At 41.3% G+C, this 65,270-nt stretch overlaps 2 protein-coding genes and 1 long non-coding RNA gene across 3 annotated transcripts; 2 read left to right on the plus strand and 1 right to left on the minus strand.

Moving 5' to 3' along the window:
- Positions 1–7,055: 7,055 nt before the first annotated feature.
- Positions 7,056–26,734, plus strand: ADGRG4 (adhesion G protein-coupled receptor G4). The gene is made up of 10 exons (XM_067549671.1): positions 7,056–7,289; positions 9,916–10,065; positions 10,989–11,111; positions 14,211–14,256; positions 17,116–17,219; positions 18,698–18,819; positions 21,119–21,387; positions 22,820–22,916; positions 24,201–24,490; positions 26,709–26,734. Exons 1-10 carry the CDS (start codon positions 7,158–7,160, stop codon positions 26,732–26,734), a joined length of 1,359 nt encoding a protein of 452 aa, XP_067405772.1. The 5' UTR covers positions 7,056–7,157.
- A 6,847-nt stretch (positions 26,735–33,581) lies between these two features.
- On the minus strand, positions 33,582–40,868 carry LOC137153052 (uncharacterized). Its single transcript, XR_010919682.1, has 3 exons — positions 40,799–40,868; positions 37,138–38,316; positions 33,582–35,458 (listed from the first exon to the last, which is right to left on the minus strand). It is a non-coding gene; the product is annotated as an uncharacterized lncRNA (long non-coding RNA).
- A 7,746-nt stretch (positions 40,869–48,614) lies between these two features.
- BRS3 (bombesin receptor subtype 3) lies at positions 48,615–53,128 on the plus strand. The gene is made up of 3 exons (XM_067548063.1): positions 48,615–49,048; positions 51,664–52,015; positions 52,733–53,128. Exons 1-3 carry the CDS (start codon positions 48,615–48,617, stop codon positions 53,126–53,128), a joined length of 1,182 nt encoding a protein of 393 aa, XP_067404164.1.
- Positions 53,129–65,270: the final 12,142 nt, after the last annotated feature.

Below are 65,270 nucleotides of genomic sequence, written 5' to 3' on the forward strand. Positions count from 1 at the left end.
ATACCTCACTCCAGAAGCAGGTGCTGTGTTTTCAATGGTCAGTATCTGGTCATGATTGTAGCATTGTCCTAATGGTAAATACAATAGGAAATGAAATTAAGCAATTCAATACAATGTTGAGTGTTAATGATTAGTTGCATGATGGTACAAATGTAGCACTGGTTGTGTGTGTGTGTGATATTCATAGCTATGCTGCCAAAGCCATCATAAAGGCCACATCCACTCACTCAGAAAGAGACTTGATTGATGTGATAACACAGCAGGCGGAGTACGAAGAGGGGCCATTGTCTTCATCTGTGGAACGTGAAGATGTGACTGTCAGTCTACTTGGTAATATTTTATTTATTAAGATCTATTTAATATCTGTTGCCAGACTTAAAAAAACCACATGATTTTCATGAGGATTGGGCCAAACTCAAAGTTTTTATAGAGTCATAGGTGCCAATGGCAGAAGCGACCATTATGATCATCTTGCCCAGCCCCTTACAAGGGACAGACCATAGAATTTTACCCAACGATTCTTGCATCAAGACCACTAACTTACAGCTGAACTAAAAGGTCTCTCAGAAAGATATCTAGGCTTGATGTAAACACTCCAGGGGATGGAAAATTTACCACATCCCTTAGTGATCTGTTCCAATGGTTAATTACAGAAGATGAGGTACAAGAGGCTTCAACATCACTTAAGTCACTTTCTTGCCCTATATCTGAATTTGGCCTGTTATATTTCACTTTTCACTTCACTTCCAGACAAGTGGAGCTACACCTCAGAGTCTTGGGTCTGGACATTTCTGAAATGCAGAAAAAGTGCACATCTGGTATGCCTCCAAGCATGGTAGCTCAGGTCCTTCGCTAGAAAAAGTCTGCTGCTTGCTGGGGATAGTGCTGATGCAAAATCAAGTCCCCAACCACCAAAAAAGCAAAGCCCTACATGTGACAAAACACTTAGCATCCTTAAGAGAAGGTTCCCCCTCTCCCACAATTCCATTTGCCAGTCTCATCAAAATACACTGTTTGCAGGAGGGAAGAACCGGAGGTTGCACCTCAAATGATCCTGGTTTGTGGATTTCATTTTAGTTCTCCATGATGTGCTTAGCTCTTGCTGTATAGTGACTGAATGACCATCTCTAATGTAGTGTATTTGTTTTTAGTGAGAGGAACTGTAACAGCACAGTCTGAGCACAGCACTGGAAACCAGGATTCCTGACAGTTACTATCTGGGTGACCTTGAGCAACATGCTTTGACTCTGTGATAAGTTTATCTGTACCTCTTTGCCCGATATTACACCCTATGTCTTAAGGAAGCTTAAAAAAATGAATTCACTCATTTGGAATGATAATTGCCCTCTTTATAAGTCACCTCCTGCATACATGTTGTTCTAGGTCAGTTTTTATGATGAGAGGCAAACTTATCTGTCGCTATGTTGCCAAAGTCTTTTAGAAAATTTAAAGCAGTAAATAATGTTTGATCACTAGAGATCTGATCCAGAGTCCATTGACGCCAATAGCAGACATTGATTTCAGTGGGTACTGGATCAGGTCCACATTTGTTTGTGATTTGTTTTACTGACTTGGATATACTCCTTGTCAACCTTTAAAAAACACAGAAGTAGGCAAGCGATAAGCAGGGGACATAATGTACTCATATTTCAAAACACACATTTGACACCATTCATAAACGACACATGTAAGAGGAGCTCCAGGGAAAGCACAGCCCTTCTGGAAAAGGCACTGATTGGGTAATGAGCAGCAGTCTGCTTTGGTAAAAGCTTCTGGGTCAGATACGGGAAAAGTAATGAGCAAACTACCACAGGGGTCAATAATTGGGTTAACTCTTCCTGCTCCACATGGCAGAGGGCACAATGAAAGGGGAAAGAAACAGCACCAACACTGCAAGCTCTACCTACTAAAGGACTGATTTCCAGTGTTGACCACTCAGCCCCTGTCCTGAAAGCTGAAGTCAATAGACAAAGAACGAAAAGGTCAGAGGGAAACAGCAGGTAAACAAGAATTTAGACAGAACTTTTTCTTGTAACAAGGAACCTGTAAAATGCACCTATCAAGACAACAGGAGAGGCAACCCTTCTAGCCTTGTTCCAACAGGAGAGAATATCCAGATTTTTAATGGGTCCCAGTTAGGCTGGAAGACAGTGAAGACTCCCTTTTAGCTCATACAAGCTTTATAATGTATAAGTCTTGTTCCTAGCCCCAGGAACCTGCCCAGAAGTTTGGTCAACATACAAAGGGAAATATCTCTGGACACAGACTCATCCTGCCAGCACAGCTGAAGTAAAATGTGTGAAAAATTCTGAGCGCTCTGCTAACCGGAGTTGGTAAGTGATGAGATCATCTCCCCTTCAGCAGGGTGAGCAGCAGGGAGCACAAGGTTGCATTTGATGGGGTGTCCAGGTGGTGACCTACAACAGTGCATCTGCCTAACTGAACAGAATGCACAGCAGGGCTAGGAAAGGCATGATCTTCAGGAAGAGGGACCACCATCTGCATGTGCTTCCATCTACAGCAAGTGCAGGCTGGCATTGTAAGAAGCGAGTATGCTGCTCCAGCACTGAGAGAGTAAATAATCTGTGGTATATTGTGCCATCCCCACATATGGCTCTCTACTCCGCAATGGCAGAATGTCTTTGGTACTAGACACCTCAAATTACACTGGAACGTCAGACAATACCCACAATGACAACTAGGCACTGGAGCAAAATGGGGCCCTTGAATTAATCTGTTTCTGAAAATAAATGTTTGTAGCCACTGTATTTGCAAGGGTAGTGAACGTCACTGCAAACAAAAAAAAAAAACCCCCTGCTTTTCTTCAATTAAAATAATGCATACTGCTTTTATTTTTTTAGTGCAATTGCTATTCAGAGTGGGAAAGCTTTTTGGAGAAGACCAAATATGAGCCAATGCGAATTACTGGAAGAACTTCCAAATAATATTATAGCTCTTAAAAATGTCACCATAACAGAGGGTAAGTTTATTAATGTAATGGGTCGAAGTAAAAATCAGTTGGTCAATAACTTTGAGGTGTGTGTTTGGAGTATCTGAAAAACAGGAGCAGTAACAATTATTATGCATGTCACACTCACTTGTTCATTGTAAACTGCTCGTCTTTTACTAGAAATAGATTTGATCCCTGCTTTAAAGTTATCATTGAAGACTTGGTTTTTATCTCAAATCCACATTTTGATTATTGTGAATTATTTGTTTTAGTAAACTCAATGAATTTTGCCTTTTTATCCGGTATGTGGATTGTCTAGGGACATATCAAACCTTTTTGGAATTTGAGGGTAGTTTGGAATTAGTCACACTTTCAGTGAGTAAATTCTTGGTCTGGAGATCGAACTGTGAATATTAGATCTGCATAGGCAACTTGAAATTCACCCTGTAACTTATGAAATTTACCAAAGTAGTTTGTATATTTGATATTTGCATTTCATGCCATGGTGACTAATTGCCTAAGTCATCCAAACAGAAACACCACATGGCTTACATAACGACTAACAGGCACTGATCTGGCGAGCCCTTCATGTGAAGGGATCCCTGTGCTTGCATAAAGCCCCACTGACTTCAGAAGTGCAGAAAGCTAACCATGTAGAAAAGCTTGCAGGATGAAGAACAGAATGTGAACCGCAAAGAGCAGATTTTCCAAAAACCAAAATTCAGAATTCGCTTCTGGTGCATGTTCAAACTAAACACTCTCATTTGGGGAGTATTTGTGCTAGTAGAGTTTGAGCAATCAAACGTTCACAGAAAACAGAAGCTTGTAAACATGGCTGAAATGAAATTAGTTTTGAATTGGAAAAAATATTCATGGATAATTTTTGCACTATTTGCTGTATTGATTACACTTGATTAATAAAAGTGCATCTTCTCTGAAAATGCAACCTGAAAATGTTGCTCTGAAAGGAGTGACAGCTTGTTGACACTTATTGCTTTTAAAAAAAAAAAACAAAAAACAAAAAACACCACACACACAAATTTCATACTAGGTTGGAAGCCAGTATGAGCATTACTGAGAGAAGAGCAAATCTCATCTTCCTAGGTTCAAAGTCTGAGTACAGGCATACTCATCCCCTGTACCATTCATAGACTGAACTGCACCTAGCTTCATATGGGTGTGGAAGGCCCCCAGCTCAGTAAACCATCATAGCTGGGCACGTTGCCCAGGGGGACTAAGCAACTTTAAACAGAGCAGAGGAGGGCTCCATACCAGTTCCCTGCTGCTCAGCGCAGAGGTGGCGCTTGGGAGGGTAGCCCGTGGGTTCATGATTATATGCAAAATGACCACAAACCAAATGGTGGTGGCTCCTTTTGTAGTGAGGAAGCCTGTTCTAGTGACTGGAATAGAATTGTGGAGGAGCTGCATTGTGTCATGTTCATTGGCCGAGTAGTGGATTCTAGGCCCTTTAGCACCTTCTGTACTGCCTCCCCCCCCACAACGTGGGTGCATGGGGCAGGTAAAGTCAGTACTTGCCAGAATAGCATTTGGCCTATATTGGTTAAATAGAAATTGGCGGGAGGGTGCGGCAGGCGTGGGGGAAGGACCAAACCCAGGGGATATATAGTTTTCTACTACACAGAGCTAAAAAACTCAGGAGACGTGTGTGTTTGTAAGGAATATGTTTGACCTTTTATCTTAAGCATTAAATAAGTAGCATTTGATTATTTAAAATTAAGAAGAGATTCCAGAAGATACTAATGAAAAGGTGAAAGATGGCAGACGTGAGTTTTAGCACCGGTAATCAGGATTTTCCAGTGTTTGATTAACACAAGTGCAGTTAGAGAGGATCAAATCCAGTAGGAAACAAATCTTTAGGGCTATGTGCTGGCTTACATATGTATATAGTTTAGTTTGCAAATATATCTAAAATGATAGTTTCTTGCACGCCACTAAAAATGGCCTGTCAGTGAAGCTACTTTATTTGCATTAGGATTATTATATAATTTAACGGTTTTTGGAGCACATCCTGTGAATGCATCTTTTAACTAGAATTGAGAACAAAGTTTCTTGGGGTATGGACCTGGGGGCCAAGTCAATGGAGCAATGTACATTTACACCATCTATAACAGTCTTCATGTACTGAATCAGTTTAACAAACTGAGCATTTCTTTTAATGCTAATAAGCATCACAGCTATGCTACTGTTTTGCATTATAAATCACCTGTATATTCTTTACTCTATTCCAGACAATGCAGAGGATGTAGCAAAGCACATTTTAAAACTGATTATAAGCTTTACACAATTGAATAAGGTAGAAACTGAGGTTATTGTAAACAAAGTCTCTGATATTTCAAATTGCGACAAGATAAGCCTGAGTCTTGCTGAGACTACATTAAAAATCCTGAACTATATTTTGCTGAAAGAAATAAAGTCACAGGGCTTGCAAACAATGACTAATCGGTAAGTAAAACATCTAGTAAACCACTTGTACAGAATTTAACGAAAGCACTAAGGAATAACATTCTTCATCTGTTAAAAAGTCTTCCAACCTCGGACTTTCCCACATACAGGACAGGTGGTACTTGTGCTGCAGGTTGTTGGAATGTTCCCCTGGCCAGTGTATTTATGGGAAGGTCTGGCTGATGAACACTAATGTCAGACCCACAAAAATACTTACATCTCTAAACCCCAGACTAAGGCACCAAGTCCAGTCATAGGCATCACTACAATCCACAACCCCCTGTTCAGCTGCCACCTAAACTTACTCAATGCCTAGATTCAGTGTCAAAGTTTCCAAGATACCTAAGTTTCTGCTTCTGGGCATGTGCCCTGCTGCCACATGCTAGGTATCCAGACATATCTCCTGCCTAAGGCCCATTGGAGCCATAGACCTGGGGAAGAAAGATGGAGGTGCATCTCTTTTCCCTGCTAGGCCCACCCCAGTTTGATGTTTTGCTTTCAACAAATTTTTACAGACAATTTCCAGGGAAAAAAATGAAGCTTTCCATTTAAAGTAAGTCCACATGTCAGTCTTTTGGAGGAAGTGTATAAAGTTGCCCAGCTCTTTGCAGTGGGCAAGTAAGTGTGTGTTGTCTTTCTAAACACAGGAATCTAAAAGGAAAAGATGCAAACATTGCCAGATAAAGATACTGAGCAGGGTCATGATCCTCTTAGCAATATTCTCTCCTGCAAGAGTCTCTCTCACTGAAGTGTGGGTGGTGTGCCTGCTACCAGTACAGAACCACCCTGCTTTACAAATGTGCTTCACCATTAAAAAAAGGCTGGGGGGGGGGGGGGGAGGAGGAACCTGGTGAAAGCTCCTTTTATGCTGAACTCCTCTCCCTTGTGAACTCTTTGGGGCAGGAACCATCTTGTGTGTGCATGTGCGTGCGCGCACACACTCTGGGCCCTGCTCTTGACTGGGGAGTTAGGTACCAGTCCCCCAATACAAAGTAGCGATAATAATTTACAAGTTATCCAGGGGATGGTTCTGCTCTGACTATTAGTTTCTTCAAAAAACTCAACTAGTTCTAAAATAAGTTACAATCTTGTTATTTAAAACATAGAAGAGAGTCCATAGCAGGGACATACATGGATTGATCCTTCTGGCTTTAAAAATCCAGAGAGAATTAGTGTGATGAATCCTCAGAAACATCTGCTTCTAAACGAGTCAGTATTACAGATCAGATAGACATCAAACCAGGAGGGACCATTGTGATCTCTAGTTAGACCTCCTGTGTAACACAGGCCACAGGAATTAATTCAGGGAAGTCCTATTTGAACTAGCCTTGAGCATTTCTTTTACAAATGAAAGACTATTTTAAAATTGCCACAACCCTGGGTAAGCTGTTCCAAAGGTTAATTGCTCTCACTGTTAAAAAAACCAGTGCTTATTTCTAGTCTGAATTTGTGTAGCTTCAACTTCCAGACTCTGGGTTTCATTATACATTTGTCTGCTAGATTGAAGAGATCAGCAAAGTTTTGTTCCCCATATATGTATTTATAGACTATAATCAAGTCACCCCTTAACCCAGGGATGTTTATGCCTGCCATTGGTCTGTCCCCTTGCTGACACTGGCAGAGAGTTTAGTCAATACTTCTGATGGGCAGAAATGTCGTGGTATAGAAACATTTCAAGATGTCTCTTTCTTGTTGTCACACTTTATAAAGTATCTTAAGGACAGCTGAACAGATAGGCTTCAGGATGCCTTATACCGGGAGAAGTGAATCAATCGTACTGACTGTACTAACTTTGGCTGTGATGCATCTGGATCCCACTGGTTTCCAAGGAGTGGCCTTTGGTGTTACCTCATACAAGGAAGGCATTGATCCCACGGTGAGAGGAAAGCTTTAGCTCATGGATTTTGGATCATGGACTGAAGAGACATGAGTAAACCTGCCTGCAATCACAGACACCGATTCTTAACTTGTGTCATTTGTCTTAACTATTGAAGTCAAGACCTGCTGAGGATCTATACCATATTTTGGTTAACTGAACAAAGAAAGCATTACTTGAGAGTTCTTGCCACAACCCCATTCTCTCCCCCCAACCTCTTTTCCTTATGGTGATGTAACCGACTATGGAAAGATAGTCTAGTTTTATCTGGCGATGGGACCAAACCTGAATATCCAATCCGACCCCTTCCAGTTCAAATTCTAAATTTGCCCTTTGGCTTTGGTTCTAGGAGGGATCCCATGTGGGGAGAGTTCCATTTAATAGTTCCAGTTCACATAGGTCAGACATACTACAAGAACCTTTCCACAGTTCATGGTTTCAAGAATCTTATTAAATCAGGCGATCTCATAACATTTTTGCCCTTTGGGGACAAAACGCACCACATGAATGCCTTTCAAGATTTCAGTACCAATGAATCCAAGCCAGCACTGGCTCCACATAGAACCCTGAACTATAGCCTAAACTGAATCCACATTCACAGCCAAACACCTCCCATTGTCCTGCCTAAATTTAAAAAAAAAAAAAAAAAAAAAAAAAAAAAAGCTTTATTCCCCTTTAGGATTTTGTGTTTTTAGTCTGTAAAGTGAAGGGCAAATTGGTCAGGGGAAAATAACAAATACCTAGTTCTTACATAGCACTTTTCATCTTTGACGCCAACCACTATCCCACCTTCTATACATCAGAATCTCCCCCCTTTGTAGAATTATACTCAGACAAAATATTTTGAGGTTCTGAAGTGCCTGGAGAATTTACTTCGCTTGCAGTCAGAAGCGGAATTGACCATGCCAGAAATTGCATTAGAAAAGCATTTCTGGCTCTTCTGCAGAGCCAAGAGGATAGTTCAGAGAAAATTGATGTGTACTCAAATGCCAAACCCTTTGCGGTTTTGCAGCCTGTAAAGAGTTAACATATCACATGGCTGTTTGGGGTGAAATATAAACAGAAAGGGAACCAAGCAGGTGTGTGTACATGGTCTCCTGGCTGGAGCAGGAAACGCTTCTGTGGTCATTGCTGAGTGATTGTCAGTTAGCTTGCTTTTGTTTTGTGGCTAATAAAACAAGCCCCAATGAAAGGGTCTTAGAAGGGCTAATGCTTGGAGCTCCTCTCTGTCTGGGAAAGCCACGCATTTTACAGGATGAGTGGCTCCTGAGGGAGTGAAGGCCAAACACTGGTCTTGGTGCACATGTTCCTGCATAACACTGATGGCCTATTTTGCATGGAACTACTGCATTCGTGCTCCCCTCTGCTGCATAGTGACATGTACATGGCTGTAGAAGTGTTTACTCACCACAGGCAGGCCCCCGCACACTTAGCAGAATCGCCATCTTTAGCACCCACTGCTGCTGATCACTCCAGTCCAGTGACGTTCCTCCTCTTTTTTAGCGCTCAGCCAGGTCATGTTTTCATTCCCCCCCTTTCAGCATTTCAATAATTCCAGGACTTTGTATCAAGTGCGCCCGTTAGTTCTTACCACCATCCCTAAGCTCTGAATTAGCCTGATCAGCCTTACACTGAGAGGCTTCACACCACCGTCCCAGTAGCTGGCAGGAGAACACAGGCCCACCCTCTACACTGGGTTGCAGCCCAGGGACCTTGGACAAGCAACCAGAGTCTGTTCCATCAGACATCTTGCTGCTGTCTCCATGGACTCCTGCCTACCATTAGTCTTTCCCCTAGCCCCTACCTGGGCTCTTCAGAGCAAGCAACACCTTCCAAGTCTTCTCCCAAGAAATCTAGCTCCTACCCTTATGTAAGGGTCAACCTCACAAACTTGCTCCATTCCCACATCTTCCAGGTATCATCATTTTCTAGTGCCCAAAAAGTGACTACAGAGCTCCCCTCTTGCTGCTCATATTTCAGTCCAAACACCCCTTTGGCTTTACCATCACAGCCTTCGGGAAAACTCACCTGACCCAAGACTTCACTGCCCCCCATCTCCCTTCTGGTCTTAGACTCTCTAATGCTGGCTTCATGCTTCTTTCAGCCTTCAAGTACATGAGCAGAAACCCCCCAGCTACTTCATTCCTAGGCCTCCCCACTACCAGTCCTTCTGTTGCCTTGTGCTCCTTCCTTTATGAAGCCCCAACTCTACCCCAGCTGGCTTTAATCAATTAGGCCTATCACCCCTCCAGGTGCCAGCCAGCAGCCTAATGGGATTTAGACTTCTGTTAATCCAGGATAACCAGGGGGAGGTTTATATACCCCATCACGCTGGCCCTGTGTCTGTAAAACATTCCCATTCTGTGGCTGTTATCAACCCAATCCCAGGTGGGCAGAAAAGAAATAACTATTCACCTGTATCTTTGATTGCAGGGACACATTTTTTCCAGACTGAATAAAATGCTCACACAAGAAAACAATTTGAAAGGGAAATTCTCCCCTCCCTCACCCAAAATAAAGCACTGACAAAAAGAGCCAATGCCTAGGGATATTACTAACCTCTATTGTTTCTTTGTGTATTAGGTCTGAGGCAGACATATCTGAGCATTTTCTCTCTTTCATACAGATTCATTTATGTGAAAAACCCTTTAAAAAGGCCTGGGCTGCTGTGTATTTGCCAAGATCACTGAGGAACTACCTGGGGATCCAGTCTTTAGATCCAGAACATCATTCAAAGATTCAGTTTAATTTCTTTGGAAGAACTTCGCTCTTTGTGGTAAATTGGTATCATTAGCTACACTAGCCTTGTGGCGTTTAGATAAACTTCTCCTCCTCCTCCTAACCTGTGCAGATAAAGGCTCCTGACAGTGTTATCTGTTAGGCAGAGGAAGCTGCATCGCTGGGCACAATTAAAACTAGAGTGGACCATGCACTAATAAATGTGGGATAAGGAGCAACCCTACATCTGTGCGGAGCATACCCGATGGCCTAACTGGCCGCCTCTGTTTCTAGAATTCTCTGATCATTGTCTACAGAGATTTGAGTCATTTTCATTTTGCCTAGTTGGCGTTATCCCAACTCTTTTATTTCACAGAATAATCATAACACGCCCTAATCTCCCTCCTTCACTATAAATGACTGTTACTTACAGAACATGCATAATACCTGTCAGACTGTCATTAAAAATAGTAGCAACAATATGTCATGTTGCAGACTGTTCTGGTGCTTTTTGGAATGTTGTTGCAATCCAGATGCTATAAGGATGGGCATACTAGAAAACCCTTGAGAGAGATTATTTTATTTATATTATGGTAGCGCTCAGTGCATGAGGTGTTGCATACAAGAAGGTATGATCTCTGCCTTGAAGGGCTCCCCATCTGTTGGGCTTCATGCCTAACATTTTAAGTGATACGCCACTGGCTGCCTTGTTTTAGGGAAATGGTTGTGAAACTCTCCTGGTTCAGTCAATGTGCTTGAAGCTATATTTCACTTCAGCTAATTGGGAGAGAGTTTGTCCTCTTAATTTGCCACTAGCTACATTTCCTAAATAAATGGGGTGGGGGGGGATCTGAATTAAAATCAGGCATTGCACTGTGTTTGGCTCATCATCACTTCCAATAAACCCAGTTTTCAAACAAACAGAACAGCATGGGAATGCTAATAACCCGAACTCTTACTTTCTGTACATTTCCACTGCAGGATAACAGTCTCAGGAATGAAGTGTTGAACACTTATGTTGTGAGTGCCAGCATTGAAAATGTATCAATTCACCACCTCAGTGAGCCAGTGAATATCATTCTGCGGCATGTCAAACCAAATACGGTACGGCATTGTCATTTAATAACAGGCCTCTAATTAAAATCAATGTAATTTCTGTTCATCCTTAAAACAGGATTTCCTGTCTTGTCTGCTTGAAACATTCTCACTACTGAACTAATCTTTGCATGCCATATGTCAGTGCCAAGACAAAGGCCACGTCTACACTAGCAAGTTTACAGCGGCACAGCTATACTGATGCAGCTGTGCCACTCTGTGATGGCGTGTGTAGCCGCTCTATGCTGACAGGAGAGAGCTCTCCCGTTGACACAATAAAACCACCTCAGTGAACAGCGTCGCTGTTCCCGCCGACACAGCAGTCTGCATACCGCTACTTATGCTGGCGAAATTTATGTCACTCTGGAGTGTGGTTTTTTCCACACACCTGAGTGATACATTTTGCTGCCATAAGTGGTAGTGTAGACATAACAGCTGAAACCGATTTCAGGCTGTTTAATTCACACAAGTTGCCTGAGCATGCATTCCTTTACCAAATCTAGAGATGGCAGTAAGGAGCACTCAATCTCTTTCCTTGTTTGAGGGAAACCAACACAAATTGATTATTCCCCTCTTCCCTCTCCCCCCAATGCCTACAAATTGAGAAAAAATTATAATTGAGCATGAGTGGTGGGAAGGGACAGCAACAGAAACACACACATGCTGCACCCAGTCTGGGTGCCGGCCTGCAGAAATATGACGTGGCATGCAGAAGTGCACCGCAGCATATTGATTGCATTTTTCAATCAATCGGTCCTTGGCTAAAATGTTGTAAATGTCCTTTTGTTATGAAGAGTACATGAAAACACAAACAGTTTCAGAGAGGAGCCTGTTCTTATTTCAGATTGTCTTCATCAGATGCTCACAACTTTTTGGAGTACTGTCAGCACAGGAAGGCAGAGGAAATCACTGTTTCTTCTTACACCCTTCAGCTGCTAGCTGGAAATACTGCATATTAACATTGAGGGTGGAATTCACCCCCTTCTCGTGCACAAAGCTTTAGTAATATTACATACAATTCTTTCTTGCATTGGGCTTTCCATCCAGACCTCTCCATGCACTGCCCAAGGGTAGGTGGGTATCCCCTGCCTCACTTGACAGATGGGGAGGTGAGGCACAGAGTAGCTAAGTGACTTGCCTAAAAGGTTGCACAGCAAGTGTGTGGCCAAGCTGGTCTACTGACTCCAGGTCCTGTCGTCTAGCCACTAGCCCACACTCTTGTGCAGCGAGCTCTGCTGATGTTCAAGACAATGAAGTCTGCACACCCCTGAGCAAGCTGGAGCGCTGCAAGGCAGCTCCTTCATGACTGCTAGTCCAGCCCAGCCCAGCCTGCCAGTGCTGCTCAACATCCCTTATAAAGGATTTAACGACACCCCCATTTTGTCTTTCCCCCCAAAAGGGGCTAAGGGGAAGCCTCCAAACCATCTCTCTTCTCTGCCACCTCTCTTCCTAGTTATCTGGGGATCTCCCTTCTTCCTCCCCTCCCCACCCCCAGCGGCAAAGTCTGTCTCCTGTAGAAGCAGGACCTAACTCCCCATCTGGCACCAACCCTCTCCCTTTTCATCACCCTCCACTCTTAACCAAGGTGGAGGGTCCCCGTCACCGCTGGGAACAGGGCAGCAGCAATGGAGAGCGGTTAGGACTTACCCAAACACAGAACAGACCCCCCTGTGGTGAGGGGAGGAATAGGCCATAGGAAGAAGGAGAAAGGGCCAGCTGGCATGGAGGGAAGCGGGGAGGCAGAGCTGGAGGCCAGTGAAGGAGGGCTGACAGATCAAAGAGTTGTGCTTAAGAGCTGAACTGGGAAGAGAGGCAGCCCAGAGAACCAGCAATGGACACAGACGCATGTACAGGCATTCTCAGAAAAGTCGCACTTGTGGCTGGAATGTCATTGCCTTGGTAACGCTGTTCAGGCCACTCAGTGCTTCTGTCTTGGAGCTCCAGTATTACCAGCACTAAGAGCACGTGATGCAGTCTGCTAATTCAGCAGACCTCTATGTCACTTATAAAGAAAGACCACAGGCTCTGACAAAGGCACTCGGCCAGGTTTATTGCCCTTATAGCATTGGCCTAGCATCCCACAGAAGCTACATATACACCAGCACAGGCGTGCCTAGTGGCAAGGAATGGCTCAGTCAGCAGCAGGAAGTTCTGCTGTCCCCTCAGTTGCATGCAGGGTTACGCTGAGGCTCCCCAACATTTATAGACTGAGGCAAACAACTGGAATAAACTTATGTTCCATCTCTTCCCTGCTCCGTGTCAGTGAGACAATTAGGAGAGATACCAGGATTCTGGAAAAAAGGCTTTTCTTATGGCATTTTGGATTTCCAAAGTAGGAATTATTTGCTCTCTCAAGATTTTTCAGCCCAGTTTCCAATTGCATAAATCTCAGAATGTTATTTTAAACCAAAGCTTTTGGGGTTTGCCTGTTACAGAAATGACACCTTAGACACCGTGCGAGTCCGATTAAACAAAAATCAGTCTATGCTGAATACACAATGCTCTGTCATGCTTTCTGTATTAACTGATTGTATAGGAAATTCATACATTACTACCGTCATACAACATACTCACTCACAGAATAAGATAAACATTACACTGAAGGGAGGGTGGGATGATCTATGAAATTGGTAATGGGAAAACCATTGGCCTCTAGGATGCCCTTCTAATCTAGCCCAGGTAGGCAGTAAAAGCTGTTACAACCTGAGGCTTTTTCGATGGCATGTGTGAGATTGCTGGTACTCTTAGTCCAGCTCCACATCCCCAAAACTACCAGCACATTTGATAACCTTGCTCAGTCTCAACAGAGACCAAGGTGTGAATGAGCATTGACTCAACTCCCCATTTATTTCTAGATGAGCAACTTGTGTCAGACTTGAGACACATTGGCAGGGCATCATGGAGGAAACCTGCGCTCCAACTGGCTATGTCGTAGCTGGTGTTGAACCAAACAACCTCTGCAGAAAGCTTTGCCAAACCCAATTTTTGCTCCTCTGAGAGCGGAAAACAAAACAGGATGAATCATTTCCCATTACAAGCAGAGTTAAAGAGCAGACATTACCAGGGAGTGTACAGTAATGTCACAGCTCTCCTTTTCCTTTCTTTCAGAACAATGCTGAAGTGCACTGTGCATTCTGGGACTTTGCAAAGAACAGTAAGTGTTATTTACAAGTTTGCTAGATTTTAGCCATGCCCATCCTGCTGATGCCCTTGGCTATCTAATGTGTTGTTTCAAACTCTGATGACTGCAGTTCAAGTCGAGTGCATCCAGAGTAGATGTTTTTCACTGAAGTCTACACCAGTGTGGACGTGCCATGCAAGGGCTTCCCCTCATGGCCTGAGGTGGCCCACAGGCACCCTGCCTCAGTTTCCCCAAGAATAATCCAGTCACAGCCAAGCTCTTTGAAACAATATTTCCCTTCTTCAGGGGTCTAATTCAGCAGTTCTCAGACTCCACTGCACCACGACCTCCTGCAGACAACAACATTATTACACCACCTCAGGAGGGGGGACCAGGGCCTAAGGCCAAGCCCTGCCATCCCAGGCAGCTGAAGCCCGGGGGCTGTAACCTTCACTCCATCATCCAGCCTAGAAGCTGAAACCTGAGCCCTGCCACCAAGGGCTGAAGCCCTGGGGCTTCAGCTTCATCCCTGGGCCTCAGCAAGTCTAGCACCAGCCCTGGCAACCCCATTAAAACGGGCTCCCGACCCACTGTTTGAGAACGGCTGCTCTCGTTTATTCAGTGCCATTCAGTTTCCACAAACATTCCCTTGTGCTCATCCCTCAGGCTGAGGGTTGCATGGTCCTCCTTCCTGGGATTATGGCGTTATGTTCTGGCCTCCCCAGCCCGTAACTCATTGCTCAAGTCTAGCGTGTCACAGTCCTTCTTCCTGGGACTGCAGCTGCTTGACTTCTTTTCCCCAGCAGCTTCTTTCAATAGCTCCTTTCTTTAGGGACTGCTGTGGGCATCTGCCTCTTCTAGCCTCTTTCTACCCAATCCTCTTCTTTATCAGAGGCCTGACTGAGTTATGTGACCCATTTGCTGCACCTGGGGAGGCAGGTTAAGTTTCTCACCGGTGGGCTGGGTTCCACCTTCCCTCAAGGACTCAGCCATCCCGTGACAACCAATACAGTCAGTGTTATTACGGGGGGGGAGTTATCTAGCAGTATATGTAATGAAGCATCAACATGAATAGTGAAGAGTAAAAATAAATCTAAAACTAAGTAAAACTAAATTTACTTAAGAATAAAACTGATTTGATTAATGTAAGTTTCAAATGTTTGAGTAATAAGTAGGTATAAATGACCGGGTCTGAATAAAACCCCTAAGGGAGGTTAGGCACAAAACTGGGAGTCAGGGGATAGATCTATAGTAATCACTGCATTATAAATGCATAAGGCCCAAAGATCTGAGTTTTCTGTTCCTGACTCTGACACTCACCCACTTGTAAAATGGGGATAACAATTTCATCCCTGTTTGTTCATAGTTGTTAAGGACGATAAGATACTCAGCTGGAAAGTTCTTTAGACATTCACAGTAGTATTATTATAGTCATCTTCACCAGAGACCTGCAAAAGGCCAGGACTCATTCAGAGGAGTATGCTTAGCTTAGGGAGGTGCTGTTCATCTCTCTAGCTCATTAAACAGCAATGCGGTTGGACAGGTCATCCTTATTGAAAATGCTCCCTGAAGTTCGTTGAGCAGGCATGTTAGGCCTAATGCTGCCCTCATTTACACTGGTACAAATCCTTTGACTGCAGTGTAGCGACACAGGTATAGTACGAGGGTCAGTGGAGAATCAGAGCTGGGGGAGGCTCAAACCACAAAATTTGGATTAGGGTTCTGAACTCGCAGGAGTCTCTGGATCCAAGGTTTTGGTCTGGCCCATTATAGACAAAGGGGCTAACCATGGAATTTGGATCAAGATTCAAATCTGAAAGTTCTCAGAATTCATGGGTGACAGGATCCAGGATTGGCCCATCTCATTTGTGTTCCTCTTTTGCTTTTAATGTGGACCAGCTACATATAACACACTTTCTGGTAAGATGAAACAGCTCCCAACAACAAAAATATTTTCCTCCCCAAAGTGCTCAAAAGAAGGACTAGCTGATCTCTTGGTTAGAAATGGCAGAAAATCACTGCATGCACTTAAATCTATTGAGTGTAGCAGGGTGAATCTAACAAATTAGAGTTAAATTGAAAACAAATCTAAAAGAGCTCCAAAATGCTTGAGAAGGGTTGCTTCCTGTCAGTCTCCAGTGAGTCCCTTCAGCCGCATTCAGCTCTATCTGGAAGGGTAGGCTGCTCCAAAATAGGGCGCTTGAAGGCAGATGAATAAAGAGATTGGGGAGATCACGTTTCCCATAAAATACACGAATCAAGCTTTACATATGATTTTGCAACAAAAGATTAATGTTCTGCTCAGTTACCCGACTAAATTAATGATGTCATTCTAGCGTAGCTGAGATTGGAATTTGGCCCACACTTTCTGCAGATTCAGGAAGACAACAGTATATTAGTTTACAATCAGCTCATGTTTGGGCGGTTTTCTTTGCAATCTTCAATGCTAGAAATTTCTTCTTTTAACTGAGAGCTTAGATTCTGCAGAATCTGAATATGTGATGCTGGCCACGTAAATAAGTTATAAATAAATGACAGCAGGGGAGTTCTGGCTTCCAGGCAGAGTGTTCATCTCCACCCTTCCAATACTTGTGGACAAGTGTCCCCACTTCCTTAGATGTAATCTAGCCAACCTCTCTCTCTCTCCCCAAATGTTGTACTAGATATATGTTTTTTCATTCCCAAAGTTTCATCCATAAACTTTAGCTATTCTAATCTCAGACAGCAATTCAAGACACGTGTTCCTGTGTGAAATCTCACCCATGTGTGCTATTAGCTGGTCCTCCGATCTGTACTAACTTGAGCTCACAATCACACCTCCTGCATTTTTCAGAGCTATAAATTACTCGATATGACTAACTCTGGTTAAAAATCCCTTTCTGTATTGTACAGATGGACTGGGTGGTTGGAATACATCAGGGTGTGAAGTGAATTCCACAGATCTGAATTCCACAATCTGTTATTGTAACCATCTTACCCATTTTGGAGTCCTGCTGGTAAGTACTCCATGAATCATCTCCAGAAGAGACCAGTGGCACTACACCAAGTCATCACTGGACTTCTGGGAGACAGCTTACTCCCAAATTATCTTATAGAGAGCAAATTGTATTTTGCTGGAAGTAATACTAATAAAGAAAGCAAATAAAAGGAATGTTTAAGTTAAAAAAGAAATTAAAATCCAACTGCATACTCAGTGCACATTCATTTTACAGCAGTTGTTGTTGCATCTTAGCTTTCATTGCATCTTTTCAGTTTTCCCTAATGCATTTGCTGTTGTATTGGTAATGTATGTATTGGTAATACTATGGTAATGTTAGTTACCTGTCAAAAGCAACTAATGGTGTTGTTTCCCTGAAAGTATTACTAACTAAACTCTCTTAATCTAAAAATGTATCAGCATTATCATTTATATAGCAGCAAAAGTGTGTGAAGTACTTTAACAAAGTCCTTGCCCCTAAGAGCTTAGTATCAAAACAGACAACGTACAAATAAAGGACAGAAAATGGTCGCAACAAAAAGCAAAGTGATTGGGGAATTCTATATAAACTAGGTAGCAGATACTAGCAGAATTTCCTCAGCCCAACATAGGAGACCCTGCATGGGGGAAATGTGGTCCATTTCCCTTTGTTATGTGCAATGTAAACACAAATACACACCTGTGATTAAACTAACTGGCCCCTAGAGGTCATTACTCTTCTCAAATATAGATGCAAGAGCTCTCTCTGGTAGTAAAAATGTTACTTCTACAGGAAGGAAATTTGGTTGTTGTAGATTTCATGCAACTTGTTGTTTTTCTAGGTAAAACAAGTTGGACTGAACCAAACTGTAAACTCGCACTGTTCTCCATTGTTATTTTGGTAACATGCACTGTAGGACCTGTGTAACTGCACAATGTGTACAAATTCTCAGGACAAAAGAAAACAGATTACTCTTGCTTGGTTCAAAAGTCACTTATGAAGCATATAGCAGCAGGTTATGGCAGGGAACAAGATTCATGAGATGAACATCATTGGGAATTAATATATAGAAGTGAGGCCTATTTTACTGAATGTTTTTCAGTCTGGCTCTTGAAAGTACCTCTGACTTTGATGAATCCTCCCACACTTTGAAGCATCTGGCATGTATCTCCATTCCCCACTTTCAGCAAACACCATTTTAACAAATCAGAGTTTCTTATCAAGATGAGTTTCCATTAAATATTTTTGCTGCCTTACTAAAATCCGTATGGAATTCTGAGGTGCAATCAGAATGATTTTTGCAACTTCTTGGCAATTAAATACTGGATATTTTCACTGTCTGTGGTATTTCTTTACAACTCTTGAGTGGTTTGTAAAAATACTAAATACGTTTAGAAAAAACTGAATAGAAACCACTTTCGTTCCCCAATGTGAAAATGTAGGAAGCAATTTTATTTTTTCTGCATGACATAGGCCAGTTATGCGTAATGACCAGAATTCTTTCTATTGTGACCTAGGACTTATCCCGGAAAGCGATAGATGGTGTGAATCATCACATATTAACTCTGATATCCTATGCAGGATGTGGTACTTCTGCTCTTTTCTTGGGGGTAGTGCTGGTGATGCACCTAGTTCTTGAGTAAGTTAAATCCTTTCTTCTTTTGTTTTTTTTTCTAAGCAGAAGCAATAATGACCCCAAAGTCACTGCTGAAATTTTCAATAACATTGATGCTATGATCAATAAGACAGAAGAAGAAGATGAAAATATTATTTGAATATAATACAGTGGAATAGTGATGATATAAATCCTCATGCTTCAGGGCATGAGCCAACCTCCAACTAATGGAGATTAGGAAGAGCTTTTCCCTATGAGCATCTTATTCCAAAATGACCTACTGCTGTGTTTCTTTCACCTTGCTCTGGAGCATCTGGTATTGGCCACTCTTGGAGACATGGTATAGGCTATATTCAACTACTGGTCAGAACCAGTTTGGTAACTTCTGTGTTCCTAGTATGCGGTCATCGTTCTTGCATATGGGTGTGGAATCATGGCAAGAGGCTGGAATATTTTGTATGTTCAATGATACGATCCCAATATCTATATGTGTTAAAGGAGGCAGAAAATAAAAGATCTTCCCTCTCTAAACACAGCCTTGAAGGATACATCTCTGCTGGAGGGTGACAGGTAAAAATGGCACCTGCTTAATGCACAGAACTGTTCCTTCCTGATATTTAGAGTCATATCTTCTTACCTGAGTGACAAACATACTACTAGTAACCCTGGTTTGCGTTCTAACGCAAAAGAGAGCAAGTGGGTTGTTCTTCACTTTGTGCAACATCCACAGAATTGTTTGTTAAATTCCAGTGAGTTGCTCAGATTTTACAAATGGCATAATTGGAAGACAGCAGGATTCTGTAGATTAACTAAGGATCTAATTTGGCCCACACAAGCCTTATTACTGGTTATGGTGCATTACATGGAAAGAATCCCGCATTTTCCAGAACCCAGAGAAGTCTGCAGGGCTGGCACTTAGAAAAGCCTCTTTTTTTTTTTTTTTTTGTAAACTAAGTATATCCACAGTATTTGGAAATCACTGAGACACAGTACTCATAGAATCCTACAACGCTACTTTTAAAGACATTTTTCAGAGTAGAACCTCACATTTACTCCAAAGTAAGACAGGAATCCACTTTGTGAAAAATTACAGCCAATAAGCATCTAGAGACTGAGACAGTCACTGACAAATCTGAACAAAAGAAATCATTCTCCTTGATCAATATGGATTTTTAAATTTATGGGAAAAGTCTCAAATAATAGAGGGCCTTATGTCATCCTGAATAGCTGGTATGCACAGATTATGAGAACATAGGAACAGCCATGCTGGATCAGACCAGTGGTCCATCTAGCCAAGTACCTGTCTTCCGACAGTGGCCAATGCCAAATGCTTCAAAAGGAATGGACAGAACAGGACAATCATCAAGTGATCTATCCTGTTGTCCAGTCCCAGCTTCTGGCAGTCAGAGGCCTACAGATACCCAGAACATGGGCTTGCATCCCTGATCATCTTGACTAATAGCCACTGATGAACCTATCCTCCATGAGGTGTCGGACAGATTTAGCATGAGGCTTTATTCTCAAAGGGCAGTGTAGAGGGCTCAATGTAAGTGTGGTACTAGTGTAAGTATCAGGTCTGCCAGGAAGGTGGATCTTCTGCCATCGCTATGCTGGAAGGGCCTTCGGCTGGGTAATATAGAAATACTCTTTACACATTTTCCATCTTTTGATGAACTAATATACAACTGAATGATGATGAAGCAAAGTTATCAATAACTATACAAGGAGCTTTTGGAAAGAAGGGTTTGTCTATATGGGGATTCTCAGGGAAGTTACTGTGAAATAGCTCGTGTGCAAAATGAAAGCGTAACAGCTATTCCACATTAACTCCCTGCGTATAGACAGCTACTGCAAAAAAGCTATTTGAAGTTCTTTAACATTCACTGACCTGTACAAATACTAAACATGGAAGGAATTGGCCTAATATCCTGTCTCCTTTTATTTCTTCTATCTCATGCTAATCTCCTTCTCTTTATTTTGCCACTTTACATGTCAATTCCTCTCTTTCTTTTTGGAGAATCTCTCTGCCTGTGAAACACGTCATTTTGCACTATGGAACCACCAGGGAATTGAATTCTGTCTATTTAAAAAAATTAATTTCTAGAGTATGCCCTCATGTTGGATACTAGGGGAGTGTTTTTAATTAAAGACACGTTTTTATGAGTCTTTATGTAGCTTAGTTATAAGTAATTTAGGCTACTGAATATACATTTTATTACCTCCTGATAGAGAACAAAATGTGATAACCTTTAATTAATTGGCCACATGTACAACTGCACAATTACTATATTGAAAACACTCATTTTTTTCACTTTTATTTTAGCAAGCTTCGCAGAGATTATCCTTCAAAAATCCTGCAAAATCTCTGCACTGCACTGCTGATGCTAAATTTGGTATTCCTAGTCAATCCCTGGCTGTCATCATTTCACAATCACGGCCTGTGTATCACAGTGGCTGTGTTCCTTCATTACTTTCTGCTTGCAGCCTTCACATGGATGGGCCTGGAATCTGTTCACATGTATTTCGCTTTCGTCAAAGTCTTCAAAACATACATTCCGAACTACATACTGAAATTCTGCATTGCTGGGTGGGGTAAGTAAGCAGCTTGTGTCTCTTGACATCTGTGCTCGCTACACTGCTCTATTACAGGCTTTGGTTACATGAAACTGCACGGCACCATTACAGGACTGAAAGAAGGCTTCCTTAGCTGAGGCAGGTCCTGCTGACAGCCACTCCGAGACACTGGAGAGTGGCAGTTAGCCTTGCTACTCCTCTTCTGCACAGGGTCTGAGCATGCAGCTCTGCACTGTGCCTGCGAGGCAGTGCCTGTACTCAAAGGCTACATGGGTCAGCATCATCCAACCCTGCTCTGTTGGAGCAAGACTGTGATTGACCCCTCCACGGATATGCAGAGATGGGACTTAATGAGCTTCTTTCCCACCCTCTCGTGCCCCTGCACAAGGATCACTCACAGTGAGGGGTCACAGTGATCCTGTGCATGCCAGCTGCCTGAATGCAGGCAGCATGGGGGCACAACCATGGCCCGTCTCCATCCAGTGGCCAGATAGGGGAGCTCACTCTCTCCAGCTCTCAGGCAGTGTCCAAGGGTAGCTGCGACTCCAGCATGCACTTCCAGGGAGCCCTGTGAGGGTACTCTGATCCTCACTCAGAATTTTTTGGGGGGACTCCAGCAGCAGCATGGCCCCATCCACTCTCCCTCAAAACTACAGGGCATCATGTAGCTATTAGCAGGGAAGACTGGCAAAAAGGGGCTAACAAGCAGGCTTGCATTAATAAAAGGGCATCAAATGGGGCTGAACTGATGTAACCAAAAGCAGAATTTGGTCCAATGATTGTAGTTCTGTTGAGTTGCCTGGATAGTTGCTAAATTCAGTGACTATTTTTGAATACCATATATATCTGACGATCTCTGTCATTAGATTTTGCACACAACTATGCTGATTATCAGCCTCACAACAGCTCTGTTTAGGCACAGCTGTCAGCAGTGGTGCTGTCTATAACAATCATTCTGGCAAACAACAAAAGCAAGAGCTGAAAGGAACATGGCAAACAGGAAAAGAGAGGGACTGGAGATTTATGTACTGGTTGAAAAATGTCAGCCCCATTAGACTGTAACACAGCATGCTACTGCCAATTTGTTTGTGCCATTCTAAGCTTTTTCTAATAATTAGTAGGGGTTGTGTTTGATCTGTTATTTTAGCAGATTGGATCCCATCTGGAGATGTTTGAGAGCTCACAAACATTTTGCAAACAAAGATATTTTATGCCTACTCATCTGCAGTTTACATAAATAAAGAAATCAATCCTGCTCTGCTACACAATTTCAGCAGAGGTTTTAGGTGTGTTACTGAGAGGCGAACTTGACCTCCACATCTGTATCACTGCTGTAATTATTAATCATGGACTGTCAGACCCACAGGAGATTAGGAGATTGGATGTCTCCACCTCCATATTTCCTTTTTTTGATTAACATATCTTTTTCTCTCATCTCCTGTGCTATTAGGAATACCAGCCATTATAGTTGCTACTCTCCTAGTTATAAATAAAGACTTTTATGGGACTACATCGTTTTCTGAACACCACGACTCACCCACTGCTTTGTAAGTATATTTGAAGTTCTGTAACATCCACTGACATGCAGAATACCAAAGATGGAAGGAATTGGCCCAACATCCTGTCTCCTTTTATTTCTTCTATCTCATGCTAATCTCCTTCTCTTCACTTTGCCACTTCGTGTGTCAACTCCTCTCTTTCTTTTTGGAAAATCTCTCTGCCTCTGGGACACATTAACATAATCTCATAGACTCATAGCCAGAAGCATCACGATCATCTAGTCTGATCTCCTGCATGCTGCAGGCCACACACACACCTTGCCCATACACTCCTATAGTAGACCCATAACCTCTGGCTCTGTTACTGAATTCCTCAAATCATGTTTTAAAGACCTCAAGTTACACAGAATCTGCCATTTACTCTATCTTAAACCTCAAGTGACCTGGGACCTGTGTAGCACAGAAAGGCAAACAAACAAACACCAGGATCTCTGCCAATCTGACCCAGGGGAAAATTCCTTCCTGACTCCAAATATAATGGTCAGTTGGATCCTGAGCATGTCAGCAAGACTGACCAGCCAGACACCTGGGAAAGAATTCTCAGTAGTAACTCAGAGTCTTCCTCATCTACGGTCCCATCACCGGCTGTTGGGAATCTTTGGTGCTAGTAGTTGCAGGTCAGCTACATGCCATTATAAGCAGTCTCATCATACACCCTTCATAAACTTTCAAACTCAGTATTGAAGCCAGTTAGGTTGTTTGCCTTCAGTTGTCCTCTTGGAAGGCTGATTTGATGTCTTGATTTACTCCAACCTATTCTATGTGTTCAATGGAATCTCTATAAAAAATAATTTGGTCCAGTGTCCCATGTGTTTATGTTAAGGCCCTAAGTTTTGAACTTCTTTCTCGTTCCTGCATCTCCTTTGTCATTATCAAACCTCTAGTAATTTTGAATTCTTCAATTAGATCACGTCAACCTTTCTTCTTTTCCAGTGAGAATAAAATCAGCTCTTTTTTTAGCCTTTCTTCTGAAATAATCTTTACATCAGGAATCCTCCCACTTGCTTTTTGCTGCTCCCTATCTAGGACAGTACTTGATGGGGGTAGGGGGAGCACATAGCTATGGCATCTCAGCAGAAGAACAGGGAAGCAATTATATATCAGAGGCTCGATTATTATTACTCTGGAGCATGGGGAAACAGGAATTTGCTACTGGCTTAGCATCATCTGAGGAATGTCTAACCAATGCCCATCCATGTGCTTGTGTTGATAACCGAATAGTTCCCTAATTAGTTATTTTCAACTTTCTCTGTTTTTCCCCTTCTCCTGTAGTTGCTGGATTCAAGATGATGTTGTCTTTTACATCTCTGTTGTGGCCTATTTCTTCTTATTATTTCTGATGAACATAGGGATGTTCATCACTGTTCTTCTTCAAATTCATTTCATGAAAGCAAAGCAGCAAAGACAGTCCAAGAACTGGAAGCAGGACTTTTTCCATGATTTGCGGAGCACAGTCAGCCTGACATTCTTACTTGGCTTGACCTGGGGCTTTGCCTTTTTTGCTTGGGGATCAGCAAGGATTTTTTTCTTGTATGTCTTCACCATTTGCAACACACTGCAAGGTAATTTCTTTATGAAATGCTGTTAGAAATACACCATATTGGTATCCGTTTATGGGTGTGATATATAAATACATTTAGAATATCATCTCACCTACTCAAATTGGGGTGGTTAAGTAGCTTTGTTGTATGAAGTAGGTATGTTTGTAGAAGTCTGGATATCTTAACAATAAAAATCATTTTGAGTAAGTGAGATGAATCTATTTATAGATCACTGCCACAAATCAATACTATTATGTAAGGACTTGTGTGATAATGCCTTTGAAATACAGGCCCCAATATATGCCCCTTTTCAGAGACAGACACAGTCCATTTCATCTGGGCATAGAAATGCATGCTTGGATTTTGCAGTGACTAGCAGATTGCCATGAATGTCTGCCCTCATATCAAATCTGTAGAGGACTCTTTTAGTCATCTGTTAATTCGTGTGCATTAAGGAAGAGAAGAATAACCCTCAATGGCTGTGGATCTGCCTCTCTCAAAGACTTACAGACTTTAAGACCAGAAGGGACCATCATGATCATTTAGTCTGATCTCCTTCATGTTGCAGGCCACAGAACCTCACACATCCACTCCTGCAATAGGCCCATAATCTTTGGTTGAATCAAACCTTGAATTAGACTTCAAGTTACAGAGAATCCACCATTTACTATAGTTCAAACTAGCAAGTGACCCATACCCCATGCTACAGAGGATCTCTTCCAGTCTGATTTGGGGGGAAAATTCCTGCCTGACCCCAAATATGGAGATCAGTTAGATCCCGAGCACGTGGGCAAGACCCACCAGCCAAACACTGTGCTGTATATAATAGGTCTATGATTGAGAAGAGCAAGACAGGTTTAGGAAAGAGGCAGGCAGCCAGGGAATCAATATGAAAAATACTGATTTTGTCTTCCTTCTTCCCTTAGGGCTCTTTATCTTTGTATATCACTGCCTAATGAAGGAGAACGTGAGGAAGCAGTGCCGAGTGCACTTTTGCTGGGGGAGGCTTCGGCTCAGTAATTATTCTGGTAAAACACTCAGGTTTATTGTTTTGCTTGACTCGTATTTAAACTATTAATGGTATAAGAATTAAGATGGAAATGCTTTTGTGTCACAAAAGTGCTGCTCCTATTCTGGCATTTAAGTGTGCTATAGTGAAGGAAGCAATTTCAGTTTATTTTTATCTAATAACTTTTTTCCCTTAAATATATTAATTGACTTGAATATGGAACTGTTTTGTGATGCTGTCTTTCTTTATATATTACACTTCTGTAGCACCTGTCATTTAGGGTTCTGCCACTGATGTCACATGCCTTCTACACTGGAAGGGTGTGGTTTCCTAATGTACAGGTTTGCCACCATTAGATCGTAATGCTCTTCCAGGAACTTCTTCATAAATTGGACTTCGGTTAATAGATTGAATAACTGGCATGTTGAGGGGGTTACAGTATATAGATACAGGACAGATTTTCAAAATGGCTTCAGCCTGGCCTCTAGAACTGCAGCTGCAATAGACTGTATGCATTTACTGCGTGTGCAGATGGTATTTTATGCAGCATTCCTATCGTTACAGTAAATGCAGTTTGCTTGTCCAAATCTGAAATTCTGAGCATGCAAAATCTTGGGCAAAATTTTAAAAATTTGGCATAAAATTAATAGATTGCTGAACTCCTGGTTTTACTTCAGTAGCTTCTCTGATATGACAGCTCAAGAAAGAGCATTCCATGCCTTGCCATATAAATATTAACGTGTGTGTAAAATATAATAAAATAATATTGTATGTAATACATACACTGTGAACCAGGTTGTGCTTCTAAGGGATAGGACAGTGTTGGGATTATAAGGGAAGTGCACAACTGCACCACCTTTAAAATGTGTGCAGCACATTCTCTCCTGAACATCTGGCCAGCCCCACTCTCTGGTTACAGAGAGCAGGCCAGGACCCCACCTCCTTTCCTTCCATCCCATCATCTTTGGAATGGCTAGCTCAGAAAGCCTACGATTGTACTTGGTCCCTTTCCGGGGTGGCAGAAGTGAAGGCTATTTGTATCCACCCCCTTGCACAGGCATGTAAGAGCTAATATAGAAATTGCCTGCCTGGATCAGAACCAAGGTCCATCTAGTCCAGTATCCAGACTACCAGCACCAGATGCTTCAGAGGAAGGAGCAAGAACCCCACAGTGGGCAGATGCGGGGTAATGTGCTCTCCCCACATAACTCTCATCCTGATCTCTAATAGGGATTGACATGAGCCCTGAAACATGAAGTTTACTATCTTTCCAAACGCTGCCATTAATTAGGATAACTCTGGATGTGCTTGTGATCCCTATAAATGTCCAATTCCATTCTGAAATTTGTTAAATTCTTGGCCTCGGTGACTTCATATGGCAATGAGTTCCACAAGTTAAGCACGTTTTGTGAAAAAAGTAGTTAATCAGTTTTAAATTTTTCATCTTTTAATTGCACCAACTGTACCTTTGTTCTTGTGTTATGCCTCAGGGAGAAGAGATGCTCCCAATCACTCTTCTCTAGAGCAGTCAGTATTTTATAAACTTTTATCATGCCCCCTCTTATTCATCTACTTTCTAAAGTAAACAATCTCAGTCTCTTCAATGTCACTTCATGAGAGATTTTTTTCCAGGTCCTTAATCATTTTCATCACTCTTCTTTGAACCCCCACCTGCTCTGCAATATCCTTTTTTGAGATGGGGTGATAGTACAGCACACATTATCCAAATAAGGCTGCACCACTTGTTTACATAAATCCATTACAATATCCTGCATGTCGTTAGAACATAAGAACAGCCATACTGGATCAGACCAATGGTCCATCTAGCCCAGTATCCTGTCTTCTGACAGTGGCCAATGCCAGGTGCTTCAGAGGGAATGAACCGAACAGATAATCATAAAGTGATCAATCCCGTCAGCCATTCCCAGCCTCTGGCAAACAGCAATCCCTACAAATCCTGGCTAACAGCCATTGATGGATCTATCCTCCATGAACTTATCTAGTTCTTTTTTGAACCCTATTAGTATTGGCCTTCACAACATCCTCTGGCAAAGACCGCCACTGGTTGTGTTGTGTGAAGAAATACTTCCTTTTGTTAGTTTAAATCCTGCTGCTTCTTAATTTCATTTGGTGACCCCTGGTTTTTGTGTTATGAGGAGTAAATAATACTTCCTTATTTCCTGTCTCCACACCAATCATGATTTTATAGACCTCTGTCATATCCCCCCTTCATCATCTCTTTTCCAAGCTGAAAAGTTAGTCTTAATAATCTTTTCTCGTAGGAAAGCTTTTCTATACCCCTAATCATTTTGCCCTTTTCTGTACCTTTTCCAATTCCAATATATCTTTTTTGAAATGGCGTGACCTGCTCTTCATGCAGTATTCAAGATGTGGGCATACCATGGATTTATAAAGACGCAATCCGATAATTTCTGTCTTTTTATCTGTCTCTTTCCTAATGACTCCCAGCCTTCTGTTAGCTTTTTCGACTGCCACTGCACAGTGAGTGGATGTTTTCAGAGAACTAACCACAGTGCTCCAAAATCTCTTTCTTGAATGGTAACAGCTAATTTAGACCCCATCATTTTTTATGTATAGTTGAGATTATGTTTTCCAATGTGCATTATTTTGCATGATCAATGTTCTCCATCTCATTCCTTATGCATCCTAACACCTTGTTAGCTTTTCTGACCAGAGCTGCTCATTGAGCAAAGGTTTTTATTGATCTGTCCACAATAACTACTGGGTCCCTTACTTGAGTTGATACAGTTAATTTAGAACCTTGTAAAATATATGACTAGTCTGAATTAAATCAGATGCTTACATTATTGATTGTTTCAGAGGGGTAGCCCTGGTAGTCTGTATACAGCAAAAACAATGAGAGTCCTGTAGCACTTTAAAGATTAACACATTTAATTTCTGCAGGCATAAGATTTTGTGGGCTGTAACCCACTTCGTCAGTCCATGAAAGCTTATGCCTACAGAAATTAATTGTGTTAGTCTTTAAAGTGCTACGGGACTCTCGTTGTTTTTACATTATTGATTAAGGATTAGAAAACGTGCCTTATCGTGATAAAAATCAAGAGCTCAATATATTTAGCTTAACAAATAAAAAGTTAAGGCGGTTTGATTCCAGTCTATAAATACCAATACGGGGTACAAGAATTTAATAATAGGCGCTGCTCTTCAATCTAGCATAGTGAGGTATAACAAGATCCAATGGCTGGAAGTTGACACTAGACAAATTCAGACTGGAAATAAAGTGTAAATTTTTAAGTGAGTAATTAACCATCGGAACAACTTACCAAAGGTCATGGTGGATTCTTCATCACTGACAATTTTAAAATCAAGATTGGATGTTTTTCTAAAAGATCTGCTCCAGGAAGTATTTTGGGAAAGTTCTATAGCCTGTGTTATTATATAGGAGGTCAGACTAGGTAATCAAAATGGTCCCTTCTGACCTTTCAATCTATGAATCTTCCTTCCAATCTCATTACTTCACATTAGTCAACATTAATTTTGTCACCTTGTTATCCATTCACCTAGCTTGTTTACATCACTCTGAAGGTCCTGATTAACTTAAAAAAAACTTTGTGGCATCTGCAAATTTTGCTATCTTACTACTCTATCCCCCGTTTTTCAGATCATTAATAAATGTATTAAACAACTCAGGATCTAGCACAGAACCTTGAAGACCGATGCAAAGAAATTTAGCTCATCAGAAATGTCCTTATTTTCTTTTATTTCTCCTATTAACCTCTCATGAACCAAGGGACCAATCAATTTTTTTTCCACAGGCTTCCTTCTTCAGATATACTTAAATAACTTCTTGTGTATTTTATACCTTTAGCTATTTGCTCTTTGAACTCCATTTTGTTCAACTTCAACTCCACTTCTAACTTCCCTTTTACATAATGCCTACTGTAATTTATTGGCTTAATTAAGGTCAAATTTCCACATTTTGAAGGATTTGTTTGGCTCAAATCTCTCTCCCACCTTCCTATTCAGCCATAATGGTTTACTTCTTTTGTTCCTGCTTTCCTTTTTTGTTCAGAGATATGAAGATCTTCTGACATTCTTTTTTTTAAAATAACATCCATGCCACATCTAGGAATTTAACTTCCTTTCCTTTTTGACTAACTTTCTCATTTTATAGAAATCTCCCTTTCTAAAGATGGTCACTGTGTATTTTTTTGGTTAGGCACAATATAGCCTTGGATGTGTGATTACACGTTAGCATTCAGAACACAGACATATGTAATAGACATATTTGCAGATTTACAACAGGATATCTAACACAGATAAAGGAATAAAGGCAGAAGAAGAAAGTGTGTTGCAAATGTTCTTACATGCATCACAGTATATTTATAAGTTGTACTGAAAAAGAACACGTACAATAATTCACTGGCTATAGAGGAGTTTCTAATGAAATAAATCTAGAAGAACACAAGAAAGTAATGGGACAATTGCATCTTTTGGTTGCAAACATTTCAAAATCAGGTTTATCAAAGCAAGATCATTTCCATCTGCAATAAATGCCAACAACTCCAAGCCCAGAGTGACCAAACTGTAATGTATGTGTCCACCAGAGGCGCCCATTCAGGAGAATTAATATATATGTTATATAGTACTGGGAACATTTCCCCAGATTGATAGATTGATTTCTGTCTAGTGTAGCTGTGAATGTTTTAAATAGTATCTATTTTCAAACTCTGCTACCTCGGGAAAGCACCTAGAGTGCCCTGGAGTAATCAGCTGCATCTCATGATATAGTGACAATCAACTGCACCAAAAATATTACCTCTTATATGTTGCTTTATTCCCAAACTCTCCACTTTATAATTTCAGATTGGAATGGGCCAGGAACAACTATTCAATATAAACCAAGAAATTCAGAGCATAAATTATCATCGTATTCTTTGAAATCAACTAAGTCCCTGAAGTCTAATGCAACAAGCTCAACTTCCAATGGTTCAGGCTCCTTACAGGGGACTTCTTTGGACATAGACTTGAAAGCAGGTAAAAGGAAAGCGATGTGCATTGGATTCAATACATTCAGAATATAACAAACCAACACCTGTGGCTGTCAAAGCCCAAGTTGTGGAACTAGGAAAAACTTTGCTACCATGTCTATGTCAAATCCAGACTTCAGACTAGGGTTCTGTTACAGCCAGCTTCTGGTAGGCCCAGCATAGTTGAAAGGCTATCAAGGAGCTGGTTCTGACTTCTTGATTCTCTGCTCAGACTTACCTCTACACGCAGGTTAGAATAGTCTGGTGGCTATCCTAATTTATGCTAGCTGGCACAGGTCCAAGGGATTGCAGAAGTGCATTCTAGTCTGGATTCTCCCTCTTCCATTCCCAACATGTCACATATACTGGGAGTTGCACAGGAGTGGCATAGGAGCCAGCTTTATGAACTGTATGCCAACTAGAGGCATCTTCACCCCAAAAGACTCCCAGCAGGAGAGGTACACCTTAAAGGGGTCTGATTTTCAGGAAGTGTTGACCACTCACACGCTGAAAAAGGAGTCTGAAACTTGCCATGAAAAACCATTCATCATTTTTGAAACAGGCCTTTCTTTCTCTCCCAAGGAAGTTAAAACATAGTGGTATTCCGTTCTCCCTCTTATTGGGGAAGGTTTGTTGTAATGAGAATGTTACACAGAAATGTATCTTTCTAAACACGTAAACAATGGAATCAAACCATGATTACTGAAAACGATCCTTTATTCATTTTGCCTAGCTGAGGTGCAATACAACCCGGATAACTTCATCTGCTTATCAAGCAAAACATCCTCAGGAAAGAAGAATATCACCTATGGATATACAACTACACTGTACTCAGAAAACTAAATGTTTGCAGTAATACACAAACTGCTTTTCTCTGCTTAGCTGAAGACTGTCCTAATTTGTTGACTGTACAAATGAATGTTGATTCAAGTTTTTTTTTTTTGTTTTAAAATTAGCATTCTGAAGATTTTTATAGGGCTAAAGTCCTGCTGATGCAATTCTGTTGACTTCAATGGGATTGCATGGCTGCACATGTGGGGAGAATTTGGCCCACTCGTGTGTGGTGGCTGCAGGATCAGGCCCCTGGTGTTAAGTCTTGATTTGATGATGAAATGCTGCTCAGTGGTAACATACATGATACAAAAATCCATTAATTATTTTTGTAACTGTCTGATATAATTGTTAATTAGCATCAGCATATCAAACCATATTCAGATGCAAAGACTACATTTAACTTACAATTAATTAAATATAGAACTGGTAAAAAACATAGGTATGGAGTTTCCAAGGAAGAAAAACATGAAACAACAACTCTGGTCATGAAAAACGTCTCAAATTCCATGGATTGAGAGGCCATGTCTACGCTACACACTTTGGTTGATGCAAGTTATATCAGTGTAAAGCTGCCAGTTAGTATATTGCTTGTGCACATGCATACTTAGCTGCTTGCATCAGCACTGCATGTATGCACCAGGAGTTTGTTTTGATGCATGTGCTGCACCATGCATAGGTAATCCAGTGTGGGACAGAAGTGAGTTGTGTAAGGGTGACTGGGAGCAAGGATCAAGTTCCATCATGCAAATTTCTCATCCTATAATGCCATCCATAGCCTATAATTTTCTCATCTTTTTTAAAAATCCCACAAACCGATATGGCACCTTTTGCTGTCCACCATCTCGGACAGAAGCATGGAGGCTGCAGAGCTCTGCACTCCTGTAATGAAAGCTGCAAACACAGGATGAACAATCCTCTGGTATTTGCAGAGCCACAAGAAGTACCACAACAGAGGACATGACAAATTCTTCAAGGATGGACTGCTGAGAGACACAGCCGAATCCAATTCAGTGCTGGTGGTGGCATTCATGGAACAGCGGCAGATGGTGAAGGGCTGCTTCTGGGCTTGAAAAACAAGCAGTGACTGGCAGGATTACACTGTAATGCAAGTTTGGAACACTGAGCAATGGCTACAGAACTTTTGGAAGAAAAGACCACATTCATGGATCTGTCTGCCAAGCTTGTCCCAGCCCTGGAGTGCAGGGACACCAGAATAGAGCTGCACTGACAGTGGAGAAGCAAGTGGCAATTGCACTCTGGAAGCTTGCAATGCCAGACTGCTACCGGTCAATGGACAACCATTTTAGAGTCGGAAAATCCAGCGAGGGCTGTTGTCATGCAAGTGTGCAGGGCCATTAATCATCGCCTGCTGTGCAGGACTGTCTTGGCAATATGCATGGATGGACTTGCAGCTATGGGGTTGCTGACCTGTGGCGGGGTGACAACCAACATGCAAATTCCTATTTTGGCACCAGCCCACCTTGCCACGGAGTACATCAACAGATATCACGTGGACTGGTCAGGGAAGGTGCACGATACTTGCATCTTTAAGAACACAGGACTGTTCAGAAGGCTGCATGCAGGGACATTCTTTCCTGACCAATGGATTACCATTGGCGATGTTGAAATGCCAGTAGTGATCCTGGCTGGACCCAGCCTATCCCTTACTCATGAAACTGTACACCAGCAACCTCGACAGAATTAAGGGAAGATTCAACTATCCACTCCACAAGTACAGAATGACAGTTGAATGTGCTTTTGGTAGGTAGTAGGAACGCTGGCATTGTTTACTCACAAGACTGGATCTCAGAGAGAAAAATATCCCAATGGTTATAGCTGCCTACTGTGTCCTGCGTAATATCTGTGAGACAAAGGTAGAAAGGTTTCTGATGAGGCGGAGGTGGAACAGCTGTGTTGAGTTTGAACAGCCAGACACAGTGGATATTAGAGGAGCTCAACCTGGAGCTATGTGGCTGAGGGAGGCCTTGAGGAGCACTTCAGCTGCCAGCCACAGTAATGTGGTGTGCTGGAGTGTGCTCTGCCTGGCCCTGAAGTTTTGGGGACTGTTAGGAACTGTGCTTGGTGTACATGTATGAATACCAAACTATCTTTGAATGCACCTATGAACTGCATAGTGCTTGCTGTACATTATAATTATTCTGGTGTTTTCCACTGAACCTATGAGTTCTGTAGGTCCTGTAAATTACAAGGAGTGGTGCTTTGAGTAGCACTATGTATTCTGCAGTATATGTTGTGAAGTAATAAAGATGAAATTATTTCCCAAAACAGACCTGTATTGTGTACCAAAAAAGAAAAATGTGCAATTAAAAAGCAAATACAACACGTTTAAAATAAATTAACGGAGCAGGACTTAAAACTGGAATGGTAGAAAATGTTCCTGTCCATTTTGGCCTCACATATACTTACAATGGCTCTCACAGTTTATGTGAAGCTGTCCTTAGTGTCCCTTGACATGGAAAGGTAGGGGTTTAGGGGTGTGACCCCTGCCGCCACATGAAATGTTGATGGGGGGTGTAGGAAGGTGTTAAAAGGGAGTTTTTAAAGATTTTAAAGAGAGGCAAGTCCATGACCGTAGGACCTGTAGATCAAAGTCTGCAGCATTTCTGCCTGAGAAGCCTCATTATGTCCTGGGCAGCTCCCTTTCCTTTTGCCGCTGGGACTTTCTCCAGTCTGCTCTTTCCTTCTCCACGCTGTCTGCCATATTCACCATCCAGGCCCCCGTTGCAATGCAGCAGAGGCATGCAAGATCTCTCTGAACATATCCTCCCTTGTCCTCTTCTTTCTCCTCATCAGGGTCAGGTGTTCCATGGGTGTGGAGGGGGCGCATCTCAAGACCACAATGGCAACAGCCACAGATAAAACAGAATGAAAAGCAAAATATAAGTTTCAGAACGCCCTTCCCGTTTTCCGATAAAAGTTTAAAATAAGACACGCCTATTAACGCTTTCATTTGGGTGTGCCTCTGCATAGCACTGCTCTACAATCCCAGCCATGGTGAGCAGAGACTCCCAGGAGTGGGAGGCAGGGAGAATGAGGAGAGAGCTGTTCAGAGGCATGACACAATAAAATTCCGGCCCGTTTCCATGGGTACAAGTGCAGGGCAATAGCACTGAGTCCTGGCACTACTTTCCACAGGCGATGGTGATTTTAGCGGGTATCTCACTCCTGAGGGTAATAAAGGCACAGAGAGGACAGCTGCTGCTGGCATCCCGAAGTCACGCAGGACTGTATGCTGCTAGCCTGTTTGCTGCAACAGTGCCTGCTGAAGTCATTGATGAGTGGTGTGGGAAAGTGTCTTACCGCAGAGAAAGAAATAAGGTGGCCATCCCTAGAAACCTTCAGGAGAAGATTGCAGCGTATCTCCATTAAAGTTGCACTGAGATCTCTCAGGATACAAGGGACATCCCGTACATAAACAAACTGCTCCACATGCCGCTCCCTCCACCCCCAATCCTGTAGAGGAATGAAAAGCAGATAACACCTCTCCCTCTTTGTGTTATACCGTACCAGTAAAACAATGAAAAGTCAATACCTCTGTCCTGCTATCTTGGGTTTGCTCTAGGTGCCACCTTTACATTTGAAGACTGAAAGGAAAAATACATGCATACACATATCCAAGGGTTCTTCCTCTTCACTGAGCTTGTCTGTTCTTGGCAGGTGAGACTGGCTAGACTGCGGTGGAGTCTCAAAAAAAATCCTGGCTCGTGGTATAGCTGGACCCTACCCTACCACCAAATCATGACAGGGGTCAGTGTCTCAGGCTTCTCAGAGGTATCTACAGTGGTCTGCAGGGTATTGGTGGGGTCTCAAACAAGTACAGCACATGGCTCATTGTAAATCCACCAGGTGTATGGTTTGGCACCAGCTCAATCATTGGCATCCCTGGCCTTGTGGTACACCTGCTGCAGTTCCTTCACTTTCACATGGCATGCTACCGATCTCTTTCGTACCCTTTTACCTGCATCCGCTGGGCAATCTTTTCATAGATGTCCATGATTCTAGGACTGATTTCTGCACCTGCACAGCCTTCTTTCCCCACAGACCCAGGAGATCCAATACCTCCTGTCTACTCCAGGCATCAGCATGTCCAGTGTATGAGGCTAGCCTGGTCACCTGGGCAGTTGTACACAACAAAGGAAAGCTGTTAGGCGTGCTTGTTAAACTAGGCAATCAGGAAAAGCCCCTTCAGAAATATGAGTGGTTTTTAATAGGGGGTGGCTTTCAGTTTCTGTGACACCTGAGCAGTGAAGTTTACAATTGTGACCAGAGAAGTCATTGCTGGGCATTGTGGGACAGCTACGGGAGGAATATTAGGATTGACATAGGTCACATAGTGCCTACACTCGCCCTGCGTCAACCTCAGTATGTCATTCACAGCACAACTCCTCTGTTCAGGGAAGTGGTATTACTGCATCACCATAATGGGGCACTTAGGTTAACCAGAGACAAATCTGAATGTAGACACATGCACAAATAGGTCAACACAAAGCAACTTATGTTGAACTAACTTTGTAATATAGACTAGACTTCAAGTTTTATAGGCTTAACTATTGTTTTGCTTCAGAGTTTATACAATGTACTACATAGCACCACTCTCCATAAATTTAAACCTTCTTTAAAAAGTTTCTCTATTTAAGGGGCTGCCTATGCTATCTTTTAGGGACTGCAGAACACCCCCAAAAGCGAGACTGATACAAGGGGGTGGGCACTGTATAGCAGGTTGAATATATTTTTAATTGGAAACATTCTCTTCACCACTTTCACTCTGAATGTTCTCTCAAATTCTCTCCTTTTGTATTCTATTTTGCCTGCTCTATGTTCCATTTTTCACGAGATGAGTTTGACAGAAACTTTTTTCTTCTTCAGTCTCTCCTACAAGGAACATGTACACAACAATATTCAGTTTGCAGCCAAACTTTTGAGCCACTTGGCCAATGTTTTTAAAGATCGACTTAGATGCTTAACACTAGAAATCTGTATTTATGCTCCTAAATCAAAAAGTCCTTCCTGATTTTCAAAGTTGCTCAGCTCCTGAAAACTTTAGTGATCATTGCTTCTGGAAATCAGGACCCCTTTGATTTAGGAATTGAAAACAATCCAAATTTAAATCTAAATACAGATTGTGCCCTGCTTGAGACACTCATGTTTGAAAATGTTGTTCAACATCTTCATGTGAAATCACTCAACATTAAGTTTGCCCATCCCTAGCAGTCATCTACTGTATAATGAACATCCAAGTATATGGCAAAGGCTTAAGTGATAAACAACAAGTTTTCTTTTTTACTGTAAAACAATTAAATATTTGATACAGAATTCTACCATTTCTAGAGCTGACAAATCTCTCTGGAGTTTTGCTCTGAGTTCACCAGGGGCTGAATGCCCCATCTACTATTTTATAAGATCATAAAATGTCAGCACCAATGGCTGGAATAATATTGCTTGCTAAGTACTGCCTGAAATATAAGTCAACTCCTTTGTGTTGTTCAGGGCCTGATCCAGCTACCCTGGAAGTAAATGGGAGTCTTTGGCTCAGACCCAGAGTCTCCATGCTGTCTCTATGAGGGATGGATTTTGATTTTTTTATAAGAATTATTACTCCAAATAAAGAAACCATCCAGAGGAATGATAGATTTCGCCTTGCTCTTTTACTGAAGGTTTTTTAGCATGATATGGTTAAAACAGTGGCATGCATGCCAAACTGGATAATAGCTGCACTCTAGAATGCCTCCCTCCATATCATTATCAAACTAAAGATTTTTTATAATTGCTTTCTTAAACAGTAAATGACTAACCTTTACCAGTGACGATAGAAGTGAAGGAATATAATGGAATGATGTTTTAGAGTCTGTATATGAAATAGGAAATATAAAAGGTTCTTTTATTCAGTGAGTAACTCCCACACAGCAATTAGTGGGGAAGATGAATATTTCAATGAACAGTAGCAACAGCGAACCTTCTTGAAATTAGATAGATAACCTTCAAGTCTTTGACTTTATGGGGGAACAGGTTAGCATATAAAAGCAAGCAAGCAAGCAAGCAAACAAAGCCCCACCTCATAACTACTCTTTTATAACTTGAAATGATGTGAATGGGGAAGAAACCTAACACAAGAAGCACTACAACTGTCAGAGATATGTTTAATTGTCCTCTACAGCATGGTTAAGCCCAAGGCTATCTATTTTATTTTCAACAGTGCTGTGAATATTAGCTCTGTGTTTCACATCTACTGCTAAGTACCTTTTTAATACTGCTTATAGTGAAGTATTTAAGTACACCTGCTTTTTGCAGACTGAATACCACAGCAAAAGGTAGCCCAGGACTGGGAGTGCTGCACTGTGCTGTGCTACAGGCTGGAGAGTTCCCTGGTGTGACATAGAAACACCGGGAGGCCTAAGTTATGGCCGTCTCCCTGGGTTGCCTGATGGGTTACAGTGCTGCCTGGAACCTCCACAGAGAAAGTGAATCCAAATGTAAACACATGGGGCTTATATGTACTGTACTCTTCAATTCTCTAATGGCTAGAGGAGTAGTACAAGGATGATCCTAACTGGATAAGTATATCCTGATAAAGAAGCCAGGCTACTTGAGCTTGATGGAAAATTGTCTCTTTTTCCACCTGCTACATTACTTACAGTGAGTTAATAAAAAGGTCACCCAGCGGAGATAATTGATTTTCTAAAAACTTTTTAATAAGGACTCTTAAAAGAGACTCTTAAAGGAAATAAATTATCACCTGGAGAGGGACAAAGAGATAGATTAGAAACTGGGTAAGCAATAAGAGCAAAGATGCTGGAGTGTTGAATGCTATTCAGCGTTCAACTGGGAGTCTTGCCTGAATAAGGAGTGCAGGATCCACCTGTCTTTTTAATCTTAGAGATATAATAGTGGGAAGGTCAGCAAGCATACTGCAGGGGATGTGGATATTCTAGTCTTCAGTCATCTGATTTTCTTTTCATTTTGAAGACCAAAATCTGGAAGTAAACTTAAAAATATGTCAATTTGCTTATGCAAAAATTATAGCATCATTTGTTCTAGGAAGGTTGTTAGCTTGCTTCCATTTTCCATCTTCCATCACGTGTCTAATGGCTTTTTCAGCTAAACAGTGTATCATTTATGTTTCAAATGCAGCATTGTTTAGGTTGTCAGCAAGGGTGAAGATGTGTAATTTTCTTTGGGTTTAAATAATATCTTCTTCACAGGCACCATTACATTTGCTTTCCTTTAGCAAATCTCCACTCACTTTTTGTCATAGAATTGTGCAGTGATATTATTCACTGGAATAAGAGATGTACAAAGACAAATCTAAAACAAATTGTTATGCTCTCATGATTCACACCCTAATAAATTTTAGTGACTGGAACAGCTTCTGATGCTGCAGTTCCGGTGTAGCATCTGAAATGAAGGCTTGAGGTTTGTTACCAAAAAAATAAAAAATATTTTCCACACTGGGTTTTTAGTTGCATCTGCTGAATGTGTTCACCCTGGGGACGTGCTCATCTGAAGCTCTTTTGATTTCTAAATTGTTCTCAGTTACCCTTAAATAGCTTGTTTACAGCTCATACATACACCAGAAAAACATGTTCTACTTTAAACTGGCTCACATAGGGATTGAAAAAAAAAGATGTATTAAGACAGTTATTTTATGTCAAATCACAATGGACTAAACTGTGCCTTTAGACCCAACATTGAACAAGGGATGATGGGTGAGCTGCGCCACCCCTGCAGTAGCTGTAGGAGGCACGTCTCAGAGATACATCTGGGAGGCACAGTTCTCTCGCTGCTCCCCTTTGCCTTGGGGGGGGGGGGAGAGAGAGAGAGAGAGAGAGTTGTTAGAGGCAGTAATTTGCTGCTTATAGAAGAGACCATCATGATCATCTTCTAGTCTGACATCCTGCACACTGCGGGCCACGGAACCTTGCCCACCTACTCCTGTAACAGATCTCTAACCTCTGGCTGAGATACTGGAGTCCTCAAATCATGATTTAAAGACTTCAAGTTACAGAGAATCTACCACTTACAGTAGTTTAAACATGCAAGTGACCCGGGCTGCAGAGGAAGGCAAAAAACCCTCAGGATCTCTGCCAATCTGACCCAGGAGAAAATTCCTTCCCAACGCTAAATACGGCGATCAGATCCAGAGCATTTCAGCAAAACCCAACAGCCAGAGAACAGGAAAGAATTCTCTGTAGCAACTCAGCACCCTACCCAGCTAGTGTCTCATCGCTGGCCATTGGGGATCTTTGTTACTAGCAGTTGCAGACCAGCCACATGCCATTATAGGTAGTCTCATTATACCATCTCCTCCATAAACTTATCAAGCTGAGTCTTGAAGCCAGCTAGGTTTTTTGCCCCCACTGCTCCCCTCAGAAGGGTGTTCCAGAACTCCTCTGATGGTTAGAAACCTTCATCTAATTTTAATCCTAAACTTTTTGATTGCACTTTATATCCTTTGTTCCTGTGTCAACACTGCCCCTTAACTCCTCTCCCTTTCTGGTATGTATCCCTCTGATGTATTTATAGAGAGCAATCGTATCTCACCTCAGCCTTCATTTGGTTAGGCCAAAGAAGCCAAGCTTTTTAGAGTCTCCCCTCATAAGGCAAGTTTTCCATTCCTCTGATCATCCTAGTAGCCCTTCTCTGCACCTGCTGCAGTTTGAATTCATCTTTCTTAAACATGGAAAGCCAGAATTGCACACAGTATGCCAGATGAGGTCTCACCAGTTCCTTGTAGAATGGTACTAACACTTTACTACGTCTACTGGAAATACCTCACCTGATGCATCCTAGGATCACAGTAGCCTTTTTCACGGCTGCATCACATTGGCAGCTCATGATCATCCTGTGATCAACCAATACACCCAGGTCTTTCTCCTCCTCTGTTGCTTCCAACTGGTAAGTCCCCAGCTTATAGCAAAAATTCTTGTTGTTAAGTCCATAAATGCACGGACCTTGCACTTTGCACTATTAAATTTCATCCCATTTCTATTACTCCAGTTTTCAAGGTCATCCAGATCTTCTTGTCTGATATTCGAGTCCTCAGGATTGGCAATACGTCCCAACTTTGTGGCATCCACACAAATTTGGACTAGCAGAAAATTCATTCCCCATGCCAGTTTAACTGCACAGAGCAGTGCACTGGGAGAGGTGGAGCCAAGACTCCACCCATTCCTCACCTTTCCCCATCCACCTTCCCCAAGGGAGACTGAATGGGTGTCCAACATCTGTTCACTCTTCAGCATTCAGACCCAAGTTCAATATAGCTCTCACTGTGGTGTATAGGTGTTTCTCACTCCTCTGCACAGGCATGTACTTAAAGTCACATTCTAACCCAGCATATTCAAGGCACATTAACAACTGTGCAACAAATACATAACTTACTGCATGACTGTTAAACTTCAATATACATTGTGTAAATTATCCTTTGATATCCATTCAGCATACCATAACACTTACAATTAGATGTCTGGGATCTTCTTAGATGTTTAGTCTCTCTTTAGATAGTAGAAGACTGTTATTTGATATCTGAAAGGCAAAGGAGTAAGGGAAACCTATTTGCAGGTTAAAAATCAAAATACTGTATAGGAATATTACCTGTTGCATAATATAGTTGTTCAATCTTTACGCACAATACTGAACTCTTTTAAGTATCAGAGAGTATTTAGCATATATTAGCAAGCTCCTGGATCCAAATTAAATGCATAGTTAAAGTTTTAAAGTTGCCTACAAGAATTACTCCAGATGGGTAATTTCATTTGCTGAGCATTCATCTGCTAACAGAAATTAAGAGATTTCTTATGCTCATTTTTCTCTCTGCAGAGAAATGACATCAAAGAAATCCCTTTAACAAAACAATACGAAAACAGATTCTGACCATTCACAGATTGAAACTAATCAGGGACTTTTAGAAGCTGTCAAGGAGTTTGGGATGATGTGATATAACAGTGGTGGAGGAGGACAGTAGGAGTTTCAAGCTAATGACTGGTACATGCATTTCATCTCCTGTCAAATATCACAAAGCAAATTAAATTCCACCAGCTCCTCTACTGAACAGCCTGGGTTTACATCTTCTAACAAGTTTGGAGGCCATTCTCTCAGGCTTTAATCAAGAAGCTATCATTCTCAGTGCTGCATTGCTAAATAATGATTCTGACAGCTCATCAGAGATGGCCTTCCAACCTACCTCTTGCAACAAAGGAGTGGGATGGTGTTATTTCTGCCTGTAGAGATGCTGATACACCTTTTATTATTTGAAAGTAGAACTGGATAACTTGTGTTTACTTCCAAATCTAAAACCTCATTTCAGATCAGATGTTACCGTGAGCGCTTGTATCTCAGTCTCAAAAAGTCTGCTTATGCCCCTGTGCCCTTTTTGCAACACGTGATTTAGAATGGAGCTCTGGGCACTGGATAGTGTAACATATCCAGTACTAATTCAATGTATTTCTCTCATAAAGAGGTTGCTTCCAATAATTACTGGTGACCAGATGCTGCTCAGAATCATGCTGTGCCAAGAAAATGGTTGCTAGAGCTTCCTCAACAGAGATTACCCATTTTGATGACTCAGAATCTGTTTTGTGCCCTATTGCTGGAGACGATGAACACTTTGAAGAGATGGGCCAATGATAAACTGGATATAATTGAAATGCAAGTTGCGAAGACAATTCTGCACCCCTTCATTTTTCAGGGGTGAATAGCATCACATTGACAGTCCTAGAAATTGAACTTTTGTTAACCCTTTAAAAGGAACAACATAAGCAATACAAGTGCAGACTTCCTCACACTTCCCTAACAAAGTGACTCACCTGACCTGCAAGGACAATCAGGAAGGTTAATAATTGTTTCACAGCACCCCAAGAGATAGAGGGAATATTGTTATTCCCTTTTTAAAGAGAAGCAAGCATAGGCTCAGAGCAGCTAAGTGATTTTGCCAACGTCACACAGTAAGACAGAGGCAGAGCTGAGAACAGAGCCCAGAACTCAGGACTGCCAGTCCCAAGCTCTACTCAATGACTATGCTTTTTCTCTAACAGGAGCGTTTATTCTCCATGTACATTCAATCTCTAGCCCCTCTGATTATGTTATCTAAACTGATGCCAATTTGTGGTAATTGTGATGAGTTTTTCTGCTATACTTAGCCACTTGCTCACTAGAAAATGGACAGGAAATAACTACAGAGATCACACGGACCACTCAATGGCAATCAGATAATAATCTTATTGTTACTAATGACCTAAGCTTTATTTAACTCAGTGATCTTATGTTGCCATAATTTAACATCCTATTAACAGCTTCCATTTAAGCAAACGTTATTGAAGCTACTGCTCAGTGCTGGATGTACATTACACCCTAATGCACTACACAGCACTGTGCTTGGCAAACCACTGATTATACAGGTTCCATAGCACATCCCAATGGCCCAACATGAAGGACCAAAGCAGGACCAAAGGTGGGGAAGGGGTCACCAATGTTCTTCAATCAAACCTCACAGAATTCTTCTGGGAAAAGTACAGCTAGAAACACTATATACTCATAAAGAGGTCTGAGAAAGGAAAACAGAGTTTGGTTTGTTCTGAGTGTCACAGACAAAGACTGGAGAAGCCAAAAGGCAATAAAAAGTAGCAGTGAGAAGAGAATCGCCAACAATGCCCATGTTCCTCTGTCTGTTGTTTTGTATGCCCTTAACAGAGCAGAGTTCAGATAATGCTGGCAAATCTGTAGCTTCAGGGTTCTCAGGTCATGGGGACTGTAAGAGAGCATATTGGCTCTTTAAGGCAAACCCAAACTTGCAGGCCTATTATTCAGACCTTGGCTCCTTTAAGGCCAAGGATTCTGGGAGCTGAAGTACTCAGAAGGGCTCTGTGTCTGGAAGCCGGGCCTCTTGGGAGAAGAGGATAGGACAATAAAGGAGACATTCTTTTGGTCAGTAAGGGGAGGCTGGAGATTGAGACCTGAAGTGAGCCTTTCCACATGATTTCAGGGAAGAGGTTTGAAGCAGAGGCTGCAAAAGGGTCTGTGGCTAGAAGCCGTAAAACAGAAGAGAGGCCTGGGACAATACATTTTTGGTGGCAGATAAAGGCTGGGAGATTATTATCTGGAATTGTTAAGAGGCCCCAGGGTGGGGCTTCTGGAGAGGGTAGGAGGAAGTCCGCCTTCAACTCTGCTTCAAAATGGCTAACCTGGGGTGAAAGGCTGGAAAGGCTGTTTGGTTTAGCTGGACTCTTATTTTGCCCTGGAAGGGGAGGACTCTTACTGATTTAGCTGGAGTGCTAAACCCCAAATCAGTTTGACCACTAGAAGGAAGTACCAATGGGAACTGAAGTATAGATGCAGCATGTGCTGGAATGGGGGTAAGGTAACCCTGTCACAAGGCCTTACTCCATCAGGAACAGCCTCCAATGCAAATGTGCAGCTTACTGCTCCTGCACAAGTGCTGTGGCAAACACAGCACCACTTGTTCAGACTGACTGAGAGTTCTGCGGCAATAACTGGAGTCAACCATGAATCAGGGTTGTACATTCTCTCTCCTCCTGTCTGAGAAGAAACCTCAATCCCACAAATCCTTTATCTCCTTCCAAAGGCTGGTGTGACACTTCAGGACAGAAAACATATACCTCTAGGCAGGAGGAAACTTTGCCCTTGGCCCCACACTTAAGTCCTCCCTTTCGGGGGCTCTCTCGTCAGCACATACCAATGGCTAGATTCTCTTCATAATGTGTTTAGAGACTTCTCTGCTCTTTAGATTGAACATCAGGGCTTCTTTTAAATCCTTGTGCGGGCAAGTGAATGGCTATTAGAACTCTGTGAAGAAACTCATAGTCAAGCAAGCCTCTTAAAGAGGCACAAAATACACTAGCCAGCAACAAACAGATGGAAGAAATGTCTAGGTGAGACAGTCAGTGCAACTGTTGCAAATGAGCTCGAGATATTAAAAAGAAATTAAGAGACAGCTAAATATCTCTAGGCATAGACAATACAATTACTACCTAGCAAGCTGAGTTACAATAATCTTACAGGACACAGGCTGGTTATTGCAAATGGCATTTCCCTGTCTATAAATTCTTTATACCTGTCAGTTTAATTGCAAAGCTTTGTAACATATTTCACATAAATAACAATGAACCCTGCCTACCCAATAAGATGATAAAAATATAATACAAATATACTACACAGAATAATTACACACTAGACAAGTTTAGCCCTTTAATAGGCATTATGACCTCGTCTTCGTGCTTGGTTTGCTACAGTGCAGATGGCTCTGACAAGAATTTTTCCTAAGTGGGTATTACTGCACAGTACTTGGAAATTACTTAAAGACAGCATTCATGCTGCATTAAAACAGAACATTTGCATTCAGAGAAACAGCTAAATGAAGCATTCTGAGGTGGTTTCTATGATTTTGCAGCAGAAACATTCATTTTCTGTAAAACACCATACTTTAACAATGAGAGTCAGAATTACCCAAATTAATTTTCTCCTAACAACTCAGGATAGAGTTCTAAAATAACCTATTCTTGCTACTTACTGTTTAGGGTAATTATGTCATTCTCTTCCTTTTCCAGTTTGGATTTTCACAACTGAAATCCATCAGAATCTCCTTTTTAAAAAAATAAATAAATAAAAAATCCATTTTGCCTAAATTCAGACTGGAAAAAAAATCTATTCTCTTTGAAACTGAATATGATATGAGGTCTGATGGGTAGAAATCAATAAACATGAAAAGAACAGTACACACATTTTGTGGGTTAAGTGACTTTCCATAGATTTTGCTGGATTCCCTAAAATCCAAGGGAGTTTTGTTTTTTCAAAGTGACATTTCCACCTACTAGTACTTTGGCTGTGTAAATAGTTTCTGCTCTGTAAATCAGTGCCTGGCTGCCTTGTAAATCTGCAGTAAGGACCCTCTCCAACAACACCTCCATCAGAAATGCAAACGGCTTCCAATCCTCTCCTGGAAGAATCACTGAGAGGCAAGCAAGCCTCCGCCCTCACTGAGCAATATGATGCTGGTAAATATCTAAACTATGTGTAGAAAGAGCAAACATAAGCAGGAAAACTCACCAGAATTTGGCATGCTCATGTGAACTGGGGTGGAAAGCTGTAATGTGCCATAGTCATACATTAGAGATAAAAAAGAGAAGGCTAAACATGTCCCCATATTCCCAGGTAACATCGGCTTTTAAACAGTAAATATTATGAATTTGGCCTGTCCCAAAACTGCACCAGAACTACCTCCCAACTTGTGACAAGTGGATTCAAATCCAGAGTCCAGATCCTTGGTTTTGGCTGAGGAGCACACAGTACAATTTGGGAGTGTGAAAACGGGGCTTTAAACCCTCCTTGTGCTCCCTCTTCCTGCATTGCTTTAATTTGTGTCAGCTGTTGCAGCCCCAAGGGGCCAATATGGCAGCTAAGAACTGCCACAGTGCAGGAAAGCCCATCACATACCCCCTTTTCCAGTGTTTAATCTGTAATGAAAAACATGCCAGGGGTCAAGCAATTTTTTTACTTTTATAACTGATGCAGTAAGCCCAGAGGTGCTGGGTCTGTGCTGCCAAGCCTAGAGGTGCTGGGGCTCAGCCCTGGCAATCCCTGACACAAATTAAGCACTGCCTTTTTCACTGAACATGCCCCGTATGCTAGCTGCTAGAAGAGGTGGTAAAGCCTCCATGCCACCAGAGGTTCCCTTGTGTCAGGGTTTCTCAAACTTTTTTTGCTGGAACCCCCTTTGAAATTATTTCAAGCTTTGATAACCCCCCCCCCCCATGCCATGCCACTCTTATTGGCATGCAGGGGAGCTGACAGATTGCAACTCCTCCCATAATTACCTCATGACCCTCTGAGGGGTCATGACCCCCAGTTTGAGAACCTCTGCCTTACACTGAAGTGATCTTCCCACGCCCAGCTAGTTTGTTTAGGTCGAGCATCCTCCAACGGTGTGAGGCTGAGTGATCAAACTTCAGCGGAAAATCTGTGCCTCACATTTTATTTCACCAGCTTCAATCTCGCTAGTGGGTCTGAATATCCAGAGACTTTGGGGAAGTTCAGATCTGGATTCATAAACTGCAGCATGGGCCAATCTTGAATACAATCCCAATGCGAGTTACACATTTATCTCAGCTAAATCCCAGTTTTAGGTATACACATCTGGTGTTTCATTCTCTGTACTATTCTAGTAGATGTTCAAAAGTTTGTGGATTGTATTTGTCCCCCCAGTGAATAAAAATAATGAAAGCAATTAGTTCCTAGTGTTTGGAGATACATACTCCTCCTTTACAGGGAACCTAAACATTTTACAGAACTATCTGACATTAAGCTGTCACAACATGCTATAGTTGCAGAACTCCATATTAAGCATAATGTGCACAACTATGGCGGTGTGGGTGGACAATATAATCAGGCCATCCTCAAAGGCACCTAAACGTGTGAGCAGCCTACGTACTGTACCCATACAAGGGGACTTATTAGGGCTGATTGTGATAAAAACTTGCCTACTAAAAAGAACCCAAAAAAGGTCCTACTTTGATATTTTGACTTACATACCTTTTATGTATCCCTGACCTCTTTTTCTACACAAACGCAACCTGTGTGTATCCTGAATGCCCATCTGATCTTTGAATGTTTAAATATGGCTTAGTGGTGAGTGCAGATATTTTGGCTGACATACAGAAAAATCAGGAGATCCTGTATGGTTTTAGGATCTGATTTATGATTACTTTATATGGAACAAGTTCAATTTATACTAATTGAATTTTGTACTGAGATCAAGCATATCCCCTCTACCAAAAATTCATATTTGACATAGACTGGTGGAGAGAAATAGAAAGTGATTGAAAATATGAATGATGTAAGGCTATGAATAAAGAAGAATGTCCTATTTTCTAACAGCTAAGTAAGGAAATACGGAGAAAAAAATAACTCTAGTCATAAATCTTTGCCCTCAATCATCCTTTCCTTCCCCAAGATAGGGAAAAGAGAGTTTTGCATGCTTATATCAAGGGTATATATGACCCAATGGGTCCAATCCCAAATATCTGCGTCCTTTGCTTACACAGATGCAAATGAATGGAGTCATCTCAGAGCAGAATTTGGTCCACTAAAATTTGACAGTTAATTGCCTAATCTGGGATATTAAAAAACATAGCACTAATAACTTTAAAGTAGTGTAATAGAAAGAAAGCTAAGAAGTTACTGTTCTGACAAATGATCTGTGTTATCAGTTCTACCATCTACATGCTCAACAGTTTGTAATGTAGTTTACCCAGTGTATAAAAATAATTAAAGCAATTAGTTCCTAATGTTTGGAGATACAGACTCCTCCTGTACATGGAATCTAAATATTTTACATAACTATCTGCCAAAAGACCTGTTATCATTTCTACTAGTCATATCTGAGAAGTATATGGGAAACCACAAGATAACAGACCTTAATTCTGCAACCACGTATGTATCTGTATCTGTTTAACTTTAAGCACGTATCATCCCAATGAGGTCAATGGGATTGCTCAGGTGAGTAAAATTAAGCACGTATATAAGTATTAGCAGCAATGGAGCCATAGTTTGCTACCTTAAATTGTCTTTTGGCAGCTCACTGGATTTCTGTGCTATAACTGAATTTGTCCACATTTCTGTAGGGCGCTGACCTGAACAGCAACAAAAATCAAGATGAAATAAATACAGCTTCACGACTCTATATCTTTTCCTAAAGATGTTCATTATCTGTGTTTTGAGACATTTTTATCCAATATTAACACATGCTGTGGAGCATTATGTTAATTAGCAGACTTTACATGTACCTCTAATATATAGGAAACCTATCAGGTTTTCATAAGAAGTAGTACATTTCTTTTGTAAAAATATTTTCCCAAAGCCTTAAGGAATATTTACTAGGTACTATGCAAAGATAGCTAGTAAAGATAGAAAAGATAACAAAAAAGCAGCTATTCACAGGTACCTCAATGAGAAAAAAAATTACTGCTGATAATACCTTTAAGAACCCATTTTCCTCCTCTCTCCCCACCTCCAATGGTTGAAAAGCCAATAAAAGAATTCTTCACCTCCCACACAGTTCAGTACAGGATCTGTGTGCATTTATCCCAATCATACTTTAAGACTTAGGAGTGGTGAAAGCAATTAGTTAATGTACTAAGGAACTTTAATTTCAAAAACAATTCTATACCTTTTAAATGGTCTGGCTGACATGCTACAGGTTGAGAATTGAACATTTCTCATCAATTTCAACCCAGCCTGGGGAAAAGACACATTTAAAGAGATGTCTCTGGCACACTTGCATTCAGCTAATCAGACTTCACATGCATCTGTCAATGTTACAGAACAACTGAGATCTATCACTGACAACGACATTGTTGATGAAGGATGGACTGAAGACTCCTTTCCAGGATTAGAAATACTGTGCACAATTTATGTTACATATGCTGTGATCATTTCAGTGGGTCTCCTCGGAAATGCTATACTCATCAAAGTCTTTTTCAAGATTAAATCAATGCAGACAGTTCCAAACATTTTCATAACCAGCTTGGCTTTTGGAGACCTGCTTCTTTTGTTAACCTGTGTGCCAGTAGATGCAACACGCTATATTGTGGATACCTGGCTCTTTGGAAGAATTGGCTGCAAGCTGTTATCTTTTATCCAGCTAACTTCAGTTGGAGTATCAGTGTTCACTTTAACTGTTCTCAGCGCTGACAGGTAGGTCTGTAGCAATTTGGTTTGTCAGGAAGTACTCGTGCATTAAAATAGAAATGAATAAAAAGAAAGAAGTCATCACTTTGCATTAATCTGTAATACTTTGTCCTTGATAGATAAATATGATGTAAAATGTTCACGTTAAAAGCTAGATGATTTTTTCCCAATAAAAATTAAAAATCAACTCCAATTTGTTTAAGTTAAGAGATCAATATTCGCTGAAAGTGTAAAAGATTTTTTTTAATGAAGTGATTTTTAAAAGAATTTAAAAAATAATCTGATCTTTATTCGTTTGAAGTGATGCAGGAAAGACATTTTTCTCTCGGATGAATCAGGAAAAGATAGTTTGTATACTGGTGCTACCTAGTGGTGCACAGACGTAGTCAATGAGGATGAAAAAAGGACAATGGGAAACCTTCCATTCACTTCAATGATGCTTAAAACTTTAAAACTAAATTGATTGCCACTGAGGGGTAAAATATAAACAAAACTGTTAGTTCAAATTACTTTTAAGGCTCTTTACAATTTGAAGGTTATTGCAATACAATAATGATTTTAAGCATGACAAGTGCTCACTATGATCAATAGCTACTATACTTCTAGTTACTGTAGCTTTTCTAATGACATTTTACTTCACAGGACCAGAAATTAAACTCAGACTAATCTGAATGCTTTATTATTAGAGCATGTAAGTGCTTCCAGCTGACTGACTTCACAAGTGATCCTGAATAATCTATTTTTACCAAGGAGCATTTACAATGTGCTTTATTTATGACTGACTAACAAATACAAGGCAGCAGTCTAATGAGCATGAATTATCAAAGACTACAAACAGTCAAAATGAACGCTCAGTGTTAAAGGAAGGAAAAGGTTTTCAAATGCCAGTAACTACAAAAACTAGTTAATAGCAACTATCATGTAAATCCCCAGCAAGGCTATTGTTACTATAGAATGAAAAAAATCAACCCCGATAGGTACTAGGACAATGGGCAATTGCTTCTGAATTCAATTCTTATTGAAAGCCATCATATAATTGCTTTGAACAATATTTTAATCCAGTAATTCTATGATTAAAATTACTCTGGAAATGAACTACTGTGTTCTGACTGGCTATGAAGGCATGGGGCCAGTAAAAGGTTATATCACTAATGTTCTAGTCTGCAGGGGTGTGTCTATTTTTCCTTGGAAGGGAAACAGAGAACCAGATCCTCACATGGTGTAAATTGGTACAACTCCACTGAAGGCTCTGCCTTCCATCCATACTCATCTGTGCCCCATTTCACTATATTTCCTTTCATGGCCATCTCCCTGCCTTCTTCTACGGATCTCCTCCATTTGCCTACCCCAGGATCTATCTATTCTGAAAGCAGGGAATGTGGTTCCATGCGCTCCCCAGTTCCCTTTGCCCTGTCCTACCTCCTGGTCCCTTGCTCTCCTTTCTATGTCCCATCTCCACACTCTCCTGCCCCCAGACGTTTACCCCGCTCCACACATTTCCCACCACGTCTAGCTCAGCCTGCTTGTTGCAGCAGTACAGTCAGGAATCAACGGCAGGTCAATTTATAAGTGTCTACATATTATTTTAAATCTTGCTCTGTATACATGTGAAAACTGCCCTGTATGAGTGTGACCTGGGCTGTGATCACAGAAAAACAGTGGGAAATAGATATTACACTGAGTCCGATCATTTTAAGTCCCACCCACTTCTGCACAGATTGTTTTCTACAAGGAATCACAGCTAAAATTTTCTTTAGCCTGGTCCAAAAACAAGAACAAACCAGCAGCAACCAAGGAATGGCTTGCTTCGGTCATCAGGAAAACAAACATCCCTAAATATATAAAGCCCCCTGTGAGCAGAATAGACCATCTGGGGTAGCAAAATAGTCAGTTTCCAGATCTCTCTCCCGGAATTCCAAGTCTGGCCCTGAGAGCTTCCTGGTCCTCCTCCCAGGATGAACTAGACTGGGAAGAAGAGCTTCATCTTCCCTTCAGGTGCCCTCCTCTGCCTTCTATTGCTACATCTGCCTCAATTAAACTTTAGTTAAACCTTTCATGCTTTCCTTTAATGTGGGTCATGTGCAACTCCAAACAAGATCTTTGTATTACATATCTTTGTAAATTCCTCATTCACCTCCCTTTGTGCACGCATAAATACAGCATATACAGCTCTCCTCCTCCCCCCAATATTAACTTACACACAAAACCCCTCCACCAAATGCTAGACACCTCTCCGCAGCACGGCCTACAAAGCAAACTGATTTTGGAGTTTGCAGACCAGTCTATTTCGGAGATATGATCATTGTGGGGGAGGAAAGACAATTAAAGTCAATATGATTTAAGTACATGCTTAAAGTTCATCCTTGAACTTCTGCCTTCATTATGGAGATGCCAACATCACTTCATAATACAGAAGAACAAATGCATGAACATGTATATATCCAGCATATTTAAAACAAAAATGGACCAAATTCACCCCATTTTAATTCTCAAGGCAATTCTATTAACTATAGAGCAGATATATCATGCATGAATTTGTCCCCATAAGTTTAAATTACTGGTGCCACAAGACTAAAGTTACTGCATTTTTTCTAACACTATGATGTTGATTGTGTTTCTAGGTACAGGGCTATTGTTAAGCCCTTGGAACTGCAAACATCAAATGCAGTTCTGAAGACCTGCTGTAAAGCTGGCTGCGTCTGGATTGTCTCCATGATGTTTGCTATCCCAGAGGCCGTATTTTCAGATTTATATTCATTTAGCAATCCTGAAAAAAATGTATCTTTCGAAGCATGTGCCCCTTATCCTGTATCTGAGAAGATACTCCAAGAAGCTCACTCTCTGGTTTGCTTCTTGGTGTTCTATATTATACCGCTAGCAGTCATTTCTGTCTATTATTTTCTTATTGCCAAAACACTCTACAAAAGTACATTCAATATGCCAGCTGAAGAACATGGCCATGCCCGTAAACAGGTAAGTTAGGATCATGAACTCGGGTGTCCGGCTTTTAGAAGTTTAAGCATACTGATTGAATTTGATTTCTGAGAGCAAACATTTTACATATACAATATACACAAGACAAGTAACAAGCCTATGTAAAAGAGTTCCAGAGGGGTAAAGCCTATGTAAAGCGCAGCCTATATCCACATGCAGCAATAACCACGATTCAGCAAGGCATTTAAGCACCTGACTAAGTCCCATTGACTTAATTTTAATTAATTTTAAGAATGTGCTTAAGAGTTGTGCTGAATAGCAATGGATTATGCTTTACTGAATCAAGACCACACTGGATTTAGGAATCATAGCACCTTTTCACTAAACTTTAAACAATGAGGGACAGAGTCTATCTACATTAGAATGCATTAGATAACCATTTTTTTTTTTTTTTAACAGCACACCCTTAACTCCCTGTCTAGACAAGGCCTCAGTGGGTTCTATCAGACTAAAGAGTGGGTGAGGGAGTTTCCTAGTCAGATTTTCCAACAGAAAACAACCTGTCCAAAGCCACAAAAATGTGGTGAAAATGAAAATGCTTTGCTTTGTTGCCATGCTGTGTTTTGGTAATTATTGCATGTAGTTTGATTTTTATTAAGGGTCTCAGAGCCCTTCAGGAAGCAGCATAATACATACATATGTATTATTATTATTATTGTTGTTATTAATACTAGATATGCAATTATTGTTTCCTAGATTGAATCCCGCAAGAGAGTGGCAAAAACAGTGCTGGTGCTAGTTGGTTTGTTTGCCTTATGCTGGCTGCCTAACCACATTCTCTATTTGTATCGCTCTTTCACCTATCACTCATCCGTAGATGCCTCTGCCTTTCATCTTATTGCCACTATTTTCTCCCGGGCTTTGGCCTTCAGCAATTCCTGTGTCAATCCCTTTGCTCTTTACTGGCTGAGTAAAAGCTTCCGGCAACATTTTAAAAAGCAAATCTTGTGTTGCAAAATGAGGCTTCCCACACGGCCTCCCAGCAACACGCCTACCAGAGCCCTGTCAGCCACAGGCAGCACAAATGGCTCAGAAATCAGTGTTACTTTGCTAACAGATTATAGTATCACAAAAGAAGAGGAGAGTGTTTAGTTCTTTTATCATGGAGAAGGGCCAACATCATGCATTTCCCAAGATTCTAGTGCATCTGGACCCTTGAGAGGAGCTGCAGGAAAACAAAATAATGCATCCCTTGTACAGTCTGTGAAAGCATCTTTAGCAGGAGTTCTTAACACCTTCAATTATACAACAGAGAAAAGAAGAAACACAACTGAACCTTTGAATGTAAGCTCAGTCTGAGGATAGTGCCTATTGCCAGAGAATGCTATGCATTTACATATGCCTGACGTTTCTGCTCTGAGCTGACAAAGTTTAAATGAAGTTAAACTCAGATAAGCTGCGGGAATATTTTTGTACTGGCTCTGTGTTTGCAGAATTAGAATTGTTATGCTTTTGGCCACAGGGTAGTAACAATGAGCACTGCCTTTTGTTGAGCAAGTAAGTTGTCTTTGATGTTTTTAAAAAAGAAAACAACTCTTCATAGAATGACAAACCAGAGAGGTTTCTTATTTTGTTACTTTCCTTGTCGCAAATATTCAACAACAGTCAAAACTTTGGAGTGACAGTTTAGGGGGAGGTTGTTTATTATTTTTCATAAACTGAAATAAAACTACACTGAAAGTGGTAGGTAGCACAGTGCTGAGACAGCACTAAGCCCTGGTCTACACTACAAACTAATGTCAGTATAACTGCATTGCTCAGGGATGCGGAAAATCCACCCCCGATTGACAGTTATACCAACCTAGGTCCCAGTATAGACAGCAGGGCTTCTTCCGTTGATATAGCTAATGTCTTTTAGGGAGGTGGAATACCTACGCAGATGGCAGAAACTCTCGTGTCAGCGTAGGCAACATCATCATCATTAAGGGCTACTGCTGCAGCTCTAGATCCTATTCCCTGCTCTGCCATTGACATGCTGTGTGACTCTGGACAAGTCACTTACTGTATGGCCTGATTATAAGACCTCTGAGCATCTATGCTCCTAATGAAGTCAGTGGGAACGGCAGGCACTCGCATCTGTTAAATGGGGATAATCACACTTAGCCACCTTTGTAAAGTACTTTGAGATCTATAGATAAAAGAGTTCTATACAAGGACTATTATTTAGTATTATATTGATCAGGGGAGAAACAATCAATCTATACTATCACCTCAACAGTCAGTAAGAGCTAGAAAGGGCACTGGGTGTTAGTTTGCATTATAATAAGTGTTAGATTTTTGTTTTCCAGGTTATTAGAATAAGGTTCTTTCATAATAGAAGGTCCCCTTGCACTCAAATTAATTGATGAGAGACATACAATGGCTGTAGATGAGTAGTCTGCCTAGCACTAAAAAGCTCAATAGAACTGTTGGCATGGGTCATCTTCCTTGTGAGGGAATGCTGGGAAGCCAGTCTTCCCGCTTGGTGAATTACATAAGTCCTAGAAGTCAGATGTGTTGTGAAATTTCTGGGACCTGAACTAAAACTGTGCTCTACAGGAGCTGCATCAGGAAATCCTAATGGACCTTCCATTGTCCCAACTAAGGAAACTAAATTTCCAGCTGAATAAAGTAGTTGGGGATGAATTTATAGATGAGAAACTACAGTGTGGATGTTAGTATGACAAAATATGGTGTGGGCAGGGTGGAGAAGGCCTGTATTTTATTTCCTAATTAGGAGGGAAATTAACTCTTGAAGATGCAACACTCTTGAGCAGCAATTACTAGTAGTGTCCCTAGCAATAGTGACTGATATATAACAAAACAAAACACTGCATGGATGGATGAAATGCTCCTGCATCATTTTGAGGTCTGATTGTATTGTGTAGCCAATGCATCTGCATTCTCTCTCTGCTTGTCTTATGGATACAGAATAGCAAAATCACACTATACAAATCCTAACAAACCCCATTTGGCTGCCTTAAACTAGTTTAATGATTGCCCATTTAAACCCATCAGACTTGACCTTATTTCATTGTAATTCTGCATGCTTCATTCAGGACACTTCAAGCAGTAACTTTCATATTAACACTAAGGGCCTGATTCCCAACTGTCATACCAGTTTACAGCCTTGTAACATTACTGAAATCAGTGGAAATATACTAGCATAAAAGTGCGATTTTATGGAGAGTAAGACTCTGGAAACCGTCTCTGTTTCTTGATACAGCACATTCACTTGTGTAGAACCAGCTTCTCCTCTTAGCCTCCTGTGCAGGAGGCATCCCTGAGATAAAGGGGCCATGATCATGGCATTCCTGACCACAGTGACCTTCAACTTGCCAGGAAATTCTTGGACATCAGAGCAGCTCTGGACTCAGGTGGGCCCTGACCAGCCCCAGGATAAAGGAAGCATAAAGGTGGCTTAAGATCATGTTTGCTGTTCCTCCTTAGTCCTGCACTAAGCACAGCTTGGCTGGAGCAAAGAATCAGGCCCCATGTACCTTGCACAACATATAGAAAAATGCTCCCCTGTTCTTTGCCTCTAATAAGGCTATGGGATAGACCTATAATTGTTAAATAAACCCACACAAAAATAGAACATACTTCTATTTTCATGGAATTGAACATGGGGAACTTTAAACAAAAGAAAATGTGGCTTGTTTCCTCATCTGGAGTTTAAGTTTAAATTACATACTTTTATACCCCAGTTTATGAAGGCCTCTGGAGAATTAATCTACCATGTGTTTCCAAACTGTAGACACTTTCTCTGCTGCAGGCTAAACTTTAAGGAACAAAATCTTTGGATAATCCTCACAACAGCCCCTAGAAATGGCAGCTTCTAAGATTCACTATTTTTCTTGCTTTGCATATAGTTATTTTTTGCCTTCTATATCCATGGTTTTAAATGAGCTAACTTATCGCTGTTATATGCTGTTATAAATGTATGTTTCCAATGTACATTTGAAATTAGGGATTAGCTATATTACAGACTATGACAGGACTTAACTATTCCATCTGTCAGAGACTGAGATGTTGGCAGTTGTGCCTAATGTTTACAGTAGCAGTTGATAGCCAGGGTCAGAACCACAAGCCCGATGCCAGAGCCAGTCAAAAGTCAGGAATTGGTGCCAAAGATCAGAACCAGGTTACCCAGAGACAAGACAGGAGCAGGGATGGCTCTGAGGCAGACCTATCACACAGCCATGGGCAAATGCTTTGAGCAGCCACCGAACTGCTGAGCTTAAAGAGCTGGTCTGCAGACTCTTCCTGACACTCAAGTCCTGTAAGACAATCAGGCAGTCTACTACAGGCCAGCTGCCATGGTTAGGTTACCCAGAGACTGGCTCTGCTGCAGGCCCAGATTCCTGATACCCTCATATAATATACGTTTTTATGGTTCTATCTTTTTTCAACATTAGTTATATTTGCACTCTAATAATATATTGTATCAGAGCAATGTATTGGATAACATACTTTATCTGAACAATCTGACTACTGAGTTAACTACACAGCCTATCCACATAACAATCCATATGTAACAAATACATCTCTAGACTACCACCATTATATGTAGGGGAAGGGATTAAGGCTTCTTTGGCAATCTTTTCTTAATGTTTCTTTCTAGAAAGCAGATTGCAAGTGAAATTCAGCCCTGGGTAATACAGATCTAAATCCACTCAAGTTAAGGCTGTGATGCCCACTTACACAAACAGTGAATGTGATTTAGAAAACAAATATGACATGAGGGAGTCTGGATAATAATGCAAATCCATATTGAGATAGAGAATATAATATGCAAAATATATAAAAACAAAAAATAATTGAAAACTAGGGGCACATTCTTGCAAAGCTTTACTTACATGCATAAGTACTATTCATGTACATGAGGGCTTGCAGGATGGAACCTTCTATTGTTTTGTAAATGAGATCTATCTCCAGGTTTTATTTTTCATGCAAGTAACATGTAATTTCATCTAATGTTTCAATTTGCTTGTGCATATTTAATAGCCCTAATTCAGCATAGAACATAGTGGGATTTAAGAACATGCTGAGGTGCTTTGCTGAATCAGTGCCAAAGTCTTTGTTCAGGCTGAATAGTATTATTCATCTGAACTTAAACATCTCTATCATCCAGTAAAATAATTCCAGTATCTCTTCATTTATCAAGGGCTTCCTTGATAGTTAACTAACCCTTGGCTCCAGATCCTGACTTGCAGTTTTATGGAACATGCTTGTTGTATTTGAATTATTTAGTAATTTTTGGCATATTTTTAAAATATATTTTATATGTTTAAACCAAAAAGTTTTTAAAATTGACACTCATTACAATATGACTGCTTTTAAGTGTTGTAAACATTACCTGCTTGAATGAGTAAAAGTGTAAACACTGTTAAAAGTATTGTTGCTAACATGAATATTATCAGTATTTTAATTTGTGCTTATCATAATGTAACATACTGGTTTGGGATTGAAATCACCTTTTAATCAGAAAAGCAAAGCAAATCATATCAAAGCATGCATATATTGTAATAAGCTGAATCTCTGGCTAATATAAATGCTCAAGTTATTTCACAAAAATTACCAATTTTTAATGTTTTCTTTTATGCCTCTAAGAAAAGTCTTATTTTACTGTAAGTAGTTTAACATGGGCTGCCTGCTGACTAATGTATTTCTGCTAAGCATATTACAATTAAAGAATAAACTCAAGTTACACAGCTAAAGCATTTGCACATTTCAATCAGTGGTACTTTTAATTAAAAAGAATACAGGATCTATACAGTTGCTGAGTTTTGGTCTATTCAGCAGAAAGGTAAGAAATTTCATGGAAGTCACTTTCTTTGTGAATATGGGCAGTATAGGCCTGAATTTTTAACTTACTGGTCCTGATCATGTCATTTTTATGCAACTCAGACTGGCATCAACTGTAATTGGTATCTTGTGTGAATATGGACTACAAGATCAGCCCTAGTGTAAGGCACAACCAATCGTAACTTCTCTGCAAACGCAAGAATGCCCATTCAGATTTGCTGCATCTTTGGCTAAATAGTCCAAAGGCATTTTCCTTTAAAATATAGTCTTCTGAATTCTCTGCGTACTAATGGGTGAAATCCTGGCTCCACTGAAGTAAATGGCAAAGCTCCCATTCACTTGAGCCAGAATTTCACACGGTATTTTTACAAAGGCTGTGTCTACTCTACTGCCTACGTTAGCAAAACTTGTTGCTCAAGAGTGTGAATATTTTATTCCCCTGAACGACATAAGTAAGTTACACTGCACTGCTGTACACAGAGACATGGACTGTCATATTCAGAGGAGTAATAATCAGCTCTGAAGAGATAGGACCCCCTTTTATCAATGAATGGAGTCAAAGACAGCCAAAAAATAATCATAGTGCAACATCCTGCCTGCATTTGCCTTATGATGCTTTGACATTACACAGCCTCATCACAGGCTGATTCAATGCCATGATATTGTAAGATGTGTGGCTCTCTGAAAGTCCCTTCAATACAACATAAAAATCTCCTCTTTAGCTGCACTCTATCTTCGGCTGCTGTCAGCTAACTAGGAGATCCAAATGCAAATGTTAGCACACAAGGACATCATGTGGATTTATGACCTCTTCTGGGAAGCTTTAGATAAATAAACTAATCAATGTATTTATACTATATATTTCACATTTAACATATGTATGTGTGTGTATACTTCATTGTGTGGTCTTTTGAAGTTTTATCTGAATGAGTTTGGGATGGCTGCAGTACTTATGAGTCAACTGTATATGTCATCCAAAAAAATCAAACCTTGTATCACATTGCATTCTCATGCATATTATTTAATACTACAGATTTTAATGAGAAATTATTTGAGAGTTTTAAAAGCAATGTATTGATACTATTTTCAATATTTTTCTGCCTGTAAGACTAAACTCCATTAGCAGAATAAATCCAACTCTACAGCACTCTGTGAGAAGGAAAATTTATTTATAATTTCTGAAACCTCTAAAATAGTTGTTCTATAAATCATGATGTAGCAATTTGCAATCTGGTATCACATGAGCTAGTAACAAGTACTGTGTTCCATTGTAAACTATCCCTGGTAGTTCAAGATACTGGATTTTAAACCCATCATTGCTCCAAAATTTAATACTGTGTGTCCTCTGTCTTGGGCCATGACATGGGAAATCCATATTTGGGGAAATAAAAAAACATTTTTAAGTGGTATCTGTGAGTCTGTTGTGAGGGTGGAAGTGTTACTGCCAGCCAATTTATCACATGGTTCTGCAGTTTATCATCACTGGACATCACCACAACATATGGTGAGGAAGTAGATGTTTTACAGCTGTAAAAGACAGGATATGGATAATGTTTTGCATTCAATAAATAATCAAACTCAGTGGAAATTACTAATATAAATTACAAATGGATTCATTTTATTCAACTCTTTTAGAATATATATGAGAACAGACTACTGAATGAAAATTGATCAGACAAAATACAAGAAGGAACTGCTCAATTTTCTGACACAGCATGTCACAGTTGAAAACCAGTTAGTGTTATGGCTTTAATTTCCATGGGAAGCATGCCACACATCATAAACTGTGATAATCCTAACAGCAAATTACTGTAATACATATCAATCAGGTGGTCACTGTTGGGCTAGACCTATATATATATATTTTTTTTTAAAAGAGAATAGTCACATATTATACATGTTTGTCCTGATTTTTAAATCATATGTTTCTTGCTTATACTACTATATGTTAGCTAAATTGTTTGCAGGCTGCTGTTACACCTGAAAATATGCTAAATGTAGTTGTTCTGCTGTTTGTTTTGTCCAATGAAAAAGCAAGCTAGGAAGCCTATGCTGGACAGCCAGAATGAAGTGATTGGCACAGACAGACAAACAAATCAACTAGCTAATAAACATGTTTGTATTGAGTCACAGGTGAGAGGGAATTTAAAATTTCACATTTAGTGCTCACAAAAAATGTACTGTTATGTCTAGAGAGATAAGTCCTTTAATTATTCATTAATCAGGTACATCACAAAGAGCAGGGCAAGTATCCCTCACACAGCCCTGCCAGCATGCCTAAGCCTCAACCTGGAGGAACCACTTTTATGTGTGAGAGGATAGTTTATTTTCCACACTTATTTAATGCTTGGTCTCTATACTGAAACTGATACCAAAATAAGTGTCAGATGTGGGGTGGTCCTCTGATGTTGACATTTATCTACTGGAAACTAAACTGATACCACTAAACAGGCCATTCAACAGCCACATTATTGTAACTTTTGGACATGTAGTACCAGACTTTAAGAAATGCTGAGTACCTGCAATATACGTTTACAGATATGCAATACAGATGTGCTGAGCAATATACATCTGAGATCCAAATCATATGATTTGAGATGGTCTTGTACTCTGCCTTGAGGTGGAAAGTTCTATTAACCCATTACCACTTCCCAAGTCAACCCGTCCTCCATAAATACAAGTTAAATATTTACAGTATTTGCCAAAGGCATGGATATGGGAAAGTGTTAGACAGATCTGACAAAACAACCAAAGCAACATAAGGCTATGTCTACACTACAGCTTATGTCAGCAGAACTTATGTCGCTCAGGAGTCTGAATAAACCATCCGCCGAGTGACATAAATTACACCAACATAAGCGCCGGTGTGGACAGCGCTATGTCAGCAGGAGCGTTTTTCCCACTCAGCACAGTGTCTTCAACAGACATGCTGCAGCACCATAGCTGCAGTGCTGTATGTCTCAACAGGCCTTAAAATGTAAGCTGCATTCTTTTTATAGGAGTGGTCTCCATACTTTTCTTCTGACGCTTCCCTTAGCTGCTGCCAAGACCAGGACTGCAGAGTCGCCACCAGGGACCAGTGACCAGAAGTGGGGGCCGGCAGCTGAGGCAGCAGCTGCAGCTGGGGCGGAACTAAGGGCAGAGCAGGGCTCAGTAGTACACCCACCCCAGTCCCTTGTGGGGGGCTGGTCAGGGCCCCGCCGCACTCCCTCCCAGATGTTCCTCCATGCCCTCCTAGGGGGCATGCCCTGGTTTGGGGACCACTGCTTTATAGCACTTAGAGACAATTACTTTATATCAATGTTGTTTCTCCTCTGCCTCCAAATAAACATCAGAAGAAATCTTCGTAAATGCTTAAAATAATCTGATTTTAGTTATTCTTCATTTTCACCAGTTTAACTGAAGTCAGAATCTGGATCAGGGGATGTCAAATTCCCTCAACTGGATTGTTATAGTTCTTCCTTCAACCCTCTAATTTAGGCTGTATTAAAACAACACTCCATGGAAACTGCTTTTCCTGGCATATGCATTGATGTTTTTATTCAAAGATATGAAAATATAATTTAGGTTAATGAAAAAATTGATGTTAATTTTGGGAGCTATGAAACAACAAGTAACTCAAACTTCTCTCAAGCTGTCAGTCAAGGTTTGTAAACTTCAATGTCAGTGTGTCAGAGGATACTGACACAAACATATCAAGCAGACTCCCACACCCTGCAACTTGCGCCTGACAGGATCTGGTGTCACCAACCCGTGGCAGCACAAGGAGTCTTCTGCATCCCCACTGTCATGGACCAGCTCTCTCATTCAGCAGCTAGGAGTACTGGGGGGTCTCTGTCCTGCCCTGCCCTGCCCAGCCACCAGCTCACTCAGTCCCATGACAGTGGAGCTGCAGATGAGTTCCTGCATAGCTGTGGGGCCACTCACACTGGATCCCTACAGGCCCAAGGTGTGGGGAGGAAGGAAGGCTGCAGTCCTGGCAGGGCAGAAACCCTGGGCCAGGACTGCGAGGAAGAGGAGTATGAGCTCCCAGAAGGACCAATTCAGCAATAGGTTAGCCTCCCTTGCTGCTGGGGGTTAGTCCAAGCTGCTGATACCCTGCAGAAACTTAAAATAAATTAAAATAAAAATGTGTGTTAAATTCTGCCAAACCTAATTATTAGGTTTGGAAATAAGTGATCTGGAAGAGCTTATCCTCCTGAGAAAGCTCTACTCTTCTATATTCTAACTGGCTTTTACTGGTTGTGATCAATGTGTAAGAAGATCAAGCTACCCGTCCTTTTAAATCCTGGACCAAATTCTGCTGGTAGTGTGCAGAGAGGCACTGTGACAAGATGGCAGGGCACTTCTGATGACTCATTCCATAGCAATCAGAAATTCAGGAAAGCACTTAGGCATGTTTTTTAATAGAATCCCCCAGAAATCAGTGGAAGTTAAGGATGTACTTCAATTCTTTGCTGAATTGGGGCCTAAATTCTATTGTCTAATTGTGACAGATGCAGATTGTTAATGCCACCAAAGTATGAAAGATAGGAGTGACCCTCTAGTCACTAGCCCCTAGGGACAAAAATGGGAGACCCAGCAAAAAAAACAAATCTAGCAACAGCCATGGTTAGGGAGAAAATGTAGTCTGTGATTTAAGTTCTTACTCTTTCATAATAATAAGGCTAAACCAGAGGAAGGGAAAGAATTTGAATGCATACAGTATGTATAAACTTTATTTGGAGCAAAGTGGGATTGCCACTTTCTCACAGACATGTGCCAAAAAACCTTAATAGAGAAGATATGGTAGATAAGGAGACTGATACTGTGGCAGAAGACCTCCTGGGAGGACAACAATATCTGGAGGTACACATGGGTCTAGAATATAGGGAGAGTTTCCTATCATAATATATTTAATAGTACCTCACTATTAAGGCTATGGGGCGGTGAGGGCAAAACCATTACAAGGACTTTTGTAGTAGTTATGCCTTTGTCAATAACAGTAAAACTGGACCCACTTCTTGGGGTGAAAACCTCCTCCATCTTCTAAGCGACAGTCTCCTGAGGCTTGTTTAACTATTAATCAATCAATCAAAGAAGAACAACATAATTAAGACAATCGACATGGGTTTATGGAAAGTAGATCCCATTACACTAACTTGATGGCACTGCATGCCATTTTGATTAAAAAACTAGAAAGATATTATATTGACATGGTACATATGAACTTGATTAAAAGCTGGCTAACTGAAAGGTCTCAAAATGGAACTGTAAATGGGGAATCATCATTGAAAAAGTATATTTCTAGCAGGGTCCACAGAAGTTGCTTCTTGGCCCTATTCTATTTAATGTTTTTATTAATGACCTGAAAGAAAACATAAAATCACTGATAAAGTTTGCAGATGACACAAAAATTGGGGGAGTGGTAAATAATGAAGAGGACAGGTCACTGATACAGGGCACTGGATCACTTGGTAAGCTAGATGTAAGCAAACAACATGCATTTTAATATGGCTAAATGTAAATGTATATATCTAGAAACAAAGTAGGTTATACTTACAGGATGGGGGACTCCATCCTGGGAAGCAGCAACTCTGAAAAAGATTTGAGTGTCATGGTGGATAATCAGCTGAACACGAGCTCTCAGTATGATACAAAAGGGCTAATGCGATCCTTGGAATCTTGAGTGGGAGAAGAGAGATTATATTGCTCTGTATTTGGCACAGATGCAATCCAGCTAGAATACTGTATCCACAGTTCAAGAAGGATATTGATAAATTGGAGAGCGTTCAGAGAAGAGCCACAAGAATGATTAAGGGATTACAAAACCTGCATGGGTGCTGGGTGAACTGCCCATTACTGGAGTCTAGCCCATGGCCCAGCCCCTCTGCCTGAAGCTACGCCCCTCTCGCCCCCTCCTGCAGCTGGAGGAGCCCCGCCCCATCCCAGAGCCAGGCCACCCCGAGTCCCGACAGGCCAGCCCTGGCACCCCCAGCCGCACATGGCCCCAGCCACCCCAAGTCCCAGCTGGGTGGCCCCAGCCGCCTCACATCACGGGCAGCAGCCCCAGCACTAGCTGCGCAGCCCAAGCTGCACATGACCCTGGCCGCCCCACAACACCAGCTGGGTGGTCCTAGCCATCCCGGCCCGGGGACCCCAGCACCCGCCCTAGACCACAGACCAGGCGGCCCTATAGCCCGTCGGAGGCCCTAGCTGTGCCCAGCCCCGACTGTGCAGCACTAGCGCCCACCGGCACCCAGGCCATCCCAGGGCAGCGGCCCTAGCACGCACCAGCGGCCTGGGCCACCTTAGAGCAGCAGCAGCCACCAGCAGCCCTGGCTACCCTGGAACGGCAGCCACGTGCAGCCCCGACACCCACCGGTGGCCCCAGCCGTGTGCAACCCTGTGCGCCCGCGAGGCAGCCCCAGCCACCCCAGAGCACCACCAGGTCACCCCAGAGCCTACCAGCAGGCCTGGAGCACCAGGCGGGTGGCCCAAACCAATGGCTAGCTCCCCCCCCCCCTCCAGCCCCCACCTTGTTCAGGGAGGCGTGCTGCAGTGCCTGGAGCAGACCAGCAGGAGGGAATGGGGCCATGCCTGGCTGTTTGGGAAGCTTAAGCCTTCCCCCACCTACAATACCTGGAGCCCATGAAAACATGCCATATAGTGAAAGATTCAAGGAGTTCAATCTAATTATATTAGCAAAGGGAAGGTTAAGAGGTGACTTGATTACAGTCTATAAGTATTCGCATGGGGAATAAATAGTTAATAATGGGCTCTTCAGGCTAGCACAGAAAGGTATAACTTGATCTACTGGCTGGAAGTTGAAGTCAGACAAATTCAGACTGGAAATACAGCATCATTTTTTTTTAATCTGTGAGAGTGATTAATCATTGGGACAACTTACAGAGGTTCATGGTGGATTTTTCATCATTGACTATTTTTAAATTAATATTGGATGTTTTTCTGAAAGATATGGTCTAGGAATTATTTTTGGTTAAGTTCTATGGCTTGTGTTATACAGGAGGTTGGACTAGATGATCACGATAGTCCCTTCTGGCCTTGGAATCTACAAATCTATGAACTCCAGAAGGATGAAGGAGCTGAAATACATCTGCTGGAGACAGAAGAGCAACTACAGTAATTACGCTTGGTTTGGGGGTGAAGTAACTACTGAGCTCCCATAAACCCAATTTGAAATATAGTACATGGAGTATTTCTGCATATGCCTTAACATACCCAGGGTATAGCCACTCAGAGTTGAGGAAGTCCTGTATAGTGCAGGATGGCATAAATAAGTAATCACAGCTTCACTATGTAATAATATGTAGTACTTATTTAACCATATCATTGCAGACTTGAATGGTGCTGTCTAGAAAATGTCTTTCATACAATATTCCTGCAGTAGTGGATTAAGAACTTTACCATTAAGTGTTGTGCTTTATTAATTACTAAGTAAATGACT

Source organism: Emydura macquarii, unplaced genomic scaffold (assembly GCF_026122565.2).
Source record: "Emydura macquarii macquarii isolate MOO-44397 ecotype Brisbane River unplaced genomic scaffold, CSIRO-AGI_Emac_v2 contig_1253, whole genome shotgun sequence".
NCBI lineage: Eukaryota > Metazoa > Chordata > Testudines > Chelidae > Emydura > Emydura macquarii.

Coding starts and splice junctions, on each gene's coding strand:
- BRS3 (XM_067548063.1), top strand. CDS start 48,615: ATGTCTCTGGCACACTTGCATTCAGCTAATCAGACTTCACATGCATCT. Junction 49,049..51,663: donor ACTGTTCTCAGCGCTGACAG/GTAGGTCTGTAG, acceptor TTGTGTTTCTAG/GTACAGGGCTATTGTTAAGC. Junction 52,016..52,732: donor ATGGCCATGCCCGTAAACAG/GTAAGTTAGGAT, acceptor ATTGTTTCCTAG/ATTGAATCCCGCAAGAGAGT.
- ADGRG4 (XM_067549671.1), top strand. CDS start 7,158: ATGCCTTATACCGGGAGAAGTGAATCAATCGTACTGACTGTACTAACT. Junction 10,066..10,988: donor GAAGAACTTCGCTCTTTGTG/GTAAATTGGTAT, acceptor TTTCCACTGCAG/GATAACAGTCTCAGGAATGA. Junction 17,220..18,697: donor CCCATTTTGGAGTCCTGCTG/GTAAGTACTCCA, acceptor ATTGTGACCTAG/GACTTATCCCGGAAAGCGAT.